The following is a 72,089-nucleotide window of genomic DNA, read 5'->3' on the forward strand; positions in this document are numbered from 1 at the left end:
GTCCATGTTGGTATTTTAAATTTGTTCACTATTTTTTTACAAAAACATTCACTGTATTTTAAAATTTCTTCAACGTATATTATAAAAATGTTGAACGATTTTTTTAAAGGATTTGCCTCTGTACGTTCTACTTTAAGATTGGCGCTGCATGTAAAACGTTTGAGGTAGCTAGCTTGGCTGTTTAGCCTCACAGGATTCGAGCATGAGGTTGTCGGTTCGATCCCAGGCATGCGCTTCTTATTTTTTCGTTTTTTCGCTCACAGCAAGATGGTTGGGCCGGCCCGTGTGCGCGTCGCTTCAGCGAAGTCGTAACGATCTGACGCGCACAGGCGGCATATAGGAGCATCGGGCGCTTCAGGCGCCCGAATCTCTCCCTGGCGCTCGCTACGGCGCCCAGTTGGGCCGGCCCACGAATCGCGCTCAGCAGCAAACAAAAAGACTCGCGAAAAAAAACGGAAAAAGATATCCCCAGGTCAGGTCTCAAACACACAACCTTCCAATTCAGGTACGAGACCACCAGCCACTTGACCTATCATGCAAGTGGTGATTATTTACAGCTGCAACGGCATAATAAATAATGTCGCCGCGCTATTCTATTTCATAGATTTTTTTTTGGAAAAAGATCGTGACATTGAAATAGTTCATGGATTTTGAAAATTTGTTCTTCATTTTGGAAGAAAATTACACTAACCTGAAAAAAGTTCATCGGTTTTCAAAAAAGGTTCATCAAATTTGAAAAAACTGTTATTATTTTTGAAAAACATTCATCACAATTGAAAAAAGGTTAATGGATTTTTATTTAATGTTCATCAAACTTGAAAATAGTTCATCGAATTTGAAAAAAAGTTCATCGAATTTGAAAAAAAAATCAAGAAAAGTTCATCGAATTTGAAAAAAAGTTCATCGGATTTGGAAAAAAGTTCATTGGATCTGAAAAAAGTTCATCAAATTTGAAAAAGTTTATCGAATTTGGAAAATAGTTCATCAAATTTGAAAAAGAGTTCATCGGATTTGAAAAAAGTTCATCGAATTTGGAAAAGAGTTCATCGGATTTAAAAAAAGTTCATCGAATTTGAAAAAAGTTCATCAAATTTGGAAAAGAGTTCGTCGAATTTGAAAAAGTTCATCGATTTTTAAGAAAAAAGTTCACAAATTTCAAGCAAAAACATCAAACTAGTAAGAACAAAAAAAAGGAAAAAGAAAAAAGAAAAAGGAAAAAAAGAAAAGGGAAAAAGGAAAAGAGGAATGAATAGATAGGAAATAGAGGGAAAAGATGGTAGTTCACGGATCAGAAATAGAGAAAAAAAACCCGGTTTGGAGGATCCCTGCAGCTGAAGAGAGCAATTAGAGAAAAAAAAAACAAGCTACAAATCACGTGTGGTTTTGTGGTGTTGTGGTTACCGTCGTTGGAGATGAAGGCAGTGATCGCGAGTTCGAATCCGGGTAGTCCGCAATGATTTTAGAACCTTTTTCCAGAATAATGTTTTTTGAACCTTTTTCCAGAATAAAACAGAACGTACATGGGCCGGCCCAGCTCGCCAGCGAAGGGGGCGCGCTGCAGGCGCCCGTTCGCAAACGGGCGCATAAGCGCCAAATAGGAAATCCCCGGATGGACACTCCCTGTTTTGTTGAAGTCAATGTATTTTTTGAATTTGATAAAGATTTTTCGAAAACGACGAAAAAGTTGGGATTTAATGAAAATTTTGTTAGGACGGAGTTTTTTTTAATTTGATGAACAATTTCTAAATAATGTTTTTTGAACCTTTTTCCAGAATAAAACAGAACGTACATGGGCCGGCCCAGCTCGCCAGCGAAGGGGGCGCTGGAGGCGCCCATTCGCAAACGGGCGCATAAGCGCCAAATAGGAAATCCCCAGATGGACACTCCCTGTTTTGTTGAAGTCAATGTATTTTTTGAATTTGATAAAGATTTTTCGAAAACGATTAAAAAATTGGGATTTAATGAACATTTTTTTAGGACGGAGTTTTTTTTAATTTGATGAACAATTTCTAATCCGATGAACAAAATGTTGAATTCAATAAACATTTTTACATCTACGGACATTTTATGAATTCGATGAACCAAAAAAATGTTTGCGAATTTGAAAATAAAATTCACAAAAAAGGTGAAAAAGTAAAGATGAACAAAGAGGAAAGAAAAAGGAAAACAGAAAAGAAAAGGAAAAAACAAAAAATAAAATAAAAACGGGCTAGCTACTCGGCTACGCGCCGTATAAGATTCCCCTGTCCAGCTACTCGGCTGTTGTTCGCGTAAAGTGTGTGAGGCATGTGTTGGAGGGTTATCAAAATTTGAGGGTGTAAACTCACCTATTCTCATGTCTTCCCCTCTCTCTCCCTTCCAGATTCAAATTACATATCTGAGATTGTATACAGTTCCCCAATTCCTATATGGTGAGCTGCCATTAGGGGAGGAAATTTACGCTTCCATACAAATGGTTTGCTTGGATTCAGCAGAATTCCTATATGCCACCCGTTAGGTGTGACACATTTTTTTCCTTCTTCTTCCCCTTTATGCTTTATTTCCTTTTTGTGTTTTCTGTTGTTAATTTTTTCCCTTTTCTCTTTTGTGTTATTATTCCTTTTTTGCTCACTTTAAGTTTTTTTTTGAATTTTATCAAATTATAATTTGTAGAAAAATAGGTAATTTCTTTCAAATTTATGTGTATATATATTGTAACGCACATTTATATTTTTAAAACTAATTGCATCGAATTTTTACATAAATTCTATATCGTAATTTATAGTAAATTTTCATTAAATAGAAAATGGACTTTTTTATATAAGAACATTTGTTTACAGGTACATGAATTTCCAATTATATATATAGTTTGCTTCTTTACTAAAAATACAATAATATTACAAAATTACTATATAAAGTTTAGGTTAATTTTGTCAAACCAAAATAAAAATATACATTAATAGGCCACAGTGTGGTTGGCCCATTATCATTCTCATTCAAGCGCCATGTCCAAACGGAGATCCCCTGTTTTGGATGTTGTAGCGCACAACAATAGAATCTTCTTGCAGGCATCCAATACAATACTCCCTATTGCGCGGGGGGCCTCGGAGGGGAACTTTTGGTCTATGGGAACATATACACTCTATATAGAGAGAAAATAGTAATTTAAGAAAATGTCAAAAAATTCTGAAAATATTTTTGAAATAAACTTGACCTTACATTTTACTTGTGAGAAAAATTACACAAAAATAAAATCCTCCTTTGACTTCTTTTCAAAAAAGATAATTTTTTGGTCAAAATAGTGTGAATAGTGACCTATAATAGCAAATAAATTTTGTCTTTTTCGCTGTGAAGTCAACGTTGGGTTTTTTTCGTGGAAATTTATATACTAGTGCAAAAGTAAGTCAAATTCTGAAAAAATTTCTGAACTATTTTGAGTTTTTATTGAATTATTAAAAAAAATCCCCATATAGGGTGTATATACAACCAGCGACCAAAGTGTACTTCGGGGGGGGGGGGGGGGGGGTCCCTACTATATAGCGACCTACACCTTGGGAAAGAAGCCAGCATGCAGCCCCTCGCCCCCCAGGCGCGACCTTGGGCCGCCCTAGGTGTGGGGCATGGCTCCTTTTCTCGTTATTTTTTTTGCTTCTATGAAAAAGTTCAAGATTTAAAAAAATGTTCACCAGTGCAAAACTATTCACAAAATTAAAATAATGTTCAGGAATTCAGACAAATCTTCCCGATTTCTGAAACATAACAACTTCGTAATTTTGATGAAATTTTTTTATTTTGATGGTTTTTTGTTTTAATTTTTTATGAACATTTTTTAATATCGATGAATATTTTGGTAATTTATGAGCAATAATAAATTGAATGTACTTTTTTCTGGATTTGATGAACAAATTATAAATTCATGAACATTTTCGAAGTCGATGAACAATTTTGAATATGATGAACATTTTTTATTTCAATGTACACATTTTTAATTCAATGAACAAATTTTTCATTGGATGACATTTTTTAATATGACAAACATTTTTATAAAATTTATGATATTGAATAAGATATACATTTTTATTTTAGCCTATGTGTGTGACGAGGTTCTAGGAATTCTGTGGATTGCTGTTAGTTGGCTATTTCTGGTTGGATTAGAGGGAAAGGGGGGGGGGGGGGGGTCCAGAAACGTGAAATTCATGGGGTTAGATAATTACTATGTTACTTACCGTGCATGCAGGATTGTCGGTGTGTGAGTGGTCCGGTCCACTTTTGCACCATCAATATGCCAAAAGTTGTTCATCCCACTCCCCCGTAACTGAGTCTATAAGATCATTTACTCTTGATAATAGTTGATTACCCCTTACTATCACCACTTCAAATATCTATTTTTGCACCATCTCCTACTCTTCAAATGCATCCCTTCTTGAAAATTTGGATCCCTGCCCATATACTCCGCCATACATACGATGACCTTTTTTTTAATTCATAGTTAAGAATATCCCCATTGGGGTAATATCTAGCTCTCAACACTCCGGCGCACAATGATTCATTGTTCTCAATCAACCTCCAACACTGTTTTGCCAGCATCGTCAAATTGAAACTGTGAACGTCACGAAAACCCATACCTCCTTGCTCCTTCGGTACACACATTTTCCACCCTACAGACCAATGCATCCTACGTTGGCCATCCTCGTCACCCCACCATTACTGCGATATTGCATCAGTGATCCCCTTACAAATTTTCTTCGGAAATTTAAACACACTCATCGCGTACATAGGGATGGCTTGGGCCACCGCTTTCAATAAGGCCTCCTTACCTCCAAAGGAGAGGGTTCTCGCTTTCCATTCATTTACCAATTTATGGATCCTCTCTATTAAGTGTTTGAAGCAATTAATCCGGTCAACACCACTGTTTACTGCCTGAAGCACTTCCCTAATCAAGTCCTCACCTAGGATAGGCCAGAACTTTTTATAGAAAATGCCATGTAGCCCATCCGGCCCGGGGCCTTTATAAGTCACCAATGCTAAAAAGAGCATTCTTCACTTCCTCCGCTGTGTAAGGTGCTAAAAGAGTTTCATTTATGTAATCCGTTACACAATGTTTCACTTTATTCAAGACTCTGTCATCAGGTAAATCAACTTCTGAAGAAAAAAGATGCTGGAAGTAATCTGAGATTAAACTTCTCATAGACTCGTTATATTCTAGCCATGTACCATTATCATTCATAAGCCGTCGGATGTGAATTTTTTTCGTGCAGTGGCAAAATTATTGAAAAAATTGGTATTGCGATCTCCAAATTTCAGCCAGTTTGCACAGCTTCGTTGAACCCAATAAATTTCCTTCTTTTCTAGGTTTTCCTCGATCTCAATTAACAAGATTCCTTGCCGGTCCAAATTTTCCAGCTCCGCCTTCAAATTTTTAAGACGTTTGTGAGGCGTCTTAAGGATCTCTCTGTCCCATATATGCATTTCAGCATGCACTGCCGCGGTACGGTCCGCCAACGATGCGTGTGGATCGGTTCTATCCCATGCATCTGAAACTAGCTGCGTCACGTCCTCCTCTTTAAGCCAGCGGGCCTCAAACTGTTTAATTTTGACACGGACTTGATCACTGGCAACGTCACCACCAGTATCAATTAGTACAGGTCTATGATCTGACTCAGTATGTAAGGTATTAGTGACCTTGGCGCTAGGAAACAAGCCATGGAATTGGCCGTTGCAAACACTTCTATCCAATCGTTCACGTAGTCTACGTCTCCTCCAAGTGAACTGATCACCGATGAACCTCATGTCCTCCAACTCACAGTCTACCAGTGCATTTCGAAAATTTTGCATCATATTCATTGGTCTCGGAGGGCCGCCTTCCTTCTCGTGTGAGTACAAGATCTCATTAAAATCACCTCCTACCATTCATGGAAGACGATCTTGTTGGTACAGACTACCAATGTATCCTCACGGCAGATGTTTATCTTCCCACCTTGGTTCCCCATAGAACCCTGTGAACCTCCCAGGTTCGTCACCCAGTGCTCCTACCACAACATCAATAAAATTCTTTGATTTATCTTTCAGTTGGATATGAACCGGATTTCGCCAGAAAAGAATTAATCCTCCACTCGCTCCCACACTGTCAACTACCTCCATATGCTCCATGTTTAATTTCCTTCTCGCTTTTTCTGCATTAACTGTGTTCAAATGTGTCTCAGACAGGAAAAACACACCCGGCCCCCACTGCTTCTGGACGTCCAGACTCCAGAAGTGATCTCACTGCGGCGGTGCTGGCCAAACCACGACAGTTCCAACATAGTATTTTCATTGCGCCTAGCGAACACTCTCGAGGGGAGTGTGCACGATCTGAATAGATGGATAATAGAGGTGCAAAAAACTCGCCGAGAAAACGGCCAGAATTGTAGTAAAGAGAACCGATCGCTGCCAAACAACGCCGGGACAAAAAATCGATCACTGCCAAACAACGCCGGGACAGAAAACCGATCACTGCACTAGACAGCGGCGGGACAGAAAAGCTTGAACAAATCCAAATTTGTCTTCAGATCCGATTAACAAGCAAGTTCCCTAAGCACCATCAGGGAAGCTGTATGTACGCAAACGAAGCATTGGATGAATTCCTCATGACATGCAAGCAGCGCACACATACACACGAGGAGATCAACACATGAAGCCTGCACCGGAGTTGTTGCTGCACCCTAGCAAGGGCGAGAGACCAGCCACGGCACCTCGGGCGCCGTCCCGGGAAAGAGGCGGCGGCGGGCCGGTGAAACCCTGGTCACCCTTGATATCGCCTCTTGCTAACAACCCCCTGTAATCCCGATAGTCCAGATCAAAGTAATACTGCAGGTCGCAGGAAAATCCTTAAGAGGCTAATAGAGTTTTTTTTCTTTGAGAAACAAGAGGCTGATAGAGGTCTGTCGGGGGCAACTAGTTAACGAGCGCTCCTTCCGGAGCCTCGCAACGATCAGCGCCATTTGGCGCGCTCTCAGCCATTCGCCACGTGTCGCGCTTTGGACGTTCTCTTCAGATTTTTTTTTTCACATGCATTTTCGGCTTTTTAAACGGTTTTTTCCCGGGTTTTTTCGACGTTTTGGTTTTCCCTCGGTCTTTCTTAGCTTTTCGACCAAAAGAAATTTCGAAAAAAAAAAATTGCGCGAAAAACGCGTTTTCTTTTTTTTTTCCTTTCGCAAAAGTCACGGTTTTTCTTCCGCGAGAGGCACAGTTGTGCTTTATCGAGAGTCACGACCGTGCTTTTCGGAAACGAAAAAAAACGCGTTTTTTGTTTTTTTTTCTTTTGCCAGAGTCACGGTTTTTCTTCCGCGAGAGGCACGGTTATGCTTTTGCGAGAGTCACGGCCGTGCCTCTCGGAAAGGGAAAAACAAAACGCGTTTTCTGTTTTTTTTCTTTCGTGAGAGTCACGGTTTTGCTTTCACGAGAGGCATGGTTGTGCTTACGCGAAAGTCACGGCCGTGCCTCTCGGAAAGGGGAAAAAATACGCGTTTTTTTTTCTTTCACGAGAGTCACGATTTTGCTTTCGCGAGAGTCACCGTCGTGCCTCTTGAAAACGAAAAAAAACGTGTTTTCTGTTTTTTTTCCTTCCACGAGAGTCACGGTTTTGCTTCCATGAGAGGCACGGTTGTGATTTCGCGAGAGGCACGGGCGTGCCTCTTTCGGAAAGGGAAAAAACCTTACTCCCGGTTCGGTTTTTTCGCCCGGTTTTTTTCGTCCGGTTTTTTTCGTGAAAAAAAAGTTCGTCAAATCTATCAACATGGATCTAATTTTGAAGATCTCGACGCGAGGAATCCAATGATGAAAACGGTTCGACATTTGGACACACGGTTTAAGAGATAAAACGTTTTGAATAAACAGATCTACGAAAAAAGGGAAAACCCCCAAGTTGCGACAAGTGGCGCGCTGCATGTGCGCCACTTGTTGCAACCTACTCCCTCCTTCTATCTATATAGGGCCTAATGCGTTTTTCGAGGCTAAATTTGACCAAATGTTAGAGCAATAATATATGACATGCAACTTACACAAAAGCACATCATCAAATTCGTATGTGAAAGGAGCTTTCAATGATATAATTTTCACATTATGCATGTCATGTAGTATTAATTTTATCAATAGTCAAAGACGGTCTTGAAAAACGCATTAGGCCTTATATAAATGGAAGGAGGGAGTAGGAAAGTGAAGTGTTTTTTGCAACGAGTACTTCTTAATTAGTGATTTCGAGGTTTGTCTATATGGGGCGAGTTTAGCCCTTGTGTGTTTCTTGGTCGACCCACTTTTTCCACTTTTTTTGGGCCGCATCCAAACCTTCGTGATCTGGTTTTTAGTTTTTTTTTCTTTTTTTCCTTTTGCTTTTTCTCATCTGTTCTTTGTCTGGTTTTTTCTTTGTTATCTTATTCTTCTTTTTATTTATTTATTTTATTTTAAAAATATTGAAAAAAATGAAATATGTGAAGTTTTTTCAAATTTGTAAACTTATGTCATATCCATGAACATTGTTTCCTTTTTATCATTTTCTTAATCTTTTTACGGGGTATCATTTTCTTAATCGTGATTTGTTTTTGAATTACTTTCATTGAATATTTTCTTAAAAATTTCAAACATTTTTAAAAATATATGAACATTTTTCCAATTGGACTTTAATGTCCAAACAGTTTTTAACTCATGGAAATATTCTAATTCACCAATATTGTTTAGTTCGAACAACTCTTTTCTTCATGTGGTACATCCCACTTTTCCTTTGATGAAATGCGAACACAAACTTCAGGCATCCAAGAAAGAAGTTAAGATCGAAAGCAAAGCATTGTCATTTCATGAACATTTTTCAAATTTGTTTTTTTTATTTCTTGAACATTTTTTATAATTTATGATTTTTTTCAAGTTCACTTTTTACATCTGTGGAATCCTCTTTTCATTACAAAGTGCTAAAGAGAATTGATCAAATATGGATGGAATCATGAATGTTCATTGGTTTAGTTTTTTGTACTAATTAAAATTTGTTATCTATGGAGAGATATGGATAAAAGAAATTTAGCATTTATGGCCAATATATGATTTATTTAAACGCATATTATAATTCTATCGTACGAATGGAGACATGGTCAAAGAAGACGACTAAACAAGTTTGCTTAACTTATTTATTACTCCCTTCTTCCCATATTAACTATCACTTTAATGGATGTGTTTAGCATTGAAATACGGCTAGATATATCTGTTTGAGCAGTAGTTAACATTGGATGGATAATAAATTTCCATCCTCAATGGGTGGCTGGAGATAATCAATCTTGAAGTGAGAAAAGAAGGATTGACTATTCTGCAAGAAAGAATTATCAACCTCCAAAAAGTTTAGTTATTTTTAATTACTATAATTTGAATTATGTTAGTTACATTTTTTTTGCACTAAAAACAATTAACTATATAACTAAATATATTTTATTATTTCCCTTACCTTTTGATGAATGTATGATATTTTTCATTATACGAAAAAAACATTTTTTTCCCTGGAAACAACGAGCATGAACAGTCTAGCAAGCTAATTGGTTTGGAGGAATTTCATATGAATTCTAGAGGATAGGATTCTTATAGGATTTTTTCCTTTAGAGCCCTTTGGTTCATAGGAATGGATTCCTATTCCTACATAGGATTGGTTCCTATCCTCCACATTTCATAGGAAAATAAAAATGAGCCTAGACTCAATGGAAAAATTCCTTTGGTGTCAACCAAATGACATCTTGTTTCCTATTACTACTCATAGGATTTGAGATACATGTCATCTCATTTCCTACAGGATTCCTATTCCTAAGTCGCGGTCCACAACCCATCCGTGTCCCATTGGTGCTACATGTGCGGACGAGGTGGCCCGGACCATGTCTCATCCCATATAGCCCATTGTTTTTCTCTCAAGAATAAATAAATAGCCCATTGCAGTCATTTTTCGAAAGAAGGCAAAATATTTTGTCATTTTCATTAATTAAAGAGAGAGGTTCGAAACAAGGAACCCAACACATGGTTCAAAATAAAAGGACATCACTCTCAGGACATTACATTACATTGCATTGCCCAATTGCTTAGCGCCCATGATCACCCACAAACTGAGTTCCTCCTTAATATTTTTTTTGAAATGGTCACCGAGGGGGGAGACTCCCCACCTGAATATATTTCAAAAGCGATAGAACTCAAAGTTTTTACAAGTTGCGGGAGGAGAGGAAATCACGCCACAGACCGGCGTGTCCTCTTAGTGTCTCAGTCTTAAGACGATGAGACCAAGTAATTAAATCATCTAGAATAGCAAGTAGAGTTTGGGATGCATCAAGTCCAAGGTTCTGGAACACCTTTTTGTTCCTAGCATCCCAAATTTTCCACATAAAAAGAAGCAGCATAAAAGGTCGAATGGTGTCAGGCAACGTTGGCGGGAGCGTGGTGGAGAAGAGACCAGCGATGGGCGTGGCTAGCGGCCGGAGCCCCAGCCGATGCCAGATCCGGCGAGCAGCAGGGCACGTGAAGAAGAGATGGTCACGGTCCTCCACCGCGTTGTTGCACCGAGGACAGACATCCGAGTCCAAGATGGATTTCTTGCGCAGGTTCTGCCGAGTGTTCAACCGGTCCAGGTAAAACAACCAGCCAAAAATCATTACTTTCTTTGGGACTCGCGAATCCCAAATAGCCGAGAGCATCGGGTCAGCAAGCTGGGCAGAAAGAGCGGCATAAGCTCCCCAGGTAGAGAAGGCATCACCATTAAGTAGCCGCCTAGAGTCCGGTACCTGAGAGGGGTAAACATCCTGCAACAAAGAGTTCAGAGAGGCAAGCTCTGTGATCGCAGTAGAGGTTAAACGATTACGAAGGGCAAGTTCGATCCCATCCTGTAAGATAGTAGCTACTAGGGCATTTTGGTTGGTGTGGTGGGAGAAAAGAGCTGGGAAAACTACCGCCAGAGGTTCTGGTTGTAGCCAGCAATCTAACCAGAAGGTGGAGCGTCCATTGCCAACGATGCAATGGGAAATCTCTCTCAAACTCTGTAAGTGTTTAAAAATGGTCTTGGCAAGGAAGGAGCTATTCTTGCCGAGGCCTATGTGGAGAGGTGAGTGGTGGAGTATCCAGTCCTTCCAAGGAAGGTGGGTGGCATGAAGGAATTTGTAAGCAAATTTCAGCAGTAGACAAAAGTTTTGTGCACGCAAGTTCTTAACACCTATACCACCTGCCGCTCGAGGAGTACAAACCTTGTCCCAAGCAACCAAGCACTTTGCTCCGGAGCAAGTCTCATCATTAGACCAGAAAGGTACGTCTACACTTATCGATAGCCTCTATAACCTGGGCGGGGAGGGAAAAGCAAAGCATAAAGTACGTGGGTAAACTGTCTAAGACGGCAGAAAGAAGGACAAGCTTGCCTCTGCGAGAGAGTAGCAGAGCACACCAGCCGGAGAGGTAGGTGTCACAGCGGTCTATCACTGGCTGGAAAGCCGCCGGGGGTAGCTTATGCGGGGAGAGGGGAAGGCCGAGGTAGGTCTGAGGGAAGGAGGAGATGTCGGTGGCCAGGTCAGCGGCAAGGGTTGCGGCCTCATCAGGGTCAATGTTCAGGGGAATGAAGGTTGTTTTAGTGAAGTTGATCTGGAGACCAGTGGCCGCAGCGAAATCGTCGAGGATAGTTTTTAGGTGTTTTGCAGCATCGGGAGTAGCTTTGAGAATGATGAGAGTATCATCGGCGTATTGCAGGACGGGGCAGGGTAGATGTGGGCAAAGGGGGTGGAATAAGAGGCCATCATTATTAGCTTTAATGATCAATTGCTGTAAGATGTCTGCAATGATGATAAAGATGTAGGGGGAGAGCGGGTCACCTTGGCGGAGACCATTTTTGCACTGAATCCATCTACCAGGAACTCCGTTAAGCATAACGGCAGTGGAGCCAGTGGCAAGGAGAGCTTTGATCCAGTCACACCAACGATCAGGGAAACCCCTAGTCTTTAGAGTGTGCAGGAGTGACGTCCAACAGACAGAGTCGAAGGCCTTACGAAAATCAAGCTTGATCACGAGCGTGGGAGCTTTGCGCTTGCCACAGCAGTGAAGAATATCAGCAGCATAGAGGAAGCTTTCAGAGATATTGCATCCTAAGATAAACCCTGTTTGATCGGCGTGGACTAGGAGAGGGATTAGCGGTTTGAGCCGGTTGGTCAGGAGTTTTGCTAGACCCTTAATTGGGCAATTTTGCAGGGAGATGGGTCGGAAATCCATAGGGGAGTGCGCCTGGTTACTTTTAGGGAGCAGAATGATCAGGGCCCGATTCATGCAGGAGATGTCACAGTTAAGCGAGTGGAAATCAGAGAAAAAATCACGAATCTTAGCTTTCAGAATGTGCCAGAATTTCCGGTAGAAACCCAGTACTGCAGCTGGGGGATGGGAGAGGGGTAGAGATCGTGAAGGGAGAAAGACCATGCTGGTTGGAAGGCAGTACCTAGAAGTGAAGCGTAGAAGTCTGATAAAATGTTAGATTTAGCGTCATGCGAGAAGAACTCGGAGCCATTTGACACCAGGACGTTGATTTTGTTATTACGGAGACGAGCGAAGGCAGAGGCATGAAAATAGCGAGAGTTTTCATCGCCTTCCAAGGCCGAGCGGATTTTTCCCCTCTGCATCAAAAAAAGCGCTTTCTCGCGCAGAGAGCGTTGGAGAACACGGATGACAACCGAACGAAGGGCGAGCTCGGGCGAGGAAAGGAAGCGATCTTCTTCGATAAGGTCTAGGATGGAAATAACGGTTTTACAGTTTCACTCACGGGTGACGAGGGGAACTGCGAGGCGTCTCCATTTTTTCAAAATAGTGCGCGAGTGTTTTAGGGCGGCGACCAGAGAAAGCGTGTGGTTTGATCTAAGTTGGGCCTCGGCCCAAGCTTGAACGATAATCGCCCGACAACTGGGCCTAAGGGCCCACCTGGCTTCAAAATGAAAAGGCGCGGGACGCGGGATAATAGTATCAATCGTGACAAGGAGAGGGACGTGATCGGAGATGAAGCGGGTGAGGGAGGATATAGTAGTGTTAGGAAAGAGAAGATCCCAATCCACATTGACGAAACTCTATCAAGTTTTTCAAGCGTGGGCTGGTCTCTCTTACTTGACCACGTGAAACGGCGATCAAGTAGGGGCAGCTCAATGAGAGCATGGGAATGAATGAAGGCGTTAAACATATCAGCTTCGGCTTGGCGAAAGTGAGTAGTGTTTTTGTCGGACGCCTGGCGAAGGAGGTTGAAATCTCCTAAAATAAGCCAAGGCATGAGTTGCGAGGGAGCGAAGCTAGCCAGTTCCTGGAGGAAGAGGTGCTTAAGGCCATGATCAGTGGGGGCATAGATGTTTGTGATAGCAAGAAGCTAAGCGGAGGCGAGATAGGAGATTAAGGTCGTTCGAGAGTAGGCTCCTGAGTTGGTAGGTATAATAGTGAAGTGGGAGGAGGCGAAGGCAGATAGCATACCACCTGCCGAGCCAATGGCAGGTGAATTATGTAGCAGGTTTAGGTGATGAGGGAGAAAAGACTTTTGTCTGAAGGTATCAAAGATACCTAGTTTGGTTTCTTGCAGAAAACAAGCATGGGGGTGAATGGAGATGAGCTCTGAGAGCACATCAGAACACTTTTGTGACTGACCAAGGCCACGCACATTCCAACAACAGAAGTTAAACATGAGCTTGTTCATGACGTACAACGAAGGCACCAATGACACTCTAAGGAGGCGAGAACAGGGAGAGATAAAAACGGATGCCTTACAAAAAGATTGGAAGAAATGCAACCTAGACCACTACGGGGTCTAACACAGGACGAAGGCGACACAAGATCGAAATCAATGCCATAAGGGCAAGTAAGGCCTAGACATAACGAGACGTAGTGGTCGTGGCGAGCGGCCGACGTCGAGATGCAGCGGCTGGTGATCATGGAGTAGGGGAGGACACCTCCGCAACCTCAACAGGCTCCGCGCCGCACAGGGTTGCGTTCTTGGCAAGAGCAGCAGCGTCGTGCACCGGCTCCTCCGGCACGCTGGTGAGGCCCGAGACCTCAAGGGTGTCAACTAGAGCAGCAGAGGCCAGCATCAGATCGAAGCTTCGAGCTTTTGCGCGGATGGCCTTGGTGGTCATGTCAACGAAGTTGTCGCCCTCCTTCTCGGCCAGGCGGCGGCTGCGGCGAAGCTTTTCTGCGTCAGTAGCCCGCTTCTCAGCGCCACGCAGCCGGCGCAGGGTAGCCTCGTGAGGGACATCGCTGAGCGCAGACGAGGCTAGAACTGGGATAACAGACATGTTATCAGCGGTGTGGCAAGTAGGGGAGGAAGAAGGAGAGCTGGCTTCGGTCATGAGATTACCAGAAACGACAGAGGGCTCGGCATCGGAGATAACCAGGGAGGAGAACTGGTTGGACACCTCCACAGAAGAGGACCAGGCTTCATTGCTAGAGGCGGCCACGCCATGGCCAATGTCGTCAACAAAGGTGGCAGCATCAGCACCAGCAACGTGCAGGTCGTCGGCCGGAGGCCCGCCATTGAGGGGAGGAGTAGGAGAGCCGCTTCGTGGAGAAGGCGGTGGCATGACGTCGGAAGCGTGGGAGCCCAGGCAAGGCCCGGAGTGGCCACAGTTCCACCTCCATGCACCGTGAACGTGAGGAGTCCCATCGTTGTGGTCGCCGTCGTCCCCGTCAAGAGGGACCGTGAGATCCTCGAACACGGCCCAAGTCTTGATCTTCCTCAAGGGGACGTCAACGATCTGGTTGGGGGGAGGCGGAGAATGCAGCCGGTGGGGACGGAGTAGTCAGCTTCAACACGGAGGAAGGCACACATCGCCGTGAAGTCGCCGGCGTTGAAACAGCCATGGTCGACGCAACACAGCACCCTAAAGTGGCCGAACACAAAGTTCGCCCCTTGGGGATGCCACAGCTCGAGGGGGTAGTTCTTCGCCTCGATCTCGATTAGGCGGTCGTAGCGGGTGGTGGCGCGGTTGTTCGTCTCCTCAGGACGGAGAAGGGTGACCTCAACGCCGGCGAACTTGGCCGGGAAGTGAGCCATGGCAGCCTCCCGGTCGGCGTGAGAGTCAAAGATGAGGAGGGCCGAGCACCCCGTCGCAGCCGCGTAGTGGAACGTGGGGTTGTCGGCAAAGTGCTCGACCGCCAAGCGGATGAAGTCGGATGGCTCGAGGACGATGGTGTCGAGGTGGGCGAAGCAGAAGCAGGCGGCGTCGTGGACGAGGCCGGATGGGACGAAGATGTCCGGGTAGGTGGAGTGAGCGCGACCGGGCAACGAGGCTGAGGACGAAAAGGAGGACGTAGGGCGCGGGGGGCCATGGACCGCGGAGGCAGCATCCTCCGGCGTCGCCCCATCAAGACGCGGCGACGCGCGCTGGGACAACGGAGCGGAGTCCCCGTCAGAGGAGGCTTGCCGCACCAGGCGCAGGACGGCAACGATAGGCTCATTGAGGATGATGCGACGAGAGCCGGTCCACAACACAGGTGAGGCAGAGTTGGTGTCGTCGGAAGCAGCAACACGAGGCGGGGAGGCCATGGTAGGGCGGTGGGCGAGCAGTTGGAGGCGCTGGAGGGCAAGGGGGAAACTAGACGAGCACTCAAAGCTACGGTGACCCGAGCAGCCGCATCGAGAGCAGCGCACCAGGTCTCTACAGGAGTGGACGAGGTGGTCACGTGCAAGGCAGCGAAAGCAAAGTGGCTTGGAGCGGATAGAGGGAGGGAAGGAGAAGGGGGGCGAAGAAATAGGCCACTTCCAGCAGAGCTAGCGCCGGGCCGGTCGAGACCGCGAGAGGGCTTGGGCGCCATTTTTTTAGGGGAAAGGAGGGCGTCGCGGTACGAGAGCGAGGGGACGGCAGCAACGGCGATGGGACTGTGGTTGGGAACCGGGAGCACGGGCGGCGAGGCGAGCGGCGTGGGCGGCGAGCAGATGAGAGGCCTGGGCGGCGTAGCTAGGTAGGGCGTACTGGTAGGACGGCAGCGGTTCAGCGGGATGGAGCCATGGACGGCTTGAGCAGGGTGGGTGGGTGCATGCAACGGGTCCATGCAAAGGGGAGCGGCAGGTAGGTTTGCCATTAATGTCGGGGAAGGGGGAGGACGGAGAGGCTCATCAGCAGTGCGCGTGCTGGGGGGGTGAGTGGTCACGTGAGAGGCGAGGACGAGGGCGCATGGAAGGACAGGACATAGGGGCTGCATGCAAGATCGCGGACGGGGTCGCCGTGGCTAGAGCCGGAGGATGAGTAAACAAATGAACTAGCAATAAAGTGAGAGGAGGAGGGGGAACAGTAGGTGGCATGCCCAGGATTGAGCAAGGGCGAGCAGCCCGCTGGACGAGAGGGTGGGCATGGTTGGGTTTCGTGACGTCCAAGTCCCCAGCGAGGGAGGATTCAAAATTTGAAAACCTGACAGCTTTTTCCGAAGGGAGCGAGGTCGAAAGCACAAGCCCAACGCCCGGGCAAGAGACAGGCGAACAAGAGACGATCGCGTTTCTAACATCCTCTAACGAGACAAGCGTAAGGAGCAGGTTATCCTGGTAAAACATGACTACAAAGCGAGGACTACCCGAGAACATGTGGTCTAGAGCACATTTAACTAGGCGTGCACTAGGCTTAGCTACTGCTGAAAAGAAGCTAATCCAAATAAGAGAGTGCCGGTGGGGATCAGGAAGGGAAGCTGGTGGTGGAACTAGGTCTAGTTTAAACTTGCTGTGGATGAAAGATCGAAACTTAGACCCAAGACGTAATTGAGCAACCTTAATTGGGGATCGAGGCAAACCTGACTTGGCTCAAAGCAGAGGATGGCTAGCCCTACCAGGCGCAGACCCAGCAGCCGGCCGGCAGGCTGCCAAAGCCGGCAACGGGATGGAGAAGCGGATGTCGATCCCAGGCCGGCGTAGGTCGCCGAAGGAGACAGCGAGGTCAGCAACCCCATAGTTGGCGATGAGACACTCGAACTCGTCGTCAGCAAAGGCCTTGGAGACGAATTGTGCGGGGTCACCCCCGAAAAGGCAGCCGAGGATGAGATCACAGAGCTGAGCCGAGACCGGCAGCGAAAACTGGAGCACGAAGACCGTCAAGCGACAGGCCAGAGTAGCTGTCGCATTCGGCACAGTGACGAGGGACTTTAGTCGGGCCCAAGCGGCGTTAGCAAACTTGAGGCCAGCGCTGTGATGCAGGAGAAGCAAATCGGACATGGATTTGCAAGAGTTGACCAGGCCACCAGCGGCCGGAAGGCAAGGCACTGACGAGGGAGGCGCGAAGTGGAAAGAGAAGAGTCACCGGTGGAAAGGAAGGAGACGCAACAGCCTAGGAGCATTGGAGGCGTCGGAAACTGAGAAGAGAAAGCTTTGGTGGCAGAGATTGCGGACATTGAACAGAAGAGCGTCACCACCGAGGAAGGCCTGCAGGAGAGAGCCGGCGAGCAGCTCGTCGAACCAGAGTTTGTTGAAGGAGATGCAAAGGCAGACGCCGCAAGAGCTCGGCGAGGCGAGGGAGCCAGGGCAGCAGTCCAGGGCGGCGATCCTGTCGGAGTCCCCAACGCCCAGGAAGAGGCGCAAGGCGTCCTGAGCGAGCAGAGTGTATCGAGGTCTGATGGGAGCGGAGGCTAGGGGAGAGGGGACGGCCAGCGTGTCCGCAGCGGGAGAGGAAGCGACGACGGCGCTGGCAGGAGCGAGGCGGGGGGCAGGGGCAGCGGCAACGATAGGAAAGGCAGAGCGGGAGCCGGTAGCGACAACGCTAGGAAAGGCGGAGCGGCCATGACAGTGTAGAAGCTTTGAGTTTGGTATCAGTTCCTCCTTAATATTACGCACAATGACCATAGTGGCGAGTCACGGAAGACCCTAATGTTACGGTCTTTCATAATCCCCAAGAGACTAGCATCAAAATGGAGGCCATGGCTTTCCTCAAATGGGACCTAGCTTCAGCGATCCCGAACCACCAATGTTTGACGGCTGTCGCCCTCCTCCAAATACGAGACTTGACATCACGAAGACGGAGCCAAGCAACGGCGTCCTATCACACCCTTACTGCCTTACAAAGAAGCGGGTGGTGCCAAGGAGGATGCGTGGATGGTTTTTGGGTTTTTGATTACACTAGCAAAAGAGCTCGTGTGTTGCAACGGGAGAGAAAATAACACACACTCTTAACCCAATAACCATGATCCAAGACCCTAATGTATTCACGTCGTTTATTTTCACATGGCATCACATTTGTGTTGTTGATGGTGGTCTCAATGCTCACATAACGAAAGCACGTTTGAATGTGGTTAGTCCTAAGGCGTCTCTCTTTTACGCACACTCGCTCGAAATAAAATAAGAAATATGTTGTTTTTTCCCGCAAGGTTTTTCACATGTGTGCATGCGTGGCTATAGATGTTTTCTTTCCTCTCCACAGGTAAGAAAAAAAATGGACCGTACATTATAGATTAAGTTTACACCAAAATAATATTTTATAAATATTTAACAGCTAAAATAGTATCATATTTGGATTCTACACATTTTTCTAATCAAGTTTCACATATAACATGTTAAAATCGGAGTTACGGTTTAAAAAATATTGATAATTTTATTTAGATAAACTGCGCATTGGTTAACGAAAAGTCAGGGGGTTTTATGTTAAAACAAAAAACGGTTCAGTTGACTTAAACATGAACGGAGGATTGATTATCTAAAATATCAGAGGGTTTTCTAAAAAAAGCAAAAATGGTTATTTACAAGAAATAGAGGGGTTTTTTTGGCAAAAATATGCAACGAACGACCAAAGTCACAAGATCACCGTAAAACACAATATTAGCAGCAGGTAATCACTCATGTAGTGGAAAGTCTACATGTTGGCCTCGGCTGGGCCCCTGCTCGCACCCCTGCTTCCGCCACTGAGTACCCGTGAGCCCCAAATATCGTCTCCCTTAAAATATATTTTTTTCAATTTTCACTCACTTTTAATTAGTCTATCCGATAATGAATATTAAACTATGATAGTAACATCAAACAACAACAAGTAATTATAATTGGTGCTTATCCAGAAAACGGTGATAGCATGCATAGCATCCAGCCATGGTTTTGTGTTCATTTTGAAAAATTTAACACCCTTGAATGAAATGAGCGAATTTTGGAATTTTTTCGAAAGATGTCAGGTGAAATGGACAATCCAAAATTTGAACTTTTGGGAAAAAAAAAGGGAAAAATATAAACGAAAAAGTACCAAAATTGTACAAACGTTTTGAATCTTACAGCAATGGCATAAAGCAGAATCAAACAGAACAATACCATCCCTTAATTGATATATACCCACGAATAGCGCAGAACAAAACAATTAGCAGGAATACCACATTACTTACTACTACTCATCTTGGTCTAATTAGTACTGCATCCTAGGCACATGCATGTGCACCATACTTTGGTCCCATTTCAACCGCTCGGATGAGCACGTCTGCATCCAGCAGCTTCCAGTCCACAGTTGATTGAAAAAAAGCAACAGGCACCACCAAATCCCCACCAATGTCACCGCCCACTATGTGCCTTCTTAGGGCATCTCTAGCCGCGTCCCAGGAAGGCCTTCCCAAACGATTTTTTCGTGTCGGTGTCGAAAAAACGGTCCAGTCGCGCCTCCAGAAGCCCGATTTTCGCCGGCTTGGGTCGAAAACAGTGCCGGCGGACCTAGGCCGAACCCGGCGCGCCGGGGGCATCCGGGGGCGCCGGGGCGAGCTGTTTTGGCGCGAAAAAGCCGCGGGCCAGCCGCGTCAGCGACTCGGCGCCTCGTCTTCCCCCAACGGCCTCGGTTCCCGCGGGGAATCAATGGCAAGGCTGCCGCCGGTCAGCCTTGCCATTGATTCCTCACGGGCGGCGCGTCACGGGACGGCGCGCCGACGCCTCCCCTCCCTCGCACGCGTACACACGGGCGCGGCGCGGCTATAAAAGCCGGTGGCCTCCACTCGCCTGTGCCCAAACCAACCCTGCCCCTCGCCGTCGTCCAGCCCCTCCCTCTCCCTACCTCTTCTGAGCGCCGCCGCCCAGCCCCTCCCTCTACCTCTCCCGAGCCCGCCCAGCCCCGCCGTCGCCATGGCAGAACGCTTCCCCGGAGACGAGGCGGCGGCCAACGGCTTCGGCCGCCGTTCGCTCCGCGAACAGGAGTCCTGGCTCCTGTTCCAGGCGAACATCCCGGCGCCGCCGGACATGCGCGCCGGGCCGACGGGGTGGAGACTCAGCGCCGGGGGAGTGCCCGTTCCCCCGTTGCCCGACGCCGCGGCGAAGCCGAAGTACTTCGCCGAGGAAGTCGAGGTCGTGCGCGCCTCCCTCACCGACGCGCAACTCTCCCTCCCCCAGTACGCCGCCGACAACCACGCGGCATGGGCGGCGTATTTCGAGCACCGCCAGCAGCAGCGCTTGGCAACCACCAACGGCGCGCCGGTGGTCGGCGGCCGGCAGAACAGCGAGGGGCGCCACCTGTGGTGGGGCGTCCCCGGCCGCACACTCGAGGGCGTGCTCACGTACCTCGAGGGCGGCAAACGACCCGCCGTTGGCGTACCCCCCGGCGAGGGTGGCCGCCCCGGCGCAGCACCGACGCGCCGGGCCGTGGGCGCCAAGGAGGTTCGGGTCCTCCTCCTCCTCTTCTTCCTCCCGATCCTCGTCGCACTCCTCCGTCACTCCGGCCCTGCTCGGCGTCAAGGCCGAGTCCGCGGCGGAGACGCCGCTCGGCCGGCGCACTCGCAGCGCCGACATCGTCATCAACGAGGGCGGCCGGCGCGCCTCCCCCTCGTCGGCTCCTCCGCGCTTCGTCAAGCCAAAGACGGAGCCGGGGCTGGCGTCGGTGAAGGCGGAGCCGGGGCTGGCGCCGGTGAAGGCGGAGTTCGAGGACGACGACGCGGCCCTAGAATGGGCGCGCCAGGACTCCATTGCGATGGAGAAGGCGCGCCGGGAGAAGGAGAAGGAGCGCCAGTGCGCCGCCCTACGCCGCTTCGAGGAGCGCCGACGCGGCCGCGATGAAGGCGGGGTCGTCGTCTTATGCGACAGCGACGACGACGACGACGCGTCGCCGCCAGTCCGCCATGGCGACGCCGGGCAGGGGTCCAGCAGGGGCGCCCGCGTCAAGGAGGAGAAGGCCGACGACGACGATGGCGGCGACGGCGGCGACGACTTCAGCCCCTTTCTTTTTTTAGATTAGGTTAATGTAATGAAAATGCGCGAATTTCACCGAAATTTGTCATGTTTGACCGAAATTTAATTAGTTTTTATCATAACTTCGCCGAACGGTCCTTTTTTTAATACGCGCCTGGGGGCGGCCCTGGGGACCGACGGCTGGGGACCGACTCGCCCCCAGGGCCATTTTTTGCGCCGGCTCACCCTCAGGCGGCGCTTTTTGACGCCCCCTGGGAGGCCAACGGCGGGAGATGCCCTTATCCACAACACATCGCCCGCTCCGCCCCCATCTTCCTCCTCTGCTGCCTGACCACCCATCGTCGCTCCTCCTCCTCTCCTCTTGTCCATCCACCTTACGACCCAAGTGTTGCTCTCCTGTTCTTGGCCGCGGACCCTAGCTGACAGCGTCGGCGTGCTTTGTGGCTATGGTTAGGGCGGTGGTGGCCTGCTCGTCGGCGCACTGGGGCCGGGGCGGCCTTGCAGTGGTGGTGGAGCACCTCCTCCCGGAGGGTGTCTGGGGGCAACCGGGGTTGCGAGCTGGCTCGGTTGCGCCAGATCTGGGTGGCCGACCAGCACGCGCGGGGGGCGGTCTGGTGGTGCTGCTCGTTTGCCAGTGGCCACGGACGTGGGAGTGCCGAAGCTGCCTCCGGTGAGAGCCCTCAGGCCCCGGTTTTCTCTTCCATGAGCTGGTCTCTGTACCACTAATCAACATGGGCATCAATTTTCTCCGTATCTTCAGTTCGGCTCTCTCTCTCTCTCTCCTTCTTTAGGATTATTGGCTCAAATGGCAATTAAGCTAAGACCTTTATTTGTATTAGGCTTGGCACCGATGGTGCTTTTCTTTGGATTCATGCGCCTCGCCTCTTTGCTCATTTTCAATTGGTGACGCATATAATTAATGCGGCAGACAGCTTTCTTTATTTCTCTAGGGTAAACATGAACATCTCATCCGCTTTTGGTTGGCTTGTTGATCTTGTAATGCATGAACGTATATAAATTGGTTTGGATTTGATTTGATGTAATAGAGCAGGGTGGGACTATTAATTGGAATCTGAAATTTTAGTTCATAAGGCAGGGACAACTCGTGAGGAGCTCGTGCGCGCTGGTGAGTAGAGGAGCTGAAGCGGAACGGTGACGCGCAGCGGATTGAGCGTCACGTGGGTCACGAGCCTCGCGGCTGGGATCCGGAGGCGAGGGAGAGAAAGTCCTCATGTTGTTCATGTTTTTTTATAATCTGGGATGAAACGTTTTCTCATTTTAAAAAAGGAGTGCGGGTTGAATTAACTAAAACACAAGGGCTTTTCTACAAAACTGTCACAGCAACGTACGACCAGAAGCACTCAGCAGGTTAGTATTAAAAAAATAGGGAATCTCTACTGCGGTTTAGTATTAAAAATAGGAAATCTCTACTTCTAATGGACGAGTTGATTGAATAGTCCCCCACTTTCGTCTGGTTTTTTTCAACTGGTTTTTTTTGTCCGGTTTTTTCCATCAAATTACCCCCACCCCACGCCCAGCCACCGAACCGCGCCCACCGAACCCCACCCACGCACATAGCCAAAGAAACAGCGCCCTGCCGCCGATCAGGATCGCCCTGACGCCGATCCCCATACCCCATACCCCGCCGCCGATCCCCATACCACACTGCCAATCAGATCTGCGCAGCCATCGTGCGATCTGCGCACTCCACAGCGCCGCCGCCGCGGAACGACTCGGCAGGGCCGCCGCCACGTTTCTGGATCGCTGGCAGTTTCTGGATCGTGCGCCGCCGCGGAACGTGCGATCGGCGACGCTGTACGGTTTCAACCCCATGTATGAACACACAGGTTTTCTTTGTTTGTTATGTCTACGTGTACAGATCAGGGCGATCCTGATGGACTCGTGTTCAAACTAAATCAAGCCATGCCAGACTTCATTTTCCACCCGCGCTCAAACCCCTCTGTAACTAATACAAGACCTTTTAGGTCAATACTTCCGTGACCTAAAACGCCTCATATTAGTGTACAAAGGATCGCCCTCAATTTAGATAACATGAAAAATACTTTTAGTACTGAATTGGTTATCCTTCCTAACGAAAATATTAACAGTCACTGAAACAGTACAACATAGTTGCATCAATCAATACCTTGCTGCCTGAATCACTTGTTTCTGTAAAAATTACACCACAACTTCATGTGCCCACGATATTTGAGGTTCAGAGCAGTCCTTGAGAATAGTTTGCGAATCAATTACGGAGAAGGATTCCAGTGTGATTTTCACTGGATTTTGACTGGATTCCAAAGTGATTTGGAATTTGGGATTAATACATGCCCGCGACAGCGCATTAGTAATGAAACAATTCTCTGAAAGAATCAGTCCCCCCAGAACTTGTGAAGTTTCATTATGTTCCTCCAAACAACCTTGATGGACATCCTTGTGAGAATAGCACAACCGCATATGAATCAATTAACACAGCAATGGGAAGATAAAGAATTATTCTGAATAGCAAAGAATAGGTAAGTTCACATGAAAATAGGTCACCTTTCTAAATTCCAAACCTGTACAATAGCAAGCTGCGCTTGTGATCTTCGACGGCCTTCATCTGCCTGCAGTCAGATGAACAGGACATCTTAGCATCTTGAATTCTTAACATGTATCCAGCAGAGTCAGTTCACAAAAAAATGCAAAGTAGCAAAGTCTGTTCGACATGTCTTTCTATTTTCATATATATAGCAAGACTCATAAATCTGTAACAACCTGCCCTTATGGACTGAATTTCTGTACAATGGGAACGGGCCTTTAGTACTGTTGGTATTTCACGTGATCTGCTTGCAGGGTCAGTTTACAAGTTTTTGCGTGATACCTGAGTCTGTTGGACATGTCTTTTTTTAGTAGTTACATATGGGGACTCCACACAGCAAGCCAGCGGAACAGACGACTTCATCACATGTACCTCCAGGTATATGTTCACCTATAAATTGTGCTACACAAGTCAAACATATATATGTTCAACTATATATGTGTTCCAGGCCCGATGGAGGGGACAAGTGTTGACGACTCTAACGAAGGGATTATACCCGTAGCCGATGATGTTGACAAAATTTACCCACGTACTCCAGGTATAAGGTTTATTTTTATCCTTTTTAGTTGAAAAATCATACCTAACAGACTTGGGCACAACCGATTCTAATGTATCAACATCTTTACTTCTAGGAGTCCATATTACTCCCTCCGAACGGATGATACTTGAGACCGATGGTGATAGCACATATGATACTCCAGGTATATATCTACCTCCTTGCATATGTTCAGCTACATATTTTGTTATACATGTCAAACACCATCACAGGAGATGTTGCAGGCCCGATGGAGGGGCCAAATGGTGACGACTCTAATGAAGGGGTTATACCTGGATCCGACGATGTTCACAAGAATTACCCAAGTAGTCCAGGTATTAAGGCTGTGCATATATACTGAGATTGCTTTTATGCTTTTTATGTGATAAATCATACATAACAGACTTGGGCAGAACCGATTCTAAAAGATCAAGCGTGTGACTTGTAGGAGTCCATATTACTCACTCGGACAGGATGATACTTGAACAAGCCGATTGTGAAAGGACATATGATCATCAACCTTCCCATCTGATTTCGGGTAAGTATTATGTTGCCGAAAGGTTAAGACCATGTGCCTACAACTTTGCCTTGTTTCGGTCCAATATATTGTTATGTTAACATGATGCAGACAACCCTCCAGTCTCATTCCTATATAATGTAGATTCGTTCCCAGCTCTCAGTTATCTGACAAAATAACTAGCTAGCATGCAACGTGACAATTGGTAAGAGAGGCCGCATAATGTTCCACGCCATCCTCACAGTGATATCACTAATGCAGATCAACCATCCTCTGTGGACCTTGACGAAAAAAGAGAGTTGATAAAAGCTCGGAGGCGAGCTGCTTATAGAAAGAAAAAAGAGGAGGCTACCGTCAAGCAACAAGATGAAAATCTGTCTGCCCTTACGATATCAGGTAAGAATGCTTTATGGGAAGGCACTGTGATGATATTATATATACTCCCTCCATTCCACAATATAATGTTAATATCATTTCACATGCAGATATGCTGAATGTGGGTTGGTTACCTCTCGGTGATATCACTAATGTGTGTCAACCAACCACGGTGGACCTTGACGATAAAAAAGAGCAACTAAAGTCTCGGAGAAGAGCTGCTTATCGAAAGAAAAAAGAGGAGGCAGCCAGCAAGCAAAAAGATGAAAATCTGACTGCCCTTACGATATCAGGTACGGATGTTTATGTTTCAGCAATATGATGACCGTATGTATACTTTCTTAGTGAATAATGTAGGCGACATATGTTTCCTCACCCCAACCCCACGAATAATTGACCAAGAATAGAGAATAAATATAATTGACCAATAGTTGACCACTGTGTTAACATACAATTCCTGATCATTTAGGTTCAATTCGATATATGGCAGACATACGACTTTTGAGTACATACAGACTTTATGTATGGACACGGAGGGATTCTATAAAAAAATAAACCCTAGATAAATAAGTAGCTTTAACCAGCCCTGTTACCTCTCGGTGAACAATGAAGACCCTAAACCCTCCGGGCAGATATGCAAAATGTTCCCCTGTTACCTCTCGATGATACCAACCCAACTACATCCAGCTATACATCATTGTTTAACCTGACCGTGCAGATATATAAAGTAAGCGTTTGTGTAGTACACGAAATCTTCTTGAACAATGAAGACCCTAAACCCTCCGTGCAGATATGCAAAATGTGACCCTGCTACCTCTCGGTGATATCACTAATGGGTGTCAGTCATTCTCGGTGGACCTTGATGAGAAAAAAGAGCAAATAAAGGCTCGGAGGAGAGCTGCTTATCGAAAGAAAAAAGAGGAGGCAGCCAGCAAGCAACTAGATGAAAAACAGCCTGATAAAGAACACAAGGGTGACTTAACAGACGAGCAAATTAAGCAGAGAAACGCGCGGAGGCGAGCAAGTTATCGGAAAAAAGTGGGTGACGGAACGATCGATCTTCAAGAAAAAAATCAGAAGTTGCAAGAATGGCGCGTGCAACACCCTAAAACCATGACTGAGGATGAAAGGGGGGAGTCAAGTGCAAAGAGAAAGGCAAAGTATGCTGCAAAGAAAAACACGCCGTGTGCTGAATCGATCGCAATGCCACGTCCAGATCTAACTAGCACATTGTCCAACCCTCACACACATTGTCCGACTCTCACACTTTCAGCCCTCACGCAACAATTCGATAGTGAACAAATAGATCATGCTCCTACGGTCAATGCGGCCCCCACATACATTCGCAACACCGAAACCGATGGTACATATCCTATCAACCATCATCTTTCATCATGTAATCATTCATGAGATATAAATAATGATGTATAGTGTTGTAGGTGCATACCTAAGCAGAACCTTCGGTAATGGTGCTGTAGATGGCGACCTCATCGAAATCAATGTGCACCTACAAAATGCCGACCAGCAAACCAGTGATTCAGTAACAATAGCGGATAATGGAGTGGACGAGCAGAGTCATGAGTCCAAAGCAGCGCCTGGGAGGAGAGAGCGAGCTTGCAAGGGTGGTATGGTGGCAAAGAAGCGTCAACAGAAAATTGGCAAGCAAAAAAAATGTACGCATGTACCGCATGGTGAGAGGAATGTTCTACGCGATCGGCGTAATGAAAGGTTTGCAGGTAGGGTGATGACCCCAACCGTCAGGTCCATCTCCATACCTAAAATGAGCTCAACTGGACAACCTACCGTAGTGGAAGCACACGGTACCTCGACCTCATCTAGCACGTCGGAGTACACGATCAGAAGTGAAGGTAACACTCCCATCCTTACTCTCCTTGTGTCCCTTGAGACTGAACCCTCATTTATTGGTTTCGCACCTGAGCAGACGACATGGACGCTTACCTTAGTCGTCTCATGAATGATAATGTCAACCCTGATAGCCTCTTTGACGATGAGTATTACATGTTTGCTTGTGAAGGTATGTACACCCACTTGAGCAACATCCACCCGTTTGAAATATCACACTAATTATAAACATTGTTTGCAGGCTCAGATGCTGATGACATGGAGCACGACGAATTGGAAGACTCAAGTCACAGTACCTATGTCGACCATGATCCATTGGACTATGTCTACTCAAACCTCCCAGACCACACACACATCCTGAAGCACGCCGCAAATTGCGATCACTGCAAGGCCAAGAAGTTTGTGTCTGAGGCCCTGGGATTCTGCTGTCGCAGTGGGCAGATCCAGCTGAAGCAACCGGAGCCCATCCCGGAGCTAATGAGGCTTTGGTCTAGCATGGATGCGGACTCAAGGCATTTTCCGGAGAACATACGGTTCTTCAACGGCCACTTCTCCTTCACAACCCTTGGCGTCAGCCTTGATGAAAGCTACACAAACATGAAGTCTGGGGTGTACACGTTTCGGGCGCACAGCACCATCTACCACAACGTTCATTCCTTCGGGCCAACATCACGTCCAGAACATCTACAGTTGTACTTCTACGACGACGACCCAGGCCTAACCCATCGCAAGGCTGCCACCGAGCAATTAGACCAAGATGTCGTCAGAAAGTTAGTGGACATACTCAGGGAAAACCCGTACTCCCAGCAGTTTAGGAGTTTGGGTGCGCACAGGGACAACCTCGACGATTACAGGATAGACCTCAACATTGACCAGAGACTAGACCAACGGAAGTATAATAGACCTTTGTCATCTGAGGTCGCTGCAATTTGGGTGGAGGGCACTGACCTAGCAAAGAGGTTCGATCGTAGGATTACACTTTGCGGGAATGACAACCAGAGGCACAGTATACATGTGACGGCTGGCTCGTATGACCCTCTCTCTTACCCACTCTTCTACCCAAGGGGGGAGCTCGGTTGGCACCCGAAACTTCCTAAACGTGATGTCCCTTGGCCGGTTGTGCAACAACCAAGAGGTAGAGGTGATGATGATGATGATGAGGAGGATGCAGGTAAGCCTTATGCGTATTCTGTCGTTTAGATGAATTGTATACTTCTCATATGAATCCTAATGTTTGCGTTACTCATCCATGTGCAGAGGGGAATAGCAGGTTATGCGTCTCGGTGCGAGACTACTACTGTTACATGCTCCAGACACGACCTGGGATATTCAATCCCATACTCTGTGGAGCACGATTGCTCCAGCAATGGGGGGTGGACATGTACATCAAGATTGAGAGTTGTAGGTTGAAATGGTACAGGAAGAACCAGACAAAGATCCGTGCCGACTTGTATAAAGGAGTTGTTGATGCAATTACATCCGGGGAGACCCGGGCAAGCGCTGTTGGAGTAAGGATAGTGCTACCTGGAACGTACCCAGGTGGCGACCGCGACATGAAGCGGAGGCATATGGATGCCATGGCAATTGTCCATACCTACGGGAAGCCTGACATCTTCTTGACCATGACCTGCAACCCTAACTGGGAAGAGATAACGAATGAGTTGTTTCCTGGTCAGACAGCGCAAGACCGACCTGATCTTGTGGCTCGTGTGTTCCATGGCAAGCTAGAGGCTATGAAAGAGATGTTGTTCAAGAAGCATATCCTGGGTGTTGTTGTTGCACATGTATACGTAGTCGAGTCCCAAAAGAGGGGCCTCCCCCACGCACACTTTTTGTTGATCATGGATTCTGCCTATAAGCTTGTCGTTCTGGAGCAGTACGACCGACTCATTTCTGCCAAGCTCCCAGACAAGCAAAAGTATCTTGAACTCCATGCCTTGGTGGTGAAACATATGATGCATGGACCATGCGGTGCTCTCAACCCCAAAAATGTTTGCATGCAACAGAACGAGTGCAAGTGCAGATACCCGCGGCCGTTCAATGAAAACACGGCACTGGACAAGGACTCATACCCTGTTTATCATCGTCGAGATAATGGTCGGCAGGCTAAGGTCCGGGGTAAAATGTTGGACAACAGATGGGTTGTGCCGTATAACCCTTACCTTCTGCGGATGTTCAATTGCCACATCAACGTTGAGGTTTGCTCCAGCATAAAGGCCGTCAAATACCTTTACAAGTACATATACAACGGCCATGATAGGGCTTCTTTCAGCATCGAACAGCCCGACGCTGATGGTAACATTGATGAGATCAAAAGATACGTAGATGCAAGGTGGGTTACTCCTCCAGAGGCGATGTGGAGGATATTTGGCTTCCCCTTGTGTGCCAATGACCCGCCTGTCCTATAGTTGCCTCTTCATCTCCCGAATATGCACAGGGTGGCATTCAATGAGCAAGCTCACTTGACCGAGTAGTCGCCTCTGAGAAAGCTTCCAAATCCATGTTGACAGAGTATTTCAAAGCTAACCAAAACCACCCGTGGGCTAGGAATATATTGTACAAGGATTTTCCTGGAAGGTTCACATGGCAGAAGGGTAAGAAGTATTGGAAAGAGCGGGTGGAGCGTTATCAGATAGGTCGAATTGTGTCTGCCAATCCTGCCGAGGGGGAGCGATACTATCTACGTGTGCTGCTAAACCATGTTGCTGGCAAGACATCCTATGAGGACCTGCTCACCGTGGACGGTAGGCTATGCGGGAGCTTTAGAGAGGCTGCCGAAAGGTTGGGACTCATCGAGGCAGATAACACGCTCGACGACTGTCTTACCGAGGCAGAGCAGTGGGCGATGCCATGTTCGCTCAGGAGGCTCTTCGCAACAATTTTGGTGCACTGTGAGCCAGGCGACATGCGTGGTTTATGGGATAGGCACTTCGAGCCTATGTCTGATGACTATCGGCGATCACACACGTGCCTGATTGAGGTGGAACATATGGTGTTGCTTGACATTAGGGGTATGTTGCAGTCCATGGGCAAAGACATAGCTGATTTCGCTCTTCCATGCATTGACGATGCGTTCGACCCAACCGAGGGCGAGGCCAGAGAAGTGATCGAGGAATCCAACATCGATTTTGACATCAACGACACTAAATTGGCTTCGTCGCTAAACTTGGAGCAGAGGGCTGCATACGACAAGATACTAGCTTCTGTTGAACGCGGTGATGGGGGTGTGTTCTTTGTTGATGGACCGGGAGGTACAGGGAAGACCTTCCTGTACAGGGCACTGCTCGCCAAGGTTCGAAGCGAGGGAAACATCGCTATCGCTACCGCGACGTCAGGCGTCGCCGCTTCTATCATGCCTGGAGGCAGGACTGCCCACTCGAGGTTCAAGATCCCATTGAGCTGCGATGATGGCGCCTCATGCACCTTCACGAAATAGAGTGGTACCGCCAGGCTACTGAGGATGGCCTCATTGATACTATGGGACGAGGCCACCATGACTAAGCGACAGGTGGTCGAGGCACTGGACAACAGCATGCGCGACATCATGGGAAGACGAGACCAACCCTTTGGAGGAAAAACTGTTGTGTTTGGCGGGGACTTTAGGCAGGTGCTTCCGGTCGTCAGGAGGGGGTCCCGGGGTCAGATAATCGATGCAACCCTTCGAAGTTCACACCTCTGGAAGGGTATGCGCCAGCTAAGGCTCGTCACCAACATGAGGGCTCATAATGACACCTGGTTTGCGGATTACTTGCTAAGGGTAGGCAATGGCACCGAGGAAGTTGACGATCAAGGAAACATACGACTCCCTGAAGATATTTGTGTGTCGTCTACAGGCGAGGGTGACGACCTGGAGAAGCTGATTGACCATGTGTTTCTGAGACTAGATGACAACATGTCCGATCCGAATTACATGACTTCACGCGCAATACTCTCCACCACGAACGACAACGTCGACAAGATAAACATACGCATGGTAGAGCATTTTCGGGGAGAAGAAGTAATCTACCATAGCTTTGACAGTGCAGAAGACGACCCGTATGGCTACTACGCTCCCGAGTTCCTAAATGGATTGACTCCCAACGGTCTGCCTCCGCATGCACTCAAACTGAAGCTCAACTGCCCCGTCATACTTCTGAGGAACATTGATCCGGCTAATGGTCTGTGTAACGGGACGAGGCTTGTGGTGCGAGGTTTCGAGAGGAACGCCATCGATGCAGAAATCGTGATCGGACAACACACAGGTAGGAGGGTATTCCTTCCTCGAATACCCCTATGCCCGTCTGACAATGACATGTTTCCATTCAAGTTCAAGAGGAAGCAATTTCCTGTAAGGCTTAGCTTTGCTATGACGATTAACAAGGCTCAAGGCCAGACGATTCCGATTGTTGGCGTGTACCTACCTAATCCTGTGTTCTCTCATGGTCAACTCTATGTCGCACTGTCTCGAGCCACCGCAAAGAGAAACATAAAGATCCTCATTGAGAAGGAGAAGGAGAAGGAGAATGCCAAGAAGCAAAGCGGTAAACCTAAGAAGCGAAAAAGACCTGCCTTGTCCTTACAAACCTCGATGAAGAACATCGTCTATAAGGAAGTCCTTACAGGCTGAAGTCCGCTCTTAAGAAGCTGGCGGGTTTTGAATAAGATAAATGATTTACTCTTTTGCTACAGACAATTTGGTGCTCTTCCGTGTTCTTGTACAAATATTTATCTTTCGATGTTAGCTACTGAACTTTATTATGTTTATTCAACAAGTCAAATATTAATAATATTGCCTCGGATTTGTGACTTTGTAAGTTGCCAATTTTTCCTGTATGTGACATTATTTCTCCTTTTGCCGGATTGCTTATGTATATTATTCTTTTTTTGTTTTGTAATCAATCATTTACTACATCTAAACTAGGCTTTGTTTTCCTACATAAGTATTGCACACTGCCTGGGTCACTCCGTTGTTGTAAAATTCACTGGAGTGTTCTACATTAGAGAAATATTTATGATGCGGCCCCAAAGCAGGCACAGTCAATGTTATTTTTTTTGTCCTGTATAGTCTCTTATTTGCCCCTTATTTGAATTTTATAATCCTGGCTTTTCAATACATATCTAAACAGACATGATGTGTTTCTAACTACTTAGTTGCAGGTTTGGCACAAGTAAACGGATGGATGCATGTTGACATCTTCATGATCTCACAAATATTTCCAGTAGTATTATTTTCCTTTCATTGTGCCATATTCTGTCAGTTGCTTTTCCTATTGCGTGTATCTTGTAGATAAATAAGAGTGTTAATGAATTGTTGGAACCTGGACAGTACCACAATTTATAACCACCTATTATTCTGCCACGAAATGTACATTTTATAGCATATCAGGTGCGCTTCTTTCTGTTCGTGCCTTCAAAATATCAAACCAGAGGACATCTACTAATATATTTTTGTAGCCCTGTTGCTTCCGATGGTACATGAGCATCACTGTGGTTCATCTACTAATATATTTTTGTAGCTCTGTTTGCATGTGAACATTGTATACATGGCATGTACTATGAAAGAACAGTATGTACATGTCGGTATATTTTTTTCTATGTCACAGACATCTGATCCTATCGTTCTCCCTATATGTCGTCCAAAAACACATCTATATGAACCTATATGTCGTAAAAGTGCATATGTACTTCTCAGTTCTTATAGAGAACGAAAACTGGGTGGCACGCATTATCAGAGTTGTGTATAATCATTTAGGGAAATGTCAAAAAGTAAAAATCCCGTGAATTGGGAATAGAGAAATTCAAGTAGGTAGGAAGTAATGACATACCAAATGATAAAGAATAGCATCATTGCAGCTACAAAATTGCAATCGTTTTCTCAAAGCTCTGAACTCAATTCACCCTGAAAAACATAGTCATCTGAAGTCAGACTGCATGATAGTCGGATGGGACAAAATCAAGAGACTGTCTAAAACCTTCCATAGGGGACATACAAATATTTTGCGGTATATAGGTTCCTACTGACAGTTCAAGAAATGCAGACATATAGCACTATTATGTTAAATAGGTCACCCTAAACCATGCTATAGATTAACCATGGTCATGAGCCCAAGCATAATGACTACCCGTACCAAGCAAAAAATAGGACCTTGGAGATATGTAATGTAAAGTCAAAAATAATAATTATCATGCTTTCCTTTTGTTCCCTGAATCGATATTTTTAGAAAGCAAAATGGAAATACAAGGCACACATCATTAAGAAAGAGATGGTCATATTCTAATATTAACTCCTGCTCATTGTGGACGGAAGGCTATGTGGTAGAGCCAGCAGCCGACCAAAGCACCTGTATTAGGAGGGGATTTGTTACCTCGATGTGTTGATAAGGCAATGGATTGGTCATGTCCCACAGGATCACGCAGCGGACGTAGTCATTGACACATTGGGGAATCGGCTCGGGCTGGCCACTTCGTGGAAATCGACGGCGCGGCAGCACACTATGCTCGGCTGGGGTAAAGAACATCATGCGGTGAAATCTAATTATCTGGATGACATGATCTAATTACACAAAATAAGATATCTTAATGGTTTTGTTAACTCAGATTATAAATCATAAAATTTATAAGAGGTAGCAAATTGTAAAAGAGACAAAGTTCGACAAATCACCTCTTTTCGTTCCATAAATCATGTGTTGTCCATATCATATAGCTTGGAGGATAATATCTGCCCATAGAAATGTCCGGAAAGAAGAAAAATGTTATTATCGACAAAATGAAATGTCGGAATGAAATATATTCAGAGCTCGAATGAAATCAGCAAAGTAAATAAACCCCTTTTCTTTAGATAATCAAAAAGGTCAGAGTAATGGACCACGCATGACAATAACCAGCATAGTTAACTTCTACTATTTCATCTATCCCCAACGTATATATAACAAAACAGTATAGAGAGGTCGGATAGGACTGATATATTAACTTCCACATCAAAGATCTGTGTCAACACACACATCCGATTGACCTTGTCCAAGGCCAAAAGAACAGTAAGAAAATTGGGGAATGACAAGATAACTGATTTGAACATGCAGGACATTGTTACGTTCCTCACACGCAGAGGAACAGACTAACAATCAAGCAGGCAAGTAAATAAATATGAGGTAACAATATTATGTTTTTCGTTCAGCAGCTGGTCTGATAAAATAATAGTTGAAGAGTTAAGGAGAATATATATCCACTTGAGTGGTTCCTTGGCAGACGAACTTTTTTCACGGGGGTTGGCAAGCAAACTTAATTGTAAATGTAGGCAGCAATAGTATACAGTACCAAAGATATGACAGTGTCGATGTAGTAGTTGCGACTGTATCTCATCTAACAACAATTCAAAGAGAGAAAACATGTATGTACGAGCTCACTAGGAAATCAAACCATTAGTCAACGTGGAGCACCATGAAAAGAGTAAACTTTAACTGAAGAATTGTTTGTTTTATTCTCACGTTGGTATTCTTCAGATCTGCATTAGGCCATTAGCTCTATCCACCTGCCATCATATTCTCTTACATTAAAGATTACCGAGGCAAATGTTAGACCACAATACATGGAGGACAGGTCGCTGGGGCAGGAAACTGGTTGTTGGGCGGGAGCATTTGGCTGCGGGCGACATGAATTCAGGGGACGGAGAGCGGAGACCAAGTGTGCAGCAGTGGGTACCCCGATCTACAGTGACCACGCATCCTAGGTCCTAACGATGGCGATGGGTGAATAGATTACCTCGAGGAGGAGAGCAAGCTCGGTACATGGCATTGGTGAGAGCAGAGGGAGGTCCATCCATGGCATGGCGACAGGGGCGCTGAGCGAGGAAGAAGTGCAGGATCCCCGCTCCTCTCCTGGCGCGCAAGCTCGTCCGTCGAGGTGGAAGAAGACCGCCCTTCGGCGACGGCGGTGGTGACCTTTGCGTGATGTTGGTCGCGGGTTGTGTGCGCATGTGGCCGCCACCTGGTCGCTCGATCTGCGCGGTCAGCGCCGTCGGATGAGTAGAGGGGAGGGGACGAGAGGGGGCAGCGGTGGGAGACGAGTTCGCTGGTTGTGGCGGCTGTGGGGGCGACAGCGGAGGGAGTGGAGTGGGTGACTCGGCCGAGATTAGGGATTTGCGTGTGCGGGAGTGGAGAGAGTGAGGGGAACGATAGAGCGAGGGGAAGGAGAAGGTGGGGGCTGTTTTTTCTTTTCTTTTTTTCTAGAAAGATATAGTGGGGCTGGTTGGGTCGTGCGGGATAGGATAGTGAGGGGAAGGAGAGAGTGGGCTATGCTGCTTTGGGCCTTGGATCCCAAAATTTGTTGTACGAACAAAAAATATTATTCTCAAAAAACAAATTAATTGAACATGGATTATAGAAATAAAGATTTTTTATAATTATTAGATATATTCAGAATATCACACAAAAAACACAATTTTGAGAGAAGAAACAGAATATACTCAGTTTATGTTGGATTGCTTGCATGTTTTTATCTTTCGTCGGACAATTTTCCTTATCATGTATAAATAAATTAAAATGATCCAAGAAATTTTGGATGACTGCCTATTTATATATAAAGCGAAAATTGGTTGTTTGCTCCTAGAGAATTGCAACATTTTTTCTGTGATTGCAGTATACCATATCCTAAATAGTAGAGATTTCGGATAATAATGATCAACATGTTATTTAGAGGAGAGCCTACAATTTATTAAAACTGGGATGCCCCTGACTTCACTACAAAGCACTCTGCATCTCACTCAGTTTAAATCGGGCACTGCTCATTTCTAACAAATGATCAGTGAATATATATTTTCCATACCATCATCATAAAAAAATTCTAACATTTGTTTCTATTACAGTACCTTTGTAGGTCATATAAAAAACTGGTGGAGTTGGATGTTGCTTTAAAACTGCCGACTGACATAGTTGTTCTTCTTTGTATGTATGTTGCACATGATGTAATACTCAAATGGTATATTTCTATACATGTTTAATTTTGCAGAGTATCAGAGAGATGGGGATGGATCTTGTCGACGTTCAAACACAACTCATTTACAAGGTTCCTGGGGCGACGTCATTGAAAGGGGAAAAAACTCACCAAGTTGTATATAACAAAACGATGTGCAAGCAATGACATCCCACAACAATCCGAAAATGAAACACAAGGTTTTTACTTTCACTGTGATTATCTTTCTTTCCTTTCATCATTCACTAATTTCTCTCATTTGTGTATCATGATGATAGACTATGTTTATACCCTACAGATATTACAGTCATCGAATCAGTCATGTTTGCCCCAAAAAAACAAGTTCGTGAATATTGAAGATGCCTTGTTATCAAATGACCACTTGAAATGCCTTATAAAAGATGATATGTTCTTGCATGGCGGTGTAAGACTAATCACAGACATTTTGTACTTACTAACATAAACCATTTGAAGTATAATATCTAACATAAATATATTCTAAATGTTGAATTATAGGTGATAAATGTTTACATATATTGTATGCTTGCTCACGACCATATACGAGACAAAGCGGGTCAAAAGATACATATTATTAACACGTTCGTATCTGGCCAGATAAAAGAAGACCGAGAAAATGACATAGACCCATCAAAATATTGTCACATCGTACAACATGTTAATACTTATATACAACAAGATGTGGTTAGTCTCACCTCATTATCCATGCAAAATACAAGCATTTATTTTGTTATCACTATATTCAAGATAATATGAATTTATGAAATTGCAAGAATGTGCCTAGCTATTTAGTTTTTTTTTCTTTATGCTTCGGTGGGACGTTAAAGAATTGGTTCGTCCGGTTTGCACAGTCAGTATTCTCGGTTATACATTTATGACCTTTATTAATGCAAGATATTCATGCTCATGGTGATTTCATCCTTGTGTAGGATGGGTATGAGTTGAGGAAGACATTTTTAGTAACTTGTTCAAATATCATGCGAGTGAAGCTAAAGACAATATCCGGCAAATGTGTGAGAATTTCTTAAACGCATCAAATAGATCTTAATTTGTAACACATTTTTACTTATATCGTCAAAATACCTTTTTGTAATCAATCTACCTTACAAGTGAAGTGGACTTAACTTATGTTTACATGTAAAACTTAACATGTATTATGTTTAATTGGCTCTAGCAAATATTTCAAAAGCCCGTGGCAACGCATGGGCATTCTACTAGTAGGGATAGGGATAGGGATAGAGATAGGGAAAGAAAAGATAAAGGCAAAGGCCGCGGTTGGTCCAACCACGGCGTTCGAGCCTATCGACCGTTCAAATTCTGTTTTGTGTCACAAGCCAAGGCCCATTGGATTCAGCCGTTCACCTTACAGCAAGGCCTCAATGGAAGCACGATGAAAGACCCGGCTGACCGCGGTCGATGGGTCGGACCATCCCCGCCGCTTCTCCCCTGGCCGTGACCGTGAGATTTGTGTCGCCGGTGACCGGCCGCAAGGAGCGGTTCCAGGTTCACCCAATACGTCACGCAATACACACCGCACGTTCGGTGGGACGTCGACAGTGGATGGGCCCGGCCGCCTCAATCTGGGGGGGTTTGTTGGATCGGACGCAGCCGTGCATCCTACTACTCTCTGCGAGGCTGCGACGGATCCGACCGACGAACGATGATGCAAAACCTAACTAATGGTGAATCGTCAGACGTCAGACGCCGTGCGAGTGCCTCCCTCGATTATTATCTTGGCCTTGGACGTGGACACGCCAGCCCGCTCGCTGCCGCGACGTGGAGGCGAGGCCGATGGATGCTTCTCCTGGCTGCGCGCCGTGTCAGCAACGCAGGTCGGTAAAAAGAAAAAGCTACTGTATTTTCTGTGAAAAATGGTTGGAAAAATCTATGGAAACTGCGTTGAATTATTGCTGCAGCGCCGCTGTCGGTTTTAGCGCTCCTCCTGCGTGTCAAAGCTACGCTCCGGCGTTCAGCCACGTGCACAGAACGGCCTAGCCTACCTGACAGATGCGGATCTCGTCTTCATTCTGAGAAGATACACATGCGGATGCGAACGCGACCTATACTACTTCCGAGTCAACGTTGGCTACCTCAGTCGATCTGTGCCTCCCGTCTCGTCCGCTGGCCGTTGCCTTGCCTGAGGCGCATCCTCGATTTGCCGGTGCTTTCTGCGGATTTTCGTGCCCAATCTCACCAAGAATCGATCAATTCTGAAGACGGTAGCAATGGAAGAACTTGGATGCAGTACGTAGAAGCACGATGTGAACTTCGGTATATTTACAACAGAAGAAGAAAAGTCGACTGAAACAGAGCATGTAAAGCAGCTACATCGATCGATCAACCATAAGCTCTGGTTCCATGCACGCAGAGAGCATGGACAGGCATCGATCGATCGTACTATGGCTCTCACATATATAGCTCGCTCGCTCTCCTATATCTATATGTCTACGCCGGCGGGCCGGCCAGGCGAGGTGACTAGGCCCAGTCGCCGACCGGTATGGCGCCCCCGGCGCGCCGCAGCGGCGACAGAGAGCGGGAGGCCGGCGGCGAGGCCTCCTGCCCGTGCCCGTGCCCGGCGGCCGGCCTCGTCTCCAGCAGCTGCAGCTTGAGGAGCTGCCTCCGGGTCTCCTCGTCCTCCCGCTTGATCCTCCGCACCTGGCTGTGGATGAGCAGCACCTCCCGCTGCTCCTGCTCCTCCTCCTCCTCCTCCAGCCTCCTCCCCTCCATCGAGACAGACGGAAGCGATCTCACCATGGCTGTGGATGAGCACGCACGCACGAGCTGAATTGTTAATCTGCTGCACCTGCACCGCACGTATTGGCTGCAGTCTCTTGGCGTGGCGACCGCGGTTTATATAGCGGTAGGTATGCGGGGGGTGGGAGAGGAGGTCAGCCAGGTGGTTGTCGGGTCTGGGTTTGCTTGCGGGTCGATTTTGGCGGGAGAGCGACGGCGGCGGGCCGGAGACGTGGGGTGGCTTCCGAGCGGAGCGCGTCGCCGTTTCAACTGTTTTGGAAAGGCACGCCACGGCGGCTCCTTTTCTTTCGACACATGGATTAATCGTGCGAGTGCGCGCCATTTTGCTTTCGTTTGCCAGCCTCCTTTCCTTTCTCCTGGGACAAAAAAAAAAAGAAAAGAAAAGAAAACGTGTGGAGTGGTCACTGACTCGGCGGACGGATATGGTGGTGGTGGCCCACTGTCAGTGATAAAAAGAAGAGGTTGATCACCTTTCCACGGCCACATTCTCTATCTACTAGTTGTTGGGGCGCCACCTGGTGACGCCTCTTGAGGCGTTATTGGGTGCACTAATCAAGCTTCCGTAGTTGTTAACGCGCTGACAGTGTAGACAAGCGACAATGGTTAAAGATATATCACAACTTTACCGATAGCTGCAAACAATAGCACTAATCAAACATTTTTTGGTATTTTTTAAACCACGTTCATACACCTCTTATCAAGAGACCAACACATTATTCATTGCCAAACCAGAAAGTGTCATTCATGTATATCAGGAAATAACATTAATAACTAAGATAGCACTCACATTAAGATCAGTCAACTGGTAACCTAAAAACTCAGGGTACGAATTTGGCGGTGGCCAAGCCACTTTCCTGAACACAAGAAAAGCAAACATACATTATCATGACATCAAGCTGATTTGTTAACTCCAGAATTAGACATACCTAGCAACAAGCAAGAGGAGCGCACCGTCAATTCATTTATGGCAGGTTGTGCATGTGAAGAACAATTTACCCAAACCTAAAAACCGAAGCATAAAACCTACGGTTAGTGAGATAAAGTGGAAATGGAAACAACATTTTTCAAAAGGGAAATCATCTCAATTTCTAATAAATCATTGTTATTCAGGAAATAGATATATACAATGTATATATACCTACTTGATAAATATTTGAGCAAATGCAATACACTCGATTTGTTGTGCTTTGAAATGGACTGGTATGCTCAGAAGAAACTTGGTATACAATTAGTAAAATTGCCGAGACCGGAGATAGATGCAGCAGAGTAAGACTTATAAAGGTGGGAGTAACAAACAGACATAGCTAATATCATGTAGTCACAAACAACTCCGTCCATTCCAAGATGACTTATGGTACGTAGAAATTACACATTGTTCAAACAGATACAAAATAATGCAAGCACAACATGAGGTGATGATTGCAGAACTTAACCAGGTTTACTCTGGGAATGAGGAGAGCAACACAGAGATCTCTTCTGAACAAGTGAATCTAACATGTCATACATTACACTAGATTATGTAATAACTCACACTACCAGATGGTAGTCTCTAACAAATTAAAATTGGTGCGCCATACCAAGAGGCCTTGTAGACAAAGCATATATATTGTTGAAAGCAAAGCATGGGGTAACATATTACTACTCAGCAGTCATCACACTCAGGCACATGATTGAGAAAATCAATAAACTGTGGGGTGGCTGATACCTTGATGAAGCCAATGTCCTTGGCGTTGCTGCGGAAGCAATCCCTGCAGCACACCCGTACTTCCGGATCAGGCCATGCGAGTTGCCGCAGACACGAGATACTCATTCATCAGATCCCATCCATGGAAATTTGACAGTATAAGAGAAGAACAATAATACAAAGTGGGGCAGGGGATCCAGAGGAGGGCGAGGGAGATGGGCATACCTGGCCATGGCAGATCCGACAGTGGCTGAAGGTGTCAGCCATAACACCAACGCATTACAATCATAATAGTAACCATTTCATTTGCAAGTCGATCCACCATCGTCATGTTGACAGTGTTGACGTGCTCGCACTCGTCGATCCATTCGTTGTATCTGCAGGAAAAAGAATTCAATCTTCGGTTCCAGGTCCGGATAAGCCTAACGTATTTGTAATAACTCTATAGAGTAAAGAGTTCTTTGTTGCATTCAACTTACATATCAATAGGCTCAGTCACCTCTATAGCACTGTATTTCCTTTAAACAATATTTTTATATAGGTTCAGTTTTGAACTTCTGATGATGCAAGTTTGTTTGAAGCAGTCCTAACTCAAGACTTGGACTTGAAAAAATAGGGAGCCACATAGCCTATGTTACAAACATGATGGTGTGATGTAATGGCAACCAAGCAAGCATATAACTGTACATGATTACTACCTTGGCTCTGCTCCATTATGACCTAGTTGATTAGAGTGACTAAACACCCAAGAGTATATAAGAACGGGCATGGCTGTAGGAAAATTATGGATAAGCTACAACCTGTTCCTAGTAACCATTAGGTTAAGAAGAAATAAAACCAATGAGATGTCTGGTGTGGAATATCTAGCTGAGAATCGATCAGTAAGACATCTGCATTAGGAAGTAAAATCTGCAGTTCTAAGTATAATCTGGGCATTCCATTTACAATGGTACTGAAGCTTTCCTGGCAAAGGTCGTCTCTCATAAACTCATGTGATGAACTGAACGCAGTGATTCCTACTAAACATAAAGAACCCTGCTGCCTTCTGCTACACGTGCAGATTTTTTTGCAAGATTACACGTGCATAATTTTTTTAGTCATGTTTAGTTAGTGCATAAAGTTCTCACGTAAACCATATTAAGTCCGGTGAATGACAAACAAAAATCAACAGGATCTTTTTTTAGTCTCCAAAGTACCTGAAAGAACGGAAGTAATGCCTCATCTAGAACTGTATTGCTTCCATAGGTTGTGTTAGAAGAGTCATTCTGAAAGAAACACTGCGTGCAATTGAAGATCTTAAGCTATCCTTGATCAAGATGCAAATGAAGAGGCAAAATCTCAAGGCACAATCTGAAAAGATTAGGTGCAAGAGAAGACGGTCAGTCATCATACTGGGTGCGCATATAAGGTGTCGGAAGGAAGCGATGGGTAACAGCCAGCACTTAATTCAATGATACATGGAAATTATAGCTCAGCGCTCAAATACGGCACATACACAAAATTAGTGTTAATGACTAAGGCCAACAACAACAGTCTTGTCACCAGCAACCATATAGGCATGGATTTCGAATTCAGGTAAGCCATCACGAATGTGTTTAGTGTCTAAAACTCAATATTGTTAAAGCAACCTAAAGCCAGTCATCGCGCTAACTTTTGGACCTTATGGTGTAATTGACTTGTCCACATTACGTACAAAATATTATTTTCATAAATTTCCATAACTACACGCATGAAGCAACCTCAATACTGGATTGTACAAAAAAAGACACCAGATTAGATCCATTTACTACATAAAGTGTGTCTCTGCTATTTAGCTGTGAGACTCACCATCCTCCATTTTTAGCCAGAAATATGTACCGACCGACAATAACCTGACTGTGCGTAATCTAACAATTTGGGTTATCAAATTCACTACGATGTTTGATTAGGGAACCTACATCACCTCGAAAGTAAACTAAAAAAATCATCCAGCCTAAAAGAAATGCGATTCAGGTGAGACGAGACAAGCTGAGATGGTGGAGGACTCAACTGGAAACGGCGTAGACGAGGTGGGGGGTGTCGGCGAGACGCGAGAGGTGCGCTAGCGCCCAGCGGAAGGAGTTCCTGCAGTTTGGGCTGAAGTCGACGGTGATGAGGAGGTCCCTGCCGCGGCGCCGCTCCCTGGTCTCGCGCTCGAGCTCCGGCGCGGCATGGGGCACCACCGGGATGAGGCGCAGCAGCACCACCTCCCTCCAGCTAGATGTACTCCTCCACGTCCTCCTCCACCGTCTCCATCGGCGCTCAATAGTTGGTGCCAGGACAAGCAGAAATGCAATACTGGCAATGTACATTCGTACAATAAATCAGAGATAAGGTCCCATCACACAAATCCACAGAAATATAAAACCTACAGAAAAATAAAAAGAATTGGCACACAACAGTTATGATCTATCTTCTTGAAAACTAAAATACATGGCCCGTCTTATTTCCTCATATTTAGTACAGAACATGATGAAAATAAATTCAGAATTTATATACTGCAAACTAATGCTAAAACCAGCTTTACTTGTGATATATAGATCAATCACCTAAACCTCTGTCGATGACGAGGGGACACTGGTGACGTCGTCAGAACCCCATGAGTAAGGGGACGTCAATGTCGCAACAACAACGACAACCACATAATATGTTGCAAATGTCAACATTCAGCAAGCTGGGCAATAAGAATCAGCCATCCCAACCATATCTGTGTCAACCACTCGAACTGAAAGATGTAAAATTGAGCATCGCATGTACAAACTAAAATCTATAAGTTTTGACCTCAAGACGCTGTTCTGGCTCTACATTTAGTTTTATAAGCACGAGCCCTCTTTCAACTTGTGGTTACTTTCACAAATCATCAACATGTACAATCGATATATAAAACTATGAATATCAGATACTATGTTGACTTGATCAGGCACAAAAACTGAAAGGTGTGGTTCCACTGATTACATGTTACTATTAGGTAACAAATCTTTTCAATATCACGGAATACTTGAAGAAGAAATGCTGATCTGTATAACATTAACAAGTTTGTAGAACCGCTCCATGACCGTGTGAGTATTTTCTCCGTTCCTGTACTACCATAGTGAACAACGCCTTCCCTGCAACCTTAACATACATACATATAGATCAATGACGGTTCAAAACTGGTCCACAGAAAGAGAGAAGGCTTACGAGAGCTTGGGGTGGGGTGGCACCGGCGAGCCGGTGGCTGGATTAGCGGCTTCCGCGGTGACGGACATGAGCCCTTGGTGTCGCCAAGATGGACATTGACGTGATGCGGCGGCTGATGGTGATGACCGAATCCAGTCCGAAACACTGCGCCAAATTCCAAACAGTAAGTAGCAGTAGGCAAGTAGCACCATGCCGAAGCTTCTCACCTCCAGTTCTCCTTGGGCTTACACCCAGATGCGAGGTAGGCGGCGAGGTCCTCCTTGGTGTGCTTCTCCGTCAACTCTACCACCTCCTCCGTCAGGGGGCTGGCCGCCATGACTCTGTCGTGCCGCCTCCCCCTCGTCGCCGCCGTGGCCCATCTCCACTCTCAGCTTGTCCCCGTCCACGGCGGGCTTCAGATCGACATAGACGGCGTCGTGGGGTGGGGCAGTGCAACGTTGTGCTGGGACTGTAGGAGCAGGGCGACCTGGTCCTCGTCGTCCCAGGCGAGATCCACGGCCATCGGTGCTCTCTTCCGGCGAGGCCACCCTGCAGCCGGCCGTTGCACGACAACTGACGAGGAGAGACGAAGAGGAGTAGGCCGGCGGCGGCTCAGAGCAGGGGAGGGTCGTGCGGAGACCTCGGGCCAGGTCTTGCTGAGGGGCTCGGGGCAGGGGGCATGACGGAGGAGAGGAGGCGGCGGCGGCGAAAGAAGGGGGTCGTGCGGAGACCCGGGCCAGGTCTTGCCCAAGTGCTTTCGATCTCGTATCCCTCTCGTTTTTTTATCGCTCACAGTAAAGGACACGTGGACATCACGGTAACTCGCCCTTGCCGCGACCGTTAATGGGTTTAATTATCTGGTCGGGAGCTATCTGATTGGGTTACTGATCAACTCAATCCACGATTAACGCGTGCCGTCTGAGACAACCTGAAACCAAAACAAGAACAATAATCGAAGCGAAGCGCTCCTGAACCAAAACCCACGTTTCCCTGGTGATTTTGAAGATATTTTTCCGCAAGGTACCTAGGCAGCACGGTCGAGTGGGCGCCGCTTCTGCAAAGTTTTCATGTCTTGAATTTTGGAGCAGAATGGGTGACTAAATCTGTCGAAACATCATTTGATATTTGCGGATTCTACTAGTGAGACATTTCTTGTAGACTTCTTTAGGTTTTGTTAGGCTGGTCATAGTGGGAAGGAAATTAAACATAGTTAACTCACATGACACCAATCTAATTAAGTATCATACTCCCTTCGTCCATAATATAAGACGCCATGTCTTATTATGGGACGAAGGAGTGGTAAATAGTGTCATAGTAACCGTAATGACGGTACCACAAACATATCTCATTGTTAACTACTAGTCACATAAACAAATTTGCCTTGCATGCGTTAAGTTACGACCTAAGTTACTTTCAATATGGTTAGCCATGCTAGTCATGCTGGGGAGTAACTTAGACTAGTGTCATGCATATGACACTAGTTTATATTACTATCTTCATAGTATAAAGTACCATAAAAGTAGTATCATAGATGGTTGCATTTATTAGGCTATAGACTTATTTTGGCCTGGGTTACATTATGTTACGGTAACATATTATGTTACCACAAACACCCCTCCTCTCATTAACTACTTGCCGCATAACCAAATTTGTCTTGAAGTGCGTTATGTTACTAGTTAACTTGCACCGCAAACATCTCTCCTCATTAACTACTAGCCACATAACCAAATTTGCATTGCGGTGCGTTCTATTACTAGGTAAGTTACTCCCACTATGATCAGCTTTATAGATTCTGTACAAATGACCTTAACAAAACTGATGTTTCCTTTCGTTCCCACCTTGAGATTCTCTAACTTAAGTTTGGAGACTTGGTAGTCACTGACATGTGGCCCATATGTCAATGACCCAAAGTCACATGACATAAGTCAGACGATCTGGACCATTTAGTTCTCGTGAATATTGAATATATATCCTCTCGGTCTCTTCATAAGTTGTATCTATGCTCTTAGTTTAGTCTTGCGAATAGTTGTATAAATGAATGTACATATGTGCAAGACATATAATGAGAGTATGTGTTTTCACTAAACTACACTTGATTTTGTTTGTCGCCCATCTAAAATGAGAAGACGCCTCCTCCCAACAACCTATAGCAATCCTCCTTTCTACCCATCCCAACTACTTATTTACCTCTCTTTGTGGCCAATACCACTACTATGTTACATCACCATCTTATCGTCACCCAATCACCATCATCACTGGTTCTGTCGCCGCCCCATTCTCACTCGTCAACCACCTTTGCTTCTTGTCGTCGTTGCCTCTAGTTTAATCGGGCTCACCTGTTGGGGAACGCAATATTTCAAAACAATTCCTACGACCACACAAGATCTATCTAGGAGATGCATAGCAACGAGAGGGGAGAGTGTGTCCACGTACCCTCGTAGACTGAAAGCGGAAGCGTTTAGTAAGGCGGTTGATGTAGTCGAACATCTTCGCGATCCTACCGATCCAAGCACCGAACGTACGGCACCTTCGGGTTCAGCACACGTTCAGCTCGATGACGTCCCTCGAGCTCTTGATCCAGCTGAGGGCGAGGGAGAGTTCCGTCAGCACGACGGCGTGTTGACGGTGATGATGAAATTACCGGCGCATGGCTTTTCCTAAGCACTACAACGATATGACCGAGGTGTGTAACTGTGAAGGGGGGCACCGCACACGGCTAAGAGAAGACTTGGCATGCCTTTGGGGTGCCCCCTTCCCACGTATATAAAGGAGGGGGGAAGAGGAGGCTGACCCAAGGGGGGCGCGCCATACGGGGGAGTCCTACTTGGACTCTCGGTCCAAGTAGGATTCACCCCCCCTTCCTATTCCAACTAGGAGAAGGAGGGAAGGAGGAGGAGGGGAGAAGGAAGGAGGGGGTGCCGCCCCTCCTAGTCCAATTCGGACTAGCTATGAGGGGGGCGCGGCCACCCCTTGTGGCCCTTCTCTCCTTTCCCCTAAAGCCCATTAAGGCCCATTACTTCCCCGGGGGGGTTCCTGTAACCTCCCGGTACTCCGAAAAATACCCGAAACACTTCGGAACCATCCCGGTGTCCGAATATAACCTTTCAATATATCGATCTTTACCTCTCGACCATTTCGAGACTCCTCGTCATGTCTGTGATCTCATCCGGGACTCCGAACAATCTTCGGTCATCAAATCACATAACTCATAATACAAATCATCAACGAACGTTAAGCGTGCGGACCCTACGGGTTTGAGAACTATGTAGACATGACCGAGACACATCTCCGGTCAATAACCAATAGCGGAACCTGGATGCTCATATTGGCTCCTACATATTCTAAGAAGATCTTTATTGGTCAAACGCATAACAACATACGTTGCTCCCTTTATCATCGGTATGTTACTTGCCCGAGATTCGATCGTCGGTATCATCATACCTAGTTCAATCTCGTCACCGGAAAGTCTCTTTACTCGTTCCATAATGCATCATCCCGTAACTAACTCATTAGTCACATTGCTTGCAAGGCTCATAGTGATGTGCATTACTGACAGGGCCCAGAGATACCTCTCCGATTCATGGAGTGACAAATCCTAATCTCGATCTATGCCAACTCAACAAACACCATTGGAGACACCTGTAGAGTATCTTTATAATCACCCAGTTACGTTGTGATGTTTGATAGCACACAAGGTGTTCCTCTGGTATTCGGGAGTTGCATAATCTCATAGTCAGAGGAACATGTATAAGTCATGAAGAAAGTGATAACCCACAAGTCTAGGGGATCACAACAGTTTTCGAGGGTAGAGTATTCAACCCAAATTTATTGATTCGACACAAGGGGAGCCAAAGAATATTCTCAAGTATTAGCAGCTGAGTTGTCAATTCAACCACACCTGGAAACTTAATATCTGCAGCAAAGTGTTTAGTAGCAAAGTAATATGATAGTAGTGGTAACGGTAGCAAAAGGTAATGATAGCAAAAGTAATGTTTTTGGTATTTTGTAGTGATTGTAACAATAGCAACGGAAAAGTAAATAAGCAAAGAACAATATATGGAAAGCTCGTAGGCAATGGATCGGTGATAGAGAATTATGCCGGATGCGGTTCATCATGTAACAATCATAACCTAGGGTGACACAGAACTAGCTCCAATTCATCAATGTAATGTAGGCATGTATTCCGAATATAGTCATACATGCTTATGGAAAATAACTTGCATGACATCTTTTGTCCTACCCTCCCGTGGCAGCGGGGTCCTAGCAGAAACTAAGGGATATTAAGGCCTCCTTTTAATAGATTACCGGACCAAAGCATTAACACATAGTGAATACATGAACTCCTCAAACTACGGTCATCACCGGGAGTGGTCCCGATTATTGTCACTTCGGGGTTGCCGGATCATAACACATAGTAGGTGACTATAGACTTGCAAGATAGGATCAAGAACTCTCATATATTGATGAAAACATAATAGGTTCAGATCTAAAATCATGGCACTCGGGCCCTAGTGATGAGCATTAAGCATAGCAAAGTCATAGCAACATCAATCTCAGAACATAGTGGATACTAGGGATCAAACCCTAACAAAACTAACTCGATTACATGATAAATCTCATCCAACCCATCACCGTCCAGCAAAGCCTACGATGGAATTACTCACGCACGGTGGTGAGCATCATGAAATTGGTGATGGAGGATGGTTGATGATGACGATGGCGACGGATTCCCCTCTTCGGAGCCCCGAACGAACTGCAGATCAGCCCTCCCGAGAGGTTTTAGGGCTTGGCGGCGGCTCCGTATCGTAAAATGCGATGAATCCTTCTCTCTATTTTTTTCTCCCCGAAAGCAAATATATAGAGTTGGAGTTGAGGTCGGAGGAGCTCCAGGGGGCCCACGAGGTAGGGGGCGCGCCCCCCACCCTCATGGCTAGGGTATGGGCCCCCTGGTCTTCATTTTTTGCAAGGATTTTTTATTATTACCAAAAAGACGTTCCGTGAAGTTTCAGGTCATTCCGAGAACTTTTGTTTCTGCACATAAATAACACCATGGCAATTCTGCTGAAAACAGCGTCAATACGGGTTAGTTCCATTCAAATCATGCAATTTAGAGTCCAAAACAAGGGCAAAAGTGTTTGAAAAAGTAGATACGATGGAGACGTATCAGAAAGCAATAGCAATAAAACTAAACGATCATTATGCTAAGCTAATGGATGGGTCTTGTCCATCACATCATTCTCTAATGATGTGATCCCGTTCATCAAGTGACAACACATGTCTATGACTAGGAAACGTAACCATCTTTGATTAACGAGCTAGTCAAGTAGAGGCATACTAGGGACACTCAGCTTTGTCTATGTATTCACACATGTACTAAGTTTCCGGTTAATACAATTCTAGCATGAATAATAAACATTTATCATGGTATAAGGAAATATAAGTTACAACTTTATTATTGCCTCTAGGGCATATTTCCTTCAGTCTCCCACTTGCACTAGAGACAATAATCCAGATTACATAGTAATGATTCTAACACCCATGGAGTCTTGGTGCTGATCATGTTTTGCTCGTGAGAGAGGCTTAGTCAACAGGTCTGCAACATTCAGATCCATATGTATCTTGCAAATCTCTATGTCTCCCTCCTTGACTTGATCACAGATGGAATTGAAGCATCTCTTGATGTGTTTGGTTCTCTTGTGAAATCTGGATTCTTTCGCCCAGGCAATTGCTCCAGTATTGTCACAAAAGATTTTCATTGGACCCGATGCACTAGGTATTACACCTAGATCGGATATGAACTCCTTCATCCAGACTCCTTCATTTTCTAATTCCGAAGCAGCTATGTACTCCGCTTCACACGTAGATCCCGCCACGACGCTCTGCTTGGAACTGCACCAACCGACAGCTCCACCATTCAATATAAATACGTATCTGGTTTGTGACTTAGAGTCATCCGGATCAGTGTCAAAGCTTGCATCGACGTACCATTTACGACGAGCTCTTTGTCACCTCCATAAATGAGAAACATATCCTTAGTCCTTTTCAGGTATTTCAGGATGTTCTTGACCGCTGTCCAGTAATCCACTCCTGGATTACTTTGGTACCTCCCTGCCAAACTTATAGCAAGGCACACATCAGGTATGGTATGTTGAGGAACACAGTAATTTCGAAAAAATTCCTACGCACATGAAAGATCATGGTGATGCATAGCAACAAGAGGGGAGAGTATTGTCTACGTACCCTCGTAGACCTTAAGCAGAAGCGTTATGCCAACGTGGTTGATGTAGTCATATGTCTTCATGATTGACCGATCCTAGTACCGAAAGTACGGCACCTCCGCGATCTGCACACATTCGGCTCGGTGACGTCCCACGAACTATTGATCCAGCCGAGTGTCGAGGGAGAGCTTTGTCAGCACGATGGTGTGATGACGGTGATGATGAAGCTACCGGCGCAGGGCTTCGCCTAAGCACTACGATGATTTGACCGAGGTGAATTATGGTGGAGGGGGGGCACCACACACGGCTAAGGGATCAATGATCAACTTGTGTGTCTATGGGGTGCCCCCCTCCCCCGTATATAAAGGAGTGGAGGAGGGGGAGAGGGCTGACCTCCTAGGCGCGCCCAAGGGGGGAGTCCTACTCCCGGTGGGAGTAGGATTCCCCCTTCCCTAGTTGGAGTAGGAGAGGGAAGGAAGGGGGAGAAGGAGAGAAGGAAAGGGGGGCCATCCCCCCTCCAATCCGGATTGGGCTTGGGGGGCCCACCTTGGCCGCCTCCTCCTCCTTTCCACTATGGCCCATTAAGGCCCATTGACTCCCCGGGGGGTTCCGGTATATGCCCGAACTCTCTCGAAACCTTTCCGATGTCCAAACATAGTCATCCAATATATCGATCTTTATGTCTCGACCATTTCGAGACTCCTCGTCGTGTCCGTGATCACATCCGGGACTCCGAACTACCTTTGGTACATCAAAACACATAAACTCATAATACCGATCGTTACCGAACGTTAAGCGCGCGGACCCTACGGGTTCGAGAACTATGTAGACATGATCGAGACATGTCTCCGGTCAATAACCAATAGCGGAACCTGGATGTTCATATTGGCTCCCACATATTCTACGAAGATCTTTATCGGTCAAACCGCATAACAACATACGTTGTTCCCTTTGTCATCGGCATGTTACTTGCCCGAGATTCGATCATCGGTATCTCAATACCTAGTTCAATCTCGCTACCGGCAAGTCTCTTTACTCGTTCCATAATGCATCATCCCGTAACTAACTCTGTAACTCATTAGTTATATTGCTTGCAAGGCTTATAGTGATGTGCATTACCGAGAGGGCCCAGAGGTACCTCTCCGATACTCGGAGTGACAAATCTTAATCTTGATCTATGCCAACTCAACAAACACCATCGGGGACACCTGTAGAGCATCTTTATAGTCACCCAGTTACGTTGTGACGTTTGATAGCACACTAAGTGTTCCTATGGTATCCTATGAAGACACATTTCTTCGGCTTGGGTTCGAGCTTATCAGGTTGAAGTTTTTTCACATAAGCATCACAGCCCCAAACTTTAAGAAACGACAACTTGGGTTTCTTGCCAAACCACAGTTCATAAGGTGTCGTCTCAACGGATTTAGATAGTGCCCTATTTAACATGAATGCAGCTGTCTCTAAAGCATAACCCCAAATGATAGCGGTAAATCAGTAAGGGACATCATAGATCGCACCATATCTAGTAAAGTAAGATTACGACATTCGGACACACCATTACGCTGTGGTGTTTCGGGTGGCGTGAGTTGCGAAACTATTCCGCATTGTTTCAAATGAAGACCAAACTCGTAACTCAAATATGCTCCTCCACGATCAGATCATAGAAACTTTATTTTCTTGTTACGATGATTTTCCACTTCACTCTGAAATTCTTTGAACTTTTCAAATGTTTCAGACTTATGTTTCATTAAGTAGATATACCCATATCTGCTCAAATCATCTGTGAAGGTGAGAAAATAACGATATCCGCCGCGAGCCTCAATGTTCATTGGACCACATACATCAGTATGTATGATTTCCAATAACTCTGTTGCTCGCTCCATTGTTCCGGAGAATGGAGTTTTAGTCATCTTGCCCATGAGGCATGGTTCGCAAGTACCAAGTGATTCATAATCAAGTGATTCCAGAAGTCCATCAGAATGGAGTTTCTTCATGCACTTTACACCAATATGACCCAAACGGCAGTGCCATAAATAAGTTGCACCATCATTATCAACTCTGCATCTTTTGGCTTCAATACTATGAACATGTGTATCACTACTATCAAGATTTAGTAAAAATAGACCACTCATCAAGGGTGCATGACCATAAAAGATATTACTCATATAAATAGAACAACCATTATTCTCTGATTTAAATGAATAACCGTCTCGCATTAAACAAGATCCAGATATAATGTTCATGCTCAACGCTGGCACAAAATAACAATTATTTAGGTCTAAAACTAATCCCGAAGGTAGATGTAGAGGTAGCGTGCCGACGGCGATCACATCGACTTTGGAACCTTTTCCCACGTGCATCGTCACCTCGTCCTTAGCCAATCTTCGTTTAATACGTAGCCCGTGTTTCGAGTTGCAAATGTTAGCAACTGAACCAGTATCAAATACCCAGGCACTACTGCGAGCATTAGTAAGGTACACATCAATAACATGTATATCAAATATACCTTTCACTTTGCCATCCTTCTTCTCTGCCAAAAACTTGGAGCAGTTCCGCTTCCAGTGACCAGTCCCTTTGCAGTAGAAGCACTCAGTCTCAGGCTTAGGTCCAGACTTGGGTTTCTTCACCTGAGCAGCAACTGGCTTGCTGTTCTTCTTGAAGTTCCCGTTCTTCCCTTTACCCTTTTTCTTGAAATTGGTGGTCTTGTTAACCATCAACACTTGATGCTCCTTCTTGATTTCTACCTCCGCAGCCTTTAGCATTGCGAAGAGCTCAGGAATCGTCTTGTTGTTGGGGAACGTAGCAGAATTTTAAAATTTTCTACGCATCACCAAGATCAATCTATGGAGTCATCTAGCAACGAGGGAAAGAGGAGTGCATCTACATACCCTTGTAGATCACGAGCAGAAGCGTTCAAGAGAACGGGGTTGATGGAGTCGTACTCGACGTGATTCAAATCATCGATGACCAAGTGCCGAACGGACCGCACCTCCGCGTTCAACACACGTACGATTGGGAAGACGTCTCCTCCAACTTGATCCAGCAAGGGGGAAGGAGAGGTTGATGAAGATCCAGCAGCACAACGGCGTGGTGGTGGAAGCAACGGTGATCTCGGCAGGGATTCGCTAAGCGCTGGGAGACGGAGGAGTGTCACGGGAGGGAGAGGGAGAGGCCAGGGGCTTGGGTGCGGCTGCCCTCCCTCCCCCCACTATATATAGGGTGCCTAGGGGGGGCGCTGGCCCTAGGAGATCCAATCTCCTGGGGGGCGGCGGCCAAGGGGGTGCCTTGCCCCCCAAGGCAAGGGTGGCGCCCCCACCCCTAGGGTTTCTAACCCTAGGCGCAGGGGGGGCCCAAGGGGGGCGCACCAGCCCACCAGGGGCTGGTTCCCCTCCCACTTCAGCCCATGGGGCCCTCCGGGATAGGTGGCCCCACCCGGTGGACCCCCGGGACCCTTCCGGTGGTCCCGGTACAATACCGGTGACCCCGAAACCTTCCCGATGGCCGAAACTGGACTTCCTATATATATAAATCTTTACCTCCGGACCATTCCGGAACTCCTCGTGACGTCTGGGATCTCATCCGGGACTCCGAACAACTTTCGGGTTACCGTGTGCTAATATCTCTACAACCCTAGCGTCACCGAACCTTAAGTGTGTAGACCTTACGGGTTCGGGAGACATGCAGACATGACCGAGAAGCCTCTCCGGTCAATAACCAACAGCGGGATCTGGATACCCATGTTGGCTCCCACATGCTCCACGATGATCTCATCGGATGAACCACGATGTCGAGGATTCAATCAATCCGTATACAATTCCCTTTGTCAATTGGTACGTTACTTGCCCGAGACTCGATCGTCGGTATCCCAATACCTTGTTCAGTCTCGTTACCGGCAAGTCACTTTACTCGTACCGTAATGCATGATCCCGTGATCAATCACTTGATCACTTTGAGCTCATTATGATGATGCATTACCGAATGGGCCCAGAGATACCTCTCCGTCATACGGAGTGACAAATCCCAGTCTTGATTCGTGCCAACCCAACAGACACTTTCGGAGATACCTGTAATGTACCTTTATAGTCACCTAGTTACGTTGTGACGTTTGGCACACCCAAGGCACTCCTACGGTATCCGGGAGTTGCACAATCTCATGGTCTAAGGAAATGATACTTGACATTCAGAAAAGCTACAGCAAACGAACTACACGATCTTTGAGCTAACCTTAGGATTGGGTCTTGTCCATCACATCATTCTCCTAATGATGTGATCCCGTTATCAATGACATCCAATGTCCATAGTCAGGAAACCATGACTATCTTTTGATCAACGAGCTAGTCAACTAGAGGCTCACTAGGGACGTGTTGCTAGTCAACTAGGGACGTGTTTCGATCATCACGTGAGACGGACTAGTCAACATCGGTGAACATCTTCATGTTGATCGTATCTTTTATACGACTCATGCTCGACCTTTCGGTCTTCTGTGTTCCGAGGCCATGTCTGTACATGCTAGGCTCGTCAAGTCAACCTAAGTGTATTGCGTGTGTAAATCTGGCTTACACCCGTTGTATTCGAACGTTAGAATCTATCACACCCGATCATTACGTGGTGCTTCGAAACAACGAACCTTCGCAACGGTGCACAGTTAGGGGGAACACTTTCTTGAAATTATTACGAGGGATAATCTTATTTAAGCTACCGTCGTTCTAAGCAAATAAGATGTAAAACATGATAAACATCACATGCAATCAAACAATGACATGATATGGCCAATATCATTTGCTCCTTTTGATCTCCATCTTCGGGGCTCCATGATCATCGTTGTCACCGGCATGACACCATGATCTCCATCATCATGATCTCCATCATCGTGTCTTCTTGAAGTTGTCTCGTCATCTATTACTTCTACTACTATGGCTAACGCTTTAGCAATAAAGTAAAGTAATTACATGACGTTTATGTTGACACACAGGTCATAAATAAATAAAGACAACTCCTATGGCTCCTGACGGTTGTCATACTCATCGACATGCAAGTCGTGATTCCTATTACAAGAACATGATCATCTCATACATCACATATATCATTCATCACATCCTCTGGCCATATCACATCACAAAACACTTGCTGCAAAAACAAGTTAGACGTACTCTAATTGTTGTTGCAAGTTTTTACGTGGCCGCTATAGGTTTCTAGCAAGAACGTTTCTTACCTACGCCAAAATCACAACGTGAATTGCCAATTTCTATTTACCCTTCATAAGGACCCTGTTCATTGAATCCGATCCGACTAAAGTGGGAGAGACAGACACCCGCCAGCCACCTTATGCAACTAGTGCATGTCAGTCGGTGGAACCGGTCTCACGTAAGCGTACGTGTAAGGTTGGTCCGGGCCGCTTCATCCCACAATACCGCCGAATCAAGATAAGACTAGTAACGGCAAGATAATTGACAATATCGACGCCCACAACTACTTTGTGTTCTACTCGTGCATAGTTACTACGCATAGACCTAGCTCATGATGCCATTGTTGGGGAACGTAGCAGAATTTTAAAATTTTCTACGCATCACCAAGATCAATATATGGAGTCATCTAGCAATGAGGGAAAGAGGAGTGCATCTACATACCCTTGTAGATCACGAGCGGAAGCGTTCAAGAGAACGGGGTTGATGGAGTCGTACTCGACGTGATTCAAATCACCGATGACCAAGTGCCGAACGGACAGCACCTCCGCGTTCAACACACGTACGGTTGGGAAGACGTCTCCTCCAACTTGATCCAGCAAGGGGGAAGGAGAGGTTGATGAAGATCCAGCAGCACAACGGCGTGGTGGTGGAAGCAACGGTGATCTCGGCAGGGCTTCGTCAAGCGCTGGGAGACGGAGGAGTGTCACGGGAGGGAGAGGGAGAGGCCAGGGGCTTGGGTGCGGCTGCCCTCCCTCCCCCCACTATATATAGGGTGCCTAGGGGGGGCGCCGGCCCTAGGAGATCCAATCTCCTAGGGGGCGGTGGCCAAGGGGGTGCCTTGCCCCCCAAGGCAAGGGTGGCGCCCCCACCCCTAGGGTTTCTAACCCTAGGCGCAGGGGGAGGCCCAAGGGGGGCGCACCAGCCCACCAGGGGATGGTTCCCCTCCCACTTCAGCCCATGGGGCCCTCCGGGATAGGTGGCCCCACCCGGTGGACCCCCGGGACCCTTCCGGTGGTCCCAATACAATACCGGTGACCCCGAAACCTTCCCGATGGCCGAAACTGGACTTCCTATATATATAAATCTTTACCTCCGGACCATTCCGAAACTCCTCGTGACGTTCGGGATCTCATCCGGGACTCCAAACAACTTTCGGGTTACCGTGTGCTAATATCTCTACAACCCTAGCGTCACCGAACCTTAAGTGTGTAGACCCTACGGGTTCGGGAGACATGCAGACATGACCGAGAAGCCTCTCCGGTCAATAACCAACAGCGGGATCTGGATACCCATGTTGGCTCCCACATGCTCCACGATGATCTCATCGGATGAACCACGATATCGAGGATTCAATCAATCCGTATACAATTCCGTTTGTCAATTGGTACGTTACTTGCCCGACACTCGATCGTCGGTATCCCAATACCTTGTTGAGTCTCGTTACCGGAAAGTCACTTTACTCGTACCATAATGCATGATCCCGTGATCAATCACTTGATCACTTTGAGCTCATTATGATGATGCATTACCTAGTGGTCCCAGAGATACCTCTCCATCATACGGAGTGACAAATCCCAGTCTCGATTCGTGCCAACCCAACAGGCACTTTCGGAGATACCTATAATGTACCTTTATAGTCACCCAGTTACGTTGTGAGGTTTGGCACACCCAAGGCACTCCTACGGTATCCGGGAGTTGCACAATCTCATGGTCTAAGGAAATGATACTTGACATTCAGAAAAGCTACAACAAACGAACTACACGATCTTTGAGCTAAGCTTAGGATTGGGTCTTGTCCATCACATCATTCTCCTAATGATGTGATCCCATTATCAATGACATCCAATGTCCATAGTCAGGAAACCATGACTATCTTTTGATCAACGAGCTAGTCAACTAGAGGCTCACTAGGGACGTGTTGCTAGTCAACTAGGGACGTGTTTCGATCATCACGTGAGACGGATTAGTCAACATCGGTGAACATCTTCATGTTGATCGTATCTTTTATACGACTCATGCTCGACCTTTCGGTCTTCTGTGTTCCGAGGCCATGTCTGTACATGCTAGGCTCGTCAAGTCAACCTAAGTGTATTGCGTGTGTAAATCTGGCTTACACCCGTTGTATTCGAACGTTAGAATCTATCACACCCGATCATTACGTGGTGCTTCGAAACAACGAACCTTCGCAACGGTGCACAGTTAGGGGGAACACTTTCTTGAAATTATTACAAGGGATCATCTTATTTAAGCTACCGTCGTTCTAAGCAAATAAGATGTAAAACATGATAAACATCACATGCAATCAAACAATGACATGATATGGCCAATATCATTTGCTCCTTTTGATCTCCATCTTCGGGGCTCCATGATCATCGTTGTCACCGGCATGACACCATGATCTCCATCATCGTGTCTTCTTTAAGTTGTCTCGTCATCTATTACTTCTACTACTATGGCTAACGCTTTAGCAATAAAGTAAAGTAATTACATGACGTTTATGTTGACACGCAGGTCATAAATAAATAAAGACAACTCCTATGGCTCCTGCCGGTTGTCATACTCATCGACATGCAAGTCGTGATTCCTATTACAAGAACATGATCATCTCATACATCACATATATCATTCATCACATCCTCTGGCCATATCACATCACAAAACACTTGCTGCAAAAACAAGTTAGACGTACTCTAATTGTTGTTGCAAGTTTTTACGTGGCTGCTATAGGTTTCTAGCAAGAACGTTTCTTACCTACGCCAAAACCACAACGTGAATTGCCAATTTCTATTTACCCTTCATAAGGACTCTGTTCATTGAATCCGATCCGACTAAAGTGGGAGAGACAGACACCCGCCAGCCACCTTATGCAACTAGTGCATGTCAGTCGGTGGAACCAGTCTCACGTAAGCGTATGTGTAAGGTTGGTCCGGGCCGCTTCATCCCACAATACCGCCGAATCAAGATAAGACTAGTAACGGCAAGATAATTGACAATATCGACGCCCACAACTACTTTGTGTTCTACTCGTGCATAGTTACTACGCATAGACCTAGCTCATGATGCCACTGTTGGGGAACGTAGCAGAATTTTAAAATTTTCTACGCATCACCAAGATGAATCTATGGAGTCATCTAGAAATGAGGGAAAGAGGAGTGCATCTACATACCCTTGTACATCACGAGCGGAAGCGTTCAAGAGAACGGGGTTGATGGAGTCGTACTCGACGTGATTCAAATCACCGATGACCAAGTGCCGAACGGACAGCACCTCCGCGTTCAACACACGTACGGTTGGGAAGACGTCTCCTCCAACTTGATCCAGCAAGGGGGAAGGAGAGGTTGATGAAGATCCAGCAGCACAACGGCGTGGTGGTGGAAGCAACGGTGATCTCGGCAGGGCTTCGCCAAGCGCTGGGAGACGGAGGAGTGTCACGGGAGGGAGAGGGAGAGGCCAGGGGCTTGGGTGCGGCTGCCCTCCCTCCCCCCACTATATATAGGGTGCCTAGGGGGGCGCCGGCCCTAGGAGATCCAATCTCCTAGGGGGCGGTGGCCAAGGGGGTGCCTTGCCCCCAAGGCAAGGGTGGCGCCCCCACCCCTAGGGTTTCTAACCCTAGGCGCAGGGGGAGGCCAAGGGGGGGCACACCAGCCCACCAGGGGCTGGTTCCCCTCCCACTTCAGCCCATGGGGCCCTCCGGGATAGGTGCCCCACCCGGTGGACCCCCGGGACCCTTCCGGTGGTCCCGGTACAATACCGGTGACCCCGAAACCTTCCCGATGGCCGAAACTGGACTTCCTATATATATATAAATCTTTAACTCCGGACCATTCTGGAACTCCTCGTGACGTCTGGGATCTCATTCGGGATTCCGAACAACTTTTGGGTTACCGTGTGCTAATATCTCTACAACCCTAGCGTCACCGAACCTTAAGTGTGTAGACCTTACGGGTTCGGGAGACATGCAGACATGACCGAGAAGCCTCTCCGGTCAATAACCAACAGCGGGATCTGGATACCCATGTTGGCTCCCACATGCTCCACGATGATCTCATCGGATGAACCACGATGTCGAGGATTCAATCAATCCGTATACAATTCCGTTTGTCAATTGGTACGTTACTTGCCCGAGACTCGATCGTCGGTATCCCAATACCTTGTTCAGTCTCGTTACCGGAAAGTCACTTTACTCGTACCATAATGCATGATCCCGTGATCAATCACTTGATCACTTTGAGCTCATTATGATGATGCATTACCTAGTGGGCCCAGAGATACCTCTCCATCATACGGAGTGACAAATCCCAGTCTCGATTCGTGCCAACCCAACAGGCACTTTCAGAGATACCTGTAATGTACCTTTATAGTCACCCAGTTACGTTGTGACGTTTGGCACACCCAAGGCACTCCTACGGTATCTGGGAGTTGCACAATCTCATGGTCTAAGGAAATGATACTTGACATTCAGAAAAGCTACAGCAAACGAACTACACGATCTTTGAGCTAAGCTTAGGATTGGGTCTTGTCCATCACATCATTCTCCTAATGATGTGATCCCATTATCAATGACATCCAATGTCCATAGTCAGGAAACCATGACTATCTTTTGATCAACGAGCTAGTCAACTAGAGGCTCACTAGGGACGTGTTGCTAGTCAACTAGGGACGTGTTTCGATCATCACGTGAGACGGACTAGTCAACATCGGTGAACATCTTCATGTTGATCGTATCTTTTATACGACTCATGCTCGACCTTTCGGTCTTCTATGTTCCGAGGCCATGTCTGTACATGCTAGGCTCGTCAAGTCAACCTAAGTGTATTGCGTGTGTAAATCTGGCTTACACCCGTTGTATTCGAACGTTAGAATCTATCACACCCGATCATTACGTGGTGCTTCGAAACAACGAACCTTCGCAACGGTGCACAGTTAGGGGGAACACTTTCTTGAAATTATTACGAGGGATCATCTTATTTAAGCTACCGTCGTTCTAAGCAAATAAGATGTAAAACATGATAAACATCACATGCAATCAAACAGTGACATGATATGGCCAATATCATTTGCTCCTTTTGATCTCCATCTTCGGGGCTCCATGATCATCGTTGTCACCGGCATGACACCATGATCTCCATCATCGTGTCTTCTTGAAGTTGTCTCGTCATCTATTACTTCTACTACTATGGCTAACGCTTTAGCAATAAAGTAAAGTAATTACATGACGTTTATGTTGACACACAGGTCATAAATAAATAAAGACAACTCCTATGGCTCCTGCCGGTTGTCATACTCATCGACATGCAAGTCGTGATTCCTATTACAAGAACATGATCATCTCATACATCACATATATCATTCATCACATCCTCTGGCCATATCACATCACAAAACACTTGCTGCAAAAACAAGTTAGACGTCCTCTAATTGTTGTTGCAAGTTTTTACGTGGCTGCTATAGGTTTCTAGCAAGAACGTTTCTTACCTACGCCAAAACCACAACGTGAATTGCCAATTTCTATTTACCCTTCATAAGGACCCTGTTCATTGAATCCGATCCGACTAAAGTGGGAGAGACAGACACCCGCCAGCCACCTTATGCAACTAGTGCATGTCAGTCGGTGGAACCGGTCTCACGTAAGCGTACGTGTAAGGTTGGTCTGGGCCGCTTCATCCCACAATACCGCCGAATCAAGATAAGACTAGTAACGGCAAGATAATTGACAATATCGACGCCCACAACTACTTTGTGTTCTACTCGTGCATAGTTACTACGCATAGACCTAGCTCATGATGCCACTGTTGGGGAACGTAGCAGAATTTTAAAATTTTCTACGCATCACCAAGATCAATCTATGGAGTCATCTAGCAACGAGGGAAAGAGGAGTGCATCTACATACCCTTGTAGATCACGAGCGGAAGCGTTCAGGAGAACGGGGTTGATGGAGTCGTACTCGACGTGATTCAAATCACCGATGACCAAGTGCCGAACGGACAGCACCTCCGCGTTCAACACACGTACGGTTGGGAAGACGTCTCCTCCAACTTGATCCAGCAAGGGGGAAGGAGAGGTTGATGAAGATCCAGCAGTGGTGGTGGAAGCAACGGTGATCTCGGCAGGGCTTCGCCAAGCGCTGGGAGACGGAGGAGTGTCACGGGAGGGAGAGGGAGAGGCCAGGGGCTTGGGTGCGGCTGCCCTCCCTCCCCCACTATATATAGGGTGCCTAGGGGGGCGCCGGCCCTAGGAGATCCAATCTCCTAGGGGGCGGTGGCCAAGGGGGTGCCTTGCCCCCCAAGGCAAGGGTGGCGCCCCCACCCCTAGGGTTTCTAACCCTAGGCGCAGGGGGAGGCCCAAGGGGGGCGCACCAGCCCACCAGGGGATGGTTCCCCTCCCACTTCAGCCCATGGGGCCCTCCGGGATAGGTGGCCCCACCCGGTGGACCCCCGGGACCCTTCCGGTGGTCCCGATACAATACCGGTGACCCCGAAACCTTCCCGATGGCCGAAACTGGACTTCCTATATATATAAATCTTTACCTCCGGACCATTCCGAAACTCCTCGTGACGTTCGGGATCTCATCCGGGACTCCAAACAACTTTCGGGTTACCGTGTGCTAATATCTCTACAACCCTAGCGTCACCGAACCTTAAGTGTGTAGACGCTACGGGTTCGGGAGACATGCAGACATGACCGAGAAGCCTCTCCGGTCAATAACCAACAGTGGGATCTGGATACCCATGTTGGCTCCCACATGCTCCACGATGATCTCATCGGATGAACCACGATGTCGAGGATTTAATTAATCCGTATACAATTCCGTTTGTCAATTGGTACGTTACTTGCCCGAGACTCGATCGTCGGTATCCCAATACCTTGTTCAGTCTCGTTACCGGCAAGTCACTTTACTCGTACCGTAATGCATGATCCCGTGATCAATCACTTGATCACTTTGAGCTCATTATGGTGATGCATTACCGAGTGGGCCCAGAGATACCTCTCCGTCATATGGAGTGACAAATCCCAGTCTCGATTCGTGCCAACCCAACAGACACTTTCGGAGATACCTGTAATGTACCTTTATAGTCACCCAGTTACGTTGTGACGTTTGGCACACCCAAGGCACTCCTACGGTATCCGGGAGTTGCACAATCTCATGGTCTAAGGAAATGATACTTACATTCAGAAAAGCTACAGCAAACGAACTACACGATCTTTGAGCTAAGCTTAGGATTGGGTCTTGTTCATCACATCATTCTCCTAATGATGTGATCCCGTTATCAATGACATCCAATGTCCATAGTCAGGAAACCATGACTATCTTTTGATCAACGAGCTAGTCAACTAGAGGCTCACTAGGGACGTGTTGTGGTCTATGTATTCACACATGTATTACGATTTCCGGATAACACAATTATAGCATGAACAATAGACAATTATCATGAACAAAGAAATATAATAATAACCATTTTATTATATCCTCTAGGGCATATTTCCAACACTTGTCCATCCCTTGCATATTATAGTTCATCACGAAGCTCTTGTAGCTTGGTGGCAGTAATTGAAGAACTCTGTCAATGACACTATCATCAGGAAGATTAACTTCCATCTGAGTCAAGTGGTTGTGGTACCCAGACATTCTGAGTATATGTTCACTAACAGAACTATTCTCCTCCATCTTGCAGCTGTAGAATTTATTGGAGACTTCATATCTCTCAATCCGGGCATTTTCTTGAAATATTAACTTCAACTCCTGGAACATCTCATATGCTCCATGACGTTCAAAACGTCGTTGAAGTCCCGGTTCTAAGTCGTAAAGCATGGCACACTGAACTATCGAGTAGTCATCAACTTTGCTCTGTCAGGTGTTCATAACATCTGGCGTTGCTCCTGTAGAGGGTTTGTCACCTAGCGGTTCTTCCAGGAAGTAATTCTTGTGTGCAGCAATGAGGATAATCCTCAAGTTACGGACCCAGTCCGTGTAGTTGCTACCATCATCTTTCAACTTAGCTTTCTCTAGGAACACATTAAAATCCAACGGAACAACAGCACGGGCCATCTATCTACAACAACATAGACATGCAAAATTCTATCATGTACTAAGTTCATGATAAATTAAAGTTCAATTAATCAAATTACTTAATAACTCCCACTTAGATAGACATCTCCCTAATCATCTAAGTGATCACGTGATCCATATCAACTAAACCACGTCCGATCATCACGTGAGATGGAGTAGTTTTCAATGGTGAACATCACTATGTTGATCATATCTACTATATGATTCACACTCGACCTTTCGGTCTTAGTGTTCCGAGGTCATATCCGCATATGCTAGGCTCATCAACTTTAACCTGAGTATTCCGCGTGTGCAAAACTGGCTTACACCCGTTGTATATGAACGTAGAGCTTATTACACCCGATCATCGCGTGGTGTCTCGACACGACGAACTATAGCAACGATGCATAATCAGGGAGAACACTTATACCTTGAAATTTAGTGAGAGATCATCTTATAATGCTACCGTCGAACTAAGCAAAATAAGATGCATAAAGGATAAACATCACATACAATCAATATAAGTGATATGATATGGCCATCATCATCTTGTGCCTTTGATCTCCATCTCCAAAGCACCGTCATGATCACCATCGTCACCGGCTTGACACATTGATCTCCATCGAAGCATCGTTGTTGTCTCGCCAACTATTGCTTCTACGACTATCGCTACCGCTTAGTGATAAAGTATAGCAATTACATGGCGATTGCATTTCATACAATAAAGCGACAACCATATGGCTCCTGCCAGTTGCCGATAACTGTGTTACAAAACATGATCATCTCATACAATAAAATTTAGCATCATGTCTTGACCATATCACATCACAACATGCCCTGCAAAAACAAGTTAGACGTCCTCTACTTTCTTGTTTGCAAGTTTTACGTGGCTGCTACGGGCTGAGCAAGAACCGTTCTTACCTACGCATCAAAAACCACAACGCGGTATAGTGATTGCTTTTTGAACTTCAGAAAGAATCCTGTTCATTGAATCCGATACAACTAAAGTTGGAGAAACTGACACCCACCAGCCACCTGTGTGCGAAGCATGTCGGTAGACCCAGTCTCGTGTAAGCGTACGCGTAATGTCGGTCTGGGCCGCTTCATCCAACAATATCGCTGAATCAAGAATCAACTAGTGACGACAAGCAATATGTATATACCCACGCCCACAACTCCATTGTGTTCTACTCGTGCTTATAACATCTACGCATAGACCTGGCTCGGATGCCACTGTTGGGGAACACAGTAATTTCAAAAAAATTCCTACGCACACGCAAGATCATGGTGATGCATAGCAACGAGAGGGGAGAGTGTTGTCTACGTACCCTCGTAGACCGTAAGTGGAAGCGTTATGACAACGCGGTTGATGTAGTCGTACGTCTTCATGATCGACCGATCCTAGTATCGAAAGTACGACACCTCCACGATCTGCACACATTCGGCTCGGTGATGTCCCACGAACTCTCGATCCAGCTGAGTGTCGAGGGAGAGCTTCGTCATCACGACGGCATGATGACGGTGATGATGAAGCTACCGGCGCAGGGCTTCGCCTAAGCACTACGACGATATGACCGAGGTGAATTATGGTGGAGGGGGGCACCGCACACGGCTAAGGGATCAATGATCAACTTGTGTGTCTATGGGGTAACCCCTCCCCCGTATATAAAGGAATGGAGGGGGAGAGGGCCAGCCTCCTAGGCGCGCCCAAGGGGGGAGTCCTACTCTCGGTGGGAGTAGGATTCCCCCTTCCCTAGTTGGAGTAGGAGAGGGAAGGAAGGGGGAGAAGGAGAGAAGGAAAGGGGGGCCGTCCCCCTCCAATTCGGATTGGGCTTGGGGGGCTCCCCCACCTTGGCTGCCTCCTCCTCCTTTCCACTATAGCCCATTAAGGCCCATTGACTCCCCGGGGGGTTCCAGTAACCCCTCGGTACTCCGGTATATGCATGAACTCTCTCGAAACCTTTCTGATGTTCAAACATTGTCATCCAATATATCGATCTTTATGTCTCGACCATTTAGAGACTCCTCTTCATGTCCGTGATCACATCTGGGACTCCGAACTACCTTCGGTACATCAAAACACATAAACTCATAATACCGATCATCACCGTACGTTAAGCTTGCGGACCCAACGGGTTCGAGAACTATGTAGACATGACCAAGACATGTCTCCGGTCAATAACCAATAGCGGAACCTGGATGTTCATATTGGCTCCCACATATTCTACGAAGATCTTTATCAGTCAAACCGCATAACAACATACGCTGTTCCCTTTGTCATCGGTATGTTACTTGCCCGAGATTCGATCGTCGGTATCTCAATACCTAGTTGAGTCTCATTACCGGCAAATCTCTTTACATGTTTCGTAATGCATCATCCCGTAACTAACTCATTAGTTACATTGCTTGCAAGGCTTGTAGTGATGTGCATTACCGAGAGGGCCCAGAGATACCTCTCCGATACTCTGAGTGACAAATCTTAATCTTGGTCTATGCCAACTCAACAAACACCATCGGAGACAACTTTAGAGCATCTTTATAGTCACCCAGTTATGTTGTGACGTTTGATAGCACACTAAGTGTTCCTCCGGTATTCGGGAGTTGCATGATCTCTTAGTCATAGGAACATGTATAAGTTATGGAAAAAGCAATAGCAACAAACTAAACGATCATCGTGCTAAGCTAATGGATGGGTCAAGTCAATCACATCATCCTCTAATGATGTGATCCCGCTAATCAAGTGACAACTCATGTCTATGGTTAGGAAACATAACCATCATTGATTCAACGAGCTAGTCAAGTAGAGGCATACTAGTGACACTCTGTTTGTTTATTTATTCACACATGTACTAAGTTTCCGGTTAATACAATTCTAGCATGATTAATAAACATTTATCATGATATAAGGAAATATAAATAACTACTTTATTATTGCCTCTAGGGCATATTTCCTTCATGGTACACAACACATACATGATATAACATATGGCTGAGGCATAGGGAATGACTTTCATTTTCTCTCTATCTTCTACAGTGGTCGGGCATTGAGTCCGACTCAACTTCACACCTTGTAACACAGGCAAGAACCCTTTCTTTGACTGATCCATTTTGAACTTCTTCAAAACTTTATCAAGGTATGTGCTTCGTGAAAGTCCAATTAAGCATCTTGATCTATCTTTATAGATCTTGATGCCAAATATATAAGCAACTTCACCGAGGTCTTTCATTGAAAAATTCTTATTCAAGTATCCTTTTATGCTATCCAGAAATTCTGTATTATTTCCAATCAACAATATGTCATCCACATATAATATTAGAAATGCTACAGAGCTCCCACTCACTTTCTTGTAAATACAGGCTTCTCCAAAAGTCCGTATAAAACCATATGCTTTGATCACACTATCAAAGCGTATATTCCAACTCCGAGAGGCATGCACCAGTCCATAAATGGATCATTGGAGCTTGCACACTTTGTTAGCACCTTTTGGATCGACAAAACCTTCTGGTTGCATCATATACAACTCTTCTTTAAGATATCCATTAAGGAATGCAGTTTTGACATCCATTTGCCAAATTTCATAATCATAAAATGCAGCAATTGCTAACATGATTCAGACAGACTTATGCATCGCTACGAGTGAGAAGGTCTCATCGTAGTCAACTCCTTGAACTTGTCGAAAACCTTTCGCAACAAGTCGAGCTTTGTAGACAGTAACATTACCATCAGCATCAGTCTTCTTCTTGAAGATCCATTTATTCTCTATGGCTTGCCAATCATCGCACAAGTGAACCAAAGTCCATACTTTGTTCTCATACATGGACCCAATCTCAGATTTCATGGCCTCAAGCCATTTCACGGAATCTGGGCTCATTATCGCTTCCTCATAGTTCATAGGTTCATCATGGTCAAGTAACATGACCTCCAGAACAGGACTACCGTACCACTCTGGTGCGGATCACACTCTGGTTGACCTACGAGGTTCGGTAGTAACTTGATCAGAAGTTTCATGATCATCATCATGAACTTCCTCACTGATTGGTGTAGGAATCACTGGCACTGATTTTTGTGATGAACTACTTTCCAGCAAGGGAGAAGGTACAATTACCTTATCAAGTTCTACTTTCCTCTCACTCACTTCTTTCGAGAGAAACTCCTTCTCTAGAAAGGTTCCATTCTTAGCAACGAATATCTTCCCTTAGGATCTGTACCCAACAGTTTCCTTTGGGTATCCTATGAAGACACATTTCTCCGATTTGGATTCGAGCTTATCGGGTTGAAGCATTTTCACATAAGCATCGCAGCCCCAAACTTTAAGAAATGACAGCTTAGGTTTCTTGCCAAACCAGAGTTCATATGGTGTCGTCTTAACAGATTTAGATGGTGCCCCATTTAAGGTGAATGCAGCCGTCTCTAAAGCATAACCCCAAAATGATAGCGATAAATCAGTAAGAGACATCATAGATCGCACCATATCTAATAAAGTACGGTTACGACGTCCGGACACACCATTACGCTGTGGTGTTCCAGATGGCGTGAGTTGTGAAACTATTCCACATTGTTTCAAATGAAGACCAAACTCATAACTCAAATATTCACCTCCACGATCAGATCGTAGAAACTTTATTTTCTTGTTACGATGGTTTTCCACTTCACTCTGAAATTCTTTGAACTTTTCAAATGTTTCAGACTTATGTTTCATCAAGTAGATATACCCATATCTGCTCAAATCATCTGTGAAGGTCGGAAAATAATGGTACCCGCCGCGAGCCTCAACACTCATCGGACCGTATACATCGGTATGTATTATTTCCAATAAGTCAGTTGCTTGCTCCATTGTTCCGGAGAACGGAGTCATAGTCATCTTACCCATGAGGCATGGTTCGCAAGCATCAAGTGATTCATAATCAAGTGATTCCAAAAGCCCATCAGCATGGAGTTTCTTCACGCGCTTTACAGCAAAACGACAGTGCCACAAATAAATTGCACTATCATTATTAAACTTGTATCTTTTGGCTTCAATATTATGAATATATGTATCACTACTATCGAGATTCAACAAAAATAGACCACTCATCAAGGGTGCATGACCATAAAATATATTACTCATATAAATAGAAGAACCATTATTCGCTGATTTAAATGAATAACCGTTTCACATCAAACAAGACCGAGATATAATGTTCATGCTTGACGCTGGCACCAAATAAAAATTATTTAGGTCTAAAATAAATCCCGACGGTAGATGTAGAGGTAGTGTGCCGACGACGATCACATCGAATTTGGAACCATTTCCCACGCACATCGTCACCTCGTCCTTAGCCAATCTTCGTTTAATCCGTAGCCCCTTGTTTCGAGTTGCAAATGTGAGCAACAGAACCGGTATCAAATACCCAGGCGCTACTACGAGCATTAGTAAGGTACACATCAATAACATGTATATCAAATATACCTTTCACTTTGCTATCCTTCTTATCCGCAAAATACTTGGGGCAGTTCCGCTTCCAGTAACCAGTCCCTTTGCAGTAGAAGCACTCAGTATCAGGCTTAGGTCCAAACTTGGGTTTCTTCACTTGAGCAGCAACTTGCTTGCCGTTCTTCTTGAAGTTCCCCTTCTCCCCTTTTCCCTTTTTCTTGAAACTAGTGGTCTTGTTAACCATCAACACTTGATGCTCCATCTTGATATCTACCTCCGCAACTTTTAGCATTGCGAAGAGCTCGGGAATTGTCTTATACATCCCTTGCATATTATAGTTCATCACGAAGCTTTTGTAGCTTGGTGGTAGTGATTGAAGAACTCTGTCAATGACACTATCATCAGGAAGATTAACTCCCAGTTGAGTCAACTGGTTGTGGTACCCAGACATTCTGAGTATATGTTCACTGACATAACTATTCTCCTCCATCTTGCAGCTATAGAACTTATTGGAGACTTCATATCTCTCAATTCGGGCATTTGCTTGAAATATTAACTTCAACTCCTGGAACATCTCATATGCTCCATGACGTTCAAAACGTCTTTGAAGTCCCGATTCTAAGCCGTAAAGCATGACACACTGAACTATCGAATAGTCATCAGCTTTGCTCTGCTAGACGTTCATAACATCTGGAGTTGCTCCTGCGGCGGGTTTTGCACCTAGCGGTACTTCCAGGACGTAATTCTTCTGTGCAGCAATGAGGATAATCCTCAAGTTACGGACCCAGTCCGTGTAGTTTCTACCATCATCTTTCAACTTAGCATTCTCTAGGAACGCATTAAAATTCAAAGGAATGGTAGCACGGGCCATTGATCTACAACAACATAGACATGCAAATACTATCAGGTACTAAGTTCATGATAAATTAAAGTTCAATTAATCATATTACTTAAGAACTCCCACTTAGATAGACATCCCTCTAGTCATCTAAATGATCATGTGATCCATATCAACTAAACCATGTCCGATCATCATGTGAGATGGAGTAGTTTTCAATGGTGAACATCACTATGTTGATCATATCTACTATATGATTCATGTTCGACCTTTCAGTCTCAGTGTTCCGAGGCCATATCTGCATATGCTAGGCTCGTCAAGTTTAACCCGAGTATTATGCACGTGCAAAACTGGCTTGCACCCGTTGTATGTGAACGTAGAGCTTATCACACCCGATCATCACGTGGTGTCTCGGCATGACGAACTGTAGCAACGATGCATACTCAGGGAGAACACTTGTACCTTGAAATTTAGTGAGGGGTCATCTTATAATGCTATAGCCATACTAAGCAAAATAATATGCATAAAGGATAAACATCACATGCAATCAAAATAAGTGATATGATATGGCCATCATCATCTTGTGCCTTTGATCTCCATCTTCAAAGCACCGTCATGATCACCACCGTCATCGGCTTGACACCTTGATCTCTATCGTAGCATCATTGTTGTCTCATCAACTATTGCTTCTACGACTATCGCTACCGCTAGTGATAAAGTAAAGCAATTACATGGTGATTGCATTTCATACAATAAAGCGACAACCATAAGACTCCTACCAGTTGCCGATAACTTTTACAAACATGATCATCTCATACAACAATTTGTATCTCATCACGTCTTGACCATATCACATCACAACATGCCCTGGAAAAACAAGTTAGACGTCCTCTACTTTGTTGTTGCAAGTTTTGCGTGGCTGCTACGGGCTTCTAGTAAGAACAGTTCTTACCTACGCATCAAAACCTCAATGATTTTTCGTCATTGCTGTTTTAACCTTCAACAAGGACCGGGCGTAGTCAAACTCGATTCAACTAAAGTTGGAGAAACAGTCACCCTCTAGCCACCTATGTGCAAAGCACGTCGGTAGAACCAGTCTCATGAACGCGGTCATGTAATGTCGGTCCGGACCGCTTCATCCAACAATACCACCGAATCAAAATAAGACGTTGCTGATAAGCAGTATGACTATTATCGCCCACAACTCTTTGTGTTCTACTCATGCATATAACATCTACGCATAAACCTGGCTCTGATACCACTGTTGGGGAACGCAGTATTTCAAAAAAAATCCTACGATCACGCAAGATCTATCTAGGAGATGCATAGCAACGATAGGGGAGAGTATGTCCACGTACCCTCGTAGACCGAAAGTGGAAGCGTTTAGTAACGCGGTTGATGTAGTCAAACGTCTTCGCGATCCAACCGATCCAAGCACCGAACGTGTGGCACCTCCGTGTTCAGCACACATTCAGCTCGATGACGTCCCTCAAGCTCTTGATCCAGTTGAGGGCGAGAGAGAGTTTCGTCAGCACGACGGCATGTTGACGGTGATGATGAAGTTACCGGCGCAGGGCTTCTCCTAAACACTACAACGATATGACCGAGGTGTGTAACTGTGGAGGGGGCACCGCACACGGCTAAGAGAAGACTTGGTGTGCCCCCTTCCCACGTATATAAAGGAGGGGGGAAGAGGAGGCCGGCCAAGGGGGGCGCTCCATATTGGGGAGTCCTATTTGGACTCCCGGTCCAAGTAGGAATCCCCCCTTTTCCTATTCCAATTAGGAGAAGGAGGGAAGGAGGAAAAGGGGAGAAGGAAGGAGGGGGGCGCCGCCCCCTCCTAGTCCAATTCAGACTAGCTATGAGGGGGCGCGCGGCCACACCTTGTGGCCCTTCTCCCCTTTCCTCTAAAGCCCATTAAGGCCCATTACTTTCCAGGGGGGTTCCGGTAATCTCTCGGTACTCCGGAAAATACCCGAAACACTTCGGAACCATTCCGGTGTCTGAATATAACCTTTCAATATATCATCTTTACCTCTCGACCATTCCAAGACTCCTCGTCATGTCCGTGATCTCATCCGGGACTCCGAACAATCTTCGGTCATCAAATCACATAACTCATAATACAAATCGTCATCGAACGTTAAGTGTGCGGACCCTACGGGTTCGAGAACTATGTAGACATGACCGAGAAACATCTCCGGTCAATAACCAATAGTGGAACCTGGATGCTCATATTGGCTCTTACATTTCTACGAAGATTTTTATCGGTCAAACCGCATAACAACATACGTTGTTCCCTTTGTCATCGGTATGTTACTTGCCCGAGATTCGATCGTCGGTATCATCATACCTAGTTCAATCTCGTCACCAGCAAGTCTCTTTACTCGTTCCGTAATGCATCATCCCATAACTAACTCATTAGTCACATTGCTTGCAAGGCTCATAGTGATGTGCATTACCGAGAGGGCCCAGAGATACCTCTCCGATACACTGAGTGACAATCCTAATCTCGATCTATGCCAACTCAACAAACACCATTGAAGACACCTGTAGAGCATCTTTATAATCACCAAGTTACATTGTGACGTTTAATAGCACACAAGGTGTTCCTCTGGTACTCGGGAGTTGCATAAGTCATGAAGAAAGCAATAGCAATAAAACTAAACGATCATTATGCTTAGCTAACAGATGGGTCTTGTCCATCGCATCATTCGCTAATGATGTGATCCCGTTCATCAAGTGACAACACATGTCTATGGCTAGGAAACTTAACCATCTTTGATTAACGAGCTAGTCAAGTAGAGGCATACTGGGGACACTCTGTTTGTCTATGTATTCACACATGTAC

At 46.0% G+C, this 72,089-nt stretch overlaps 2 protein-coding genes, 1 long non-coding RNA gene and 2 pseudogenes across 11 annotated transcripts; 1 reads left to right on the forward strand and 4 right to left on the reverse strand.

Moving 5' to 3' along the window:
• Positions 1–13,901: 13,901 nt before the first annotated feature.
• LOC147971633 (uncharacterized) lies at positions 13,902–16,020 on the reverse strand (annotated as a pseudogene).
• Positions 16,021–16,084: 64 nt separating this feature from the next.
• Positions 16,085–17,791, reverse strand: LOC147971634 (uncharacterized; annotated as a pseudogene).
• Positions 17,792–21,299: 3,508 nt separating this feature from the next.
• Positions 21,300–28,207, forward strand: LOC125509291 (uncharacterized). 8 transcript variants are annotated; one of them, XM_087526206.1, is made up of 13 exons: positions 21,300–21,755; positions 22,178–22,918; positions 23,978–24,044; positions 24,115–24,204; positions 24,299–24,367; positions 24,435–24,536; positions 24,650–24,739; positions 24,980–25,114; positions 25,204–25,386; positions 25,884–26,456; positions 26,533–26,961; positions 27,036–27,128; positions 27,198–28,207. In XM_087526206.1, the coding sequence occupies exons 3-13, from the start codon at positions 23,987–23,989 to the stop codon at positions 28,154–28,156; spliced, it is 2,781 nt and encodes a 926-aa protein (XP_087382332.1). In that variant the 5' UTR covers positions 21,300–21,755; positions 22,178–22,918; positions 23,978–23,986; the 3' UTR covers positions 28,157–28,207. The 8 variants fall into 8 exon arrangements, with proteins under 8 accessions (XP_087382332.1, XP_087382336.1, XP_087382333.1 ...); XM_087526210.1 differs by having other exon boundaries at positions 21,301–21,755; positions 22,182–22,918; positions 26,572–26,961; XM_087526207.1 differs by having other exon boundaries at positions 21,301–21,755; positions 22,182–22,918; positions 23,981–24,044.
• Positions 23,380–35,153, reverse strand: LOC147971635 (uncharacterized). 2 transcript variants are annotated; one of them, XR_015604774.1, is made up of 7 exons: positions 34,694–35,153; positions 33,597–33,653; positions 33,301–33,437; positions 32,761–32,834; positions 26,541–26,600; positions 23,627–23,691; positions 23,380–23,518 (listed from the first exon to the last, which is right to left on the reverse strand). It is a non-coding gene; the product is annotated as an uncharacterized LOC147971635 (long non-coding RNA). The 2 variants fall into 2 exon arrangements; XR_015604773.1 differs by having other exon boundaries at positions 33,301–33,488.
• A 3,016-nt stretch (positions 35,154–38,169) lies between these two features.
• LOC125556087 (uncharacterized) lies at positions 38,170–38,770 on the reverse strand. Its single transcript, XM_048718886.2, has one exon. It carries the CDS (start codon positions 38,672–38,674, stop codon positions 38,396–38,398), a length of 279 nt encoding a protein of 92 aa, XP_048574843.1. The 5' UTR covers positions 38,675–38,770; the 3' UTR covers positions 38,170–38,395.
• Between the last annotated feature and the right edge of the window lie 33,319 nt (positions 38,771–72,089).

Source organism: Triticum urartu, chromosome 5A, assembly GCF_056163025.1.
Source record: "Triticum urartu cultivar PI428250 chromosome 5A, HENAU_Tu73, whole genome shotgun sequence".
Classification (NCBI taxonomy): Eukaryota; Viridiplantae; Streptophyta; class Magnoliopsida; order Poales; family Poaceae; genus Triticum; species Triticum urartu.

Excerpts from the sequence above, each read along its gene's own strand:
- LOC125509291 (XM_087526206.1), top strand. The coding sequence starts at position 23,987 with ATGGGGACTCCACACAGCAAGCCAGCGGAACAGACGACTTCATCACAT. Across the intron at positions 24,205-24,298 it reads AATTTACCCACGTACTCCAG|GAGTCCATATTACTCCCTCC; the intron begins GTATAAGGTTTA and ends CTTTACTTCTAG. Across the intron at positions 25,115-25,203 it reads GTCTGCCCTTACGATATCAG|ATATGCTGAATGTGGGTTGG; the intron begins GTAAGAATGCTT and ends TTTCACATGCAG.
- LOC125556087 (XM_048718886.2), bottom strand. The coding sequence starts at position 38,674 with ATGGTGAGATCGCTTCCGTCTGTCTCGATGGAGGGGAGGAGGCTGGAG.